Genomic DNA, 72,089 nt, shown 5'->3' with positions numbered 1-72,089 from the left:
AGGAATAGGCTTAATTTGTGATAAAAAGAACTATTCGTATAGTCCGGCTGTGTCCGGTGAGGAATATAGTAAGCACTATTCAATAGTCCGGCTATTCAGTCGGTGAAGGGTAGGCTTAAAATTGGGATAGGGATTATTCAATAGTCCGGCTATTCAGCCGGTGAAGGATAGGCTTGTTCCATCCCCATCCATATAGTCCGGCTGTGACCGGTGAGGAGTGGGGTAAAGTTTGTCAAGACCTATTCATATAGTCCGGCTGTGACCGGTGAGGAGTAGGCTAGACTTATTCAATAGTCCGGGCGATTGTCCGGTGAAGAATAGTCTATTTGTGTTTGTAGGCGCCAGGTTGAAAAATGTTCAATGTTTAAGTGTAATGTTTCCAATGTCTAAAGTCTAAGTGTTCAACGTCTAAAGGGTAATGTTCATAGTGGGAAAAATGTAAATGTTTAATGTATACATGTAAAAAAATTTGGATTCTGGATTTTATCCAGTGACGGGCTAAGTACAGTCGGATAGTCAAACATATACACTGATATACGCACACACATTACCAAAACTATTCTGTACTAAATTCCACTGCATTAAAATAAAATATGACGACCCCAAATACTCCAAAGCTAAAATTTAACGATTTTCTAGATCAGAAGATACAAGACAAGTAAGGGGGAAAAGAACAAGACTGGAAGAGTGGCACCCCAGTTCTTTTGGTATGTCTAGATATGGCATGGAACACGAATGTAGGTGTAACCTTTTGACCTATTTTCATTGCATTTTCATGTGGTTTGATCACCCACAGGGAAATGTAGTGAGGATAATGAAATCGTGGTCATTTGGAATACTAATTTTGAGATAATAGAGTTTATAACTCTTGACCATAATTGCAATTAACCACAGAGGAGTCAGGTTTCTGGTTTTAAACATTGGCTATGACGGTTTTGAATGGGCTGTTATTGAATTGGTTTGAACAGGAGATATTTTAAGCCTATAGGGCATGGAAATAAAAGTGATAGAGAGCTTATTAGTAAAGAAAGGAATTTATATGGTTAGCATTTGTTTTGGCCATAAGAAGATAGAGATAGGTTTATTAAGGTTATGTAAGGACTTTAGAGATTGACACTATAAGACATGTTGTTAATTTTAAATCCATGATTTTAGATAAAGTCAAAACAGTGAGACACTTAGTTAATGTTTGGGACCAAGCTACAGACAGATAAGGGAAAGGGCAGACAGAGTGGCCCTCCCCGCACTGCTGAGACCTTGAAGGTTTGAGAGCAGAGAAGGGAGTTTTGGAAGGGGGCGCCAGGACAGAGATAACAGAATGGGTAGATAACAGTTACTGAATGGAGACAAAAGGGAGAATTGGACATGTGGAAAATGAAAGGGGCGCTCCTACATGATAATGTAGAACATAAGAATATTTTACTATTCTTACCTAAGTCATTATTTAGAATAGGTAAGGTTGTTACCTGGCTAGAGCCAGGTATCAAGAGGGGGATGGGTACATTGTGGTCTAGGATAGGATGGGGCCTATTGGATAATAAACTAATTATAAAAAATAAAAAAAATAATAATAATTAAAAAATAAATAATAATTATAATTATAGCTAACAAATAGGTATAGAAGTTAAATATATAATCAGATAAAACAAATGAGAAACTGGTGGTTAACCAAACCTGTATGTCCAAGATTTTATGCATTGCAGGTGAATTAAAGGAGAAGGTGATTCACCCGACCTGGGGGCATATCGCACTTGGAGGGTGAGACACACTGACACTGCCGAATGATCACAGAGTTAAGGAGAAGAACCGTTACTAATAGAGTTCGGGGATCAACTCCTTAATGAAGAATTCCCTGCCCCCGACCTTTCCTCACTGTGTTTGTTCATAGAAGTGAAAGTGTGTCTGGCTTCTTGCTGATGATGTTTTCTCTGGGAGAGGGTGGGGCTTTACAGGATTGCTTGTAGTCCTGAGCTGTCTGTTTAGGATACGATGGGGATGTTACCATCACAGTACTGCCAGAACCACCACCAGTTCCAACAGACCAGGTTCAGCCGGCCTCCTCCACCACTTCAAGACCAAGTCCCACGCCATCACCTGAACTCTACAATCTGGTATAGAAGTCCGTCCCCAGAAGACACCATGGGGGTTAAGGCATATGGGGGATATTACAGCTGTAACACTGGTACAGGTAGAGGTATGGACTATGGGAGGTTCCCTACTGCTGCCTGCATCACTAATGTCACTAATAACTAGAGGTGTTGCTGATGTATGGTGGATGTGTGGACCTGCCAGGCGGTTGACCACATTTTGAAAGGAGATTATCAGGGAACATGTGTTTTGGCCAGTCTGATAAACACCATTGCCTAATATTGAGGTTACAGCTAACCAACTTTTGGGAGCTGCACATGACAGAGGCTTGGGACCAACCCAGGAGACGGCAGAAACGTGACGCTCCTTGGTCCAAGAGTACAGATAACATCCACACCAACCTGTTGGGGGTCCCAATAGGGGTCCCCCACGAATTCCAGACATTAAACAGGAATGATGGCCTGTGGTATTTATTGCCCATTATTGACCCAGCTATTGTTGATGCTAAGCAGAATGCCTGGATCAATTATATCTACTATAATCAACAATGATTTGTTAACTACACCCACACTGCACTTACGGGGGTGGCTGAACAATTGGATGCCACCTCGTAGACAAAATAGACTAGCACTAGACATGATTCTGGCCAACCAGGGAGGTGTATGTAAAATGTTTGGAGAACAGTGTTAGACGTTTGTCCCTAACAATACTAGTCCGGATGGGAGCATTTCAAAAGCTCTGAGTGGGTTGGCAAGGTTATCGGTGGAGATGGGGGGTCTTGCAGGTGTGGAGGAGAGTGGACTGTTCCCTTGGCTGGGTGGTTGGTTTGGTAAGTACACTACAGTGATGATTACTGGATTTCTGACCCTAAGTTGTTGTTTTTAATATGCTCATGTTCCGTAATGCCTGTATCATACCTTGTTTGAAGAAGTCTGTTACAGATGTGGAAAGGGCCTATGGTATGATGCCGTTGCTTGATGCTCCAGTTGGAGAGGCTGATACGGAATCAAGCTTTCGCAGGAGAGTGGGCCTGACAGAGGAGGACCCTTGGTTTGCTGTAGTTGATGTTGTCGAATGAATAAAAAAGTGATGTTTGTCCTCCCTGTTGTGAAGGTTTGAAGTTCCCGGGTGGCGACGAGCCCACCTGGTACAGGTTGTATAGAGGGATGGACCTGAGGGTTTAACATATTCTCGTTTTTTGGTTACTAATGTGTGATTGGCCACTCCAGGTGTAGTTATTGGAGTGGTCTCCTTTTGGTCCTTGCTCATCCTTATTGGTGACTGAGGAGGCTGGAAAGGCCACCCACCAGAGCTGTGTGGTATGTATGGGGGCCCGTCCACTCCTTCGCATTGTACCGGCTACCCTACCTGACGTATGTCTTCTTCCTGTTATGAAACATGACAACCCAACTGCCAACTGCTCCGTAGGGGACAAGTTTTACCCTATTGTTAAAAGTACTAGAAAGGGCCCGATGTTTTCTTCTCGGGTTGCCAGGGCTAATTTTACTTGTATAAATATGTCCCTTGGCCCTCCAATGCTGGGAGCACTACCTTATGAATGGTGCAATAACACCTATAATCCTAATGCCCCTTTCCAACCTGTGTCTAGAGCTGATGTCTGGTGGTGGTGTGGAGGAAATCATCTATATGACCGCCTGCCAGGGAATGCCACTGGTCTTTGTGCTCTTGTCTCTCTGCTTCTTCCTGTTTCAGTGTATCCTATGGAAGTAAAGGACCTGATGGCCCGTGTAGAGAGGGACGGGGATTTATCCCGGTCCAAAAGATCAACAGGAGTGGATCCTGGAGACCCCACCTATATTGACGCCATAGGAGTCCCTAGGGGGGTGCCAGATAAGTATAAACTCGTAGACCAGGTTGCAGCGGGTTTTGAATCATCATTTTGCTGGTGGTGTACAGTTAATAAAAATGTGGACCGAATCAATTACATTAATTTTAATGTCCAGAAACTGGACAATTGGACTCAACAAGGCTTCGAGGCGGTCCATGGCCAATTGGAAGCTACTTCCCTGATGGCATTCCAAAATAGAATCGCGGTGGATATGTTGTTGGCTGAACGCGGAGGTGTTTGTGCCATGTTCGGAGAGCAATGTTGTACTTTCATTCCCAATAACACAGCAACTGATGGTAGTCTTACTGTTGCCTTAGAAGGTCTTCGTACACTTAATGAGAAGATGAAGCACCACTCCGGGGTTGACACCTCTATGTGGGACTCTTGGATGGATGCTTTTGGGAAATATAAAACCCTGGTGTCCTCAATTTTGGTTTCTATCTCAGTGTTTGCAGCCATTTTGGTTTTGTGTGGTTGCTGTTGCATACCATGCATTCGTTCACTCACCACTAGGGTCATATCTAAAGCCATTGACCCAACAAGCCCTTCCCAGATGTTTCCTCTTTTAGGGGATGAAGGCCCTCCATCTTTTGAGGACAACAACATGCCTGCTGCTTTTACCTTTTTCTAGTTTATGTCACGTCTCTTAGGAGACGTGAAGAGAGGGCATATGAAACTTTCTCTTCAAGAAAGTTTCTGCATATAATACTCCTGCTTGATCCCATGTTTATGTCACGTCTCTTAGGAGACGTGAAGAGAGGGAATCAAAACTTTCTCTCTGAGAAAGTTTCCCTGGTTGTTTACTTTTGCTTTTCTTACTTTTACCTAGTTTATGTCACGTCTCTTTGGAGACGTGAAGAGAGGGAATCAAAACTTTCTCTCTGAGAAAGTTTCCCTGGTTGTTTACTTTTGCTTTTCTTACTTTTACCTAGTTTATGTCACGTCTCTTTGGAGACGTGAAGAGAGGGATTTGTAATAAATACCATTTAAAATAACACAAGCATATTGCTATTACATTGTTATAACTAACTTCTTTCTAAGCAGGGTTTCTCACACACCCAAAGATAGATGGCTGGCACAGACCTTTCATAAACACTGATAAGGAAAGGCCTTGATCAAAAAGTGCTTGGGTCCGCATTTCACGAAATAATGAGACACACACATAACCAAGGACAGAGGGCTGACTACGCACACACAAAATCTCCTGCTTAGCTGAACATTTGATAACAAAGAACTTTTGCTATAAGACTCAGAAGGATGACGCCCAGCTCATCAGGACCAATCTGAGAAGACAACAACCTGTCCAGAACCAACCAAAGGACCAGAACTTCCAGACTCAACCTACTTTCTGTGTTGTATAAAATGTCTATGCATTTCTGTTATCTGGGCTTTTTCTGGAGGTTCTCTATGAGCCGAAGGAACGAGACCGTATACGCTTGTACCAGATATCTTCACTCTGAATAAAACTGTCACTTGTCATACAATTTACCACCTTGTCCGAATCGATCCTTGACCGACTCGCCCTTCTCCATATCCAATTATCAACACAGTCTCACCCTTAACTCATTAGTGAGGGAGATGGTGAAGGCTACACATCGCTTTCGCACATTGTTTTCATCCTCAGGCGCAAGGTGGAGCTCAGCTGCCTTTGACTCAAAAAGGTAACCAAGGTACGGTTTGGGACTGATGTATCCATCTATTGCCCCTTTGAGTACATCAACATTTGCCAGTGGATTCAGCACCCTGCTGCTCACAGACTTGATCAGGCTAACCAAGCTGTCAAGTAGCTTAAGAGGATCTACTTGCTCTCCCTCAAAAGCCTTGATGGCCAACTGTACCTCACCCAGCACTGACTTCACAAAAGTCAGATACAATATGATTTGAGGAACACTGTACATGGTGTATAAAACCTCAGCCATGTAGCAGTGCTCACTGGACTTGGTGACTGAAATGCAGCCTAAGCTGCTCCCACTGGTCCAAAATGCGTGAAACCGCGGGTTCAATGGAGAGCCAACGTGTGGCACACACCTTGGTTATCTGTAAAGGTTTCTCCCCACAGTTGATGGTCTCATATATGGCCTTGTAGGCCTCCCTGCGCTTTGGAGACACTGAAAACCAGTTATAAGTCTCTCGTACCAAATACTCCACACTACGGGGGAGGGTGTCATTGCAAGCATGACTTACAGCAAGCTGCAGAGAGTGGCGCACACAGCGAATAAGAACCAGATATTTGAGGCCATACTCCTCCTTCAGCACTTTATGGACCCCATTGTTAATCCCGTCATAACAGAGGCATTGTCAGTCCTTATCCCCAGGCGTTTCTCTTTTTTAAGACAACGCTTCTCGAGGAAAGCCACAACAGCACGGGCTATAGATTTGGCTATAGATCTCCCTCCAACTCAACAAGCCCCAGAAATGTTGATACAATTGTCTGCTTGGTGTCACTAAAGTACCTTATTACAACCCCCAGGTACTTAGAAACACTTACATCCGTGGACTCATCGAGGAGGAGGCTGAAACGCTGGTCACCCACATCTGCGACCAACTTTTTCAGAAAGTATGGTGCTAGATCACCATTAATCATTTCTGTGCACTTTGTCCTGTGCATTTTGAAGTGGATAGCAGCAGTGAAGTTTGAGAAAGTAGCTCTACATGCTTCTCCAATGTGATCACATACCAGAATGTAACAGTGTTCAGCGATAGCTAATTCCATGGTGGTCTCAGCCTTTTTTGCAGAGTCAATTTTTTTAACCATAAATGGCAGCTTGTTTTGGGTGGAACTGTTATAAGGCTTTGCCTTTTGAGTATGTTTTTGAGTTGTCATGTTTTTTTTTACATCACTAAGTTTGGCGTAGAAATCAGCCTTACAATACAGACAGTATGCCCGTGTATCATCTCCAATAAACGGCTTCAACCAGTCTTTGAATTCAGGGTTTGAAATCCCACTCCTTTCTGTATTTTTGAGTGTACAGTTTAGACTGAGACTTGTTAAGCTAGCCAGCTAGATGTTTAGCTTATGTCACAGAGAGGCACACACACAGTGGACTTGGTGAGTAAGTGACAGGCTGTGTGAGTCAAATGCAGTGATTTATTTTTGTGCAGTGATTTATTTTAGACAAAGAACATTTTACATTTACATCCTGCCCAGAATGCAAGCCAGGGAGGGATCAGCCAGCGGCGGCTTCCCACATGAGCGATTAATTTGCAGTCTGGACAAGGAGGATTGAACATCTCCTGCTCTGACTGCAGCTGGGAGGGACTGCTGCGTGAGGACTGGGCCGCCTGCGAGTGCTTTGGACGGGGGTGGGGCCCACGGAGTCTCAGAGTCTCCAAAAGTCTCCAATAACACCAGAAAAAGTCGCTAGATTTGTCGCTAGTCGCTTTTTTTGAAAATGTGTCGCTAGAGGGGTCTGAATACTCGCTAAATATAGCGGCTAAGTTGGCAACACAGACCACGGGACTGTCACACAGAATAAATACTGTATCAGCCCACGGAGAGATGCACGAGATTGAACTTCACTCAACTTTCTAGAGATGTCCCTGTTAGTTAACGCTATCAATGTTTCCCTTTACTGTGGCAATTATGATCGAATCAACGCAATATTAGCCACTTTCAATGCAACATATCAAAAGAAAACGAACTATGCAAGAGATGTTGTTTTAGGCAGAACGCATCCGAGTTGGATTCTATTGCATTGACAGCCCCTACTCCACACAGACCGGTGCGGCATAACCAATCAGAGCTGCAATAGGCCAATATGCAAATAGATCATTGCCATATGTATCTATGCCATTTACTATGATCTGGACTGTTTACAGCTGTGGTCGTGAGTAGATGTGCTTGTTTTGAGATCAAAGCGAGAGCTTCAGGTAGCCACGTGTGCACATTTTGTTCATATCTGTCACGACGTCCGCCGAAGTTGGTCCCTCTCCTTGTTCGGGCGGCGGTCGAGGTCACCGGCTGTCTAGTCGCCACCGATCCATGTTTCATTTTCGTTTGGTTTTGTCTTCATTATACACATCTGATTTCTATTCCATGAATTATGTTCCTTATTTAACCCTCTGACTTCCCTCTCTGTTTTGTGCGTTATTGTTTGTCATGTGGGTTCGTGTTCTTGTGTTTTGGATTTTTGTGTTTTCCGTGTTGGAATATTCTTCTTCATTTTTGAGTAAACTGTCGGACTATACTCATCACTGTGTCCTGCCTGTTTCCACCTTTCTCCATTCACCAACACCCTCACAATATCCTTAGCTAGTTAGTGAGTTATTAGCCCAGTTGTAGATAATTTTTTGTCAGCAGTAGGGGAGTGATTGCTTCCTACAAGAGCAAGTCAGGTAAAGAGCTTTGTTTAGACAGGCTTGAATAAGGCAAGTAGCCAATAGGCAGAGGGTAGCATAATTTGTCTGATTCTCTGTAATAATGCTATAGGAATTATAATTTATTTTGTAAAGGTGTTTCTTGCATCAAACACCACAACACCATTTTTAGTCACCTCCTTGTGTAACGGCAGATTTCCTCCTCTTCGTCTGAAGAGGAGGTGTAGGGATCGGACCAAGACGCAGAGTGGAAAGTGTCCATAATTTATTATAAAATAAACTGAACACTACAATGAAACAAATAAACAAATAGAATCCAACCAAAAAACAGTCCCGTGTGGCACGAATACTGACACGGTAGACAAACACCCACAAAACACACGTGAAACCCCGGCTGCCTAAGTATGATTCTCAATCAGGGACAACGATTGACAGCTGCCTCTGATTGAGAATCATACCAGGCCGAACACACAAAAACCCCAACAAAATATCACACATCGACAACCCACCCAACTCACGCCCTGACCATACTAAATCAATACAAAAACAAGGGAAAACAGGTCAGGAACGTGACACCTTGTCTGAAGGACAAGTGGATAAACAGGTTCATGTCAAGCCCTACATGTTTTTTTTCAATAGACTCATGGAATGTAGGCCTACATTGAACACCACATATTGGCTGTGACTGTAGGCTGAATGATAGAACAGCTATTTCTATGTTAAAATGTTGTGGGATGCATTTTCTCCATTGTTTTTGATGGTAAGACACTGGTAGGCCTACATTATGATCAAATAGCCACAGTGGTCTACTTGGCCACTGTTAAAACTGTAACTTAAAGCGGGTACAGTTCACAGTAAACGCGCACTGGACCTTGCACAGAATTTTCACAACGTTCAAGTTTGCGCTCAGCAGACCTAAAATTTGCTTAGTGCCGAGAAAAATTAGAGGGAACATTGTCTGTGAGGGGAGTTTACCAGTTAGGTTATTCTTCCTAATCATATTTTGAGTCATAGCAATAGTTCAATATTTCTGGCTCTTTCTCCAGGGGGCCTTTTTGAACAGATACATCATTCTCTCAGAGAGGCTGGGTCTACAGCCGTGACAAGACCTCCGGATGACAACCAGCAGAGCGTAACAGACTAAAGCACCAAATCTATCATCCTAATCAGCTTGTAAAGAAACCCAAGATTAGACCATGAAAATGCAACACCCCACACAACACAACCCCCACAGCCCCTCAGTGTCCTAAAATGATTTATAACCTGACAATACTGTATTTCAGATAGCTCATATGTAGATTTAGACCTGCCAGTTTGGGGGCATTGTTACAGTAAGGTTAGTTTGGATGGGGGTGTACAATGCATCAGAGGTGATATGTCTCTGGTGGTTGGTGGAAAGGAGTTTACTGTACCTGCCACGGTTGTGACAGTCAGGATGCTGCCCTTAGCTCTGTTGTCCTCACCTGACTGAGTGGCCCCCACAGAGGGTATTGATGGAGCCCTCTGTGCAGCCAATGAACTGCAGCACAGAGAGAGTCATCAGAACAAAACAGTCTGTCCAAAGAGAGACGACGATTTGTCTTTGGCCACCAATAAAACGGTCTCTCTCGCACGCTTTCTTTCTCTCTGTATTTCAGTTTCTCCTTCCCTGTCTCTCTCATGATCGGTGCCTTTCAAAAATCTATTTACAGTGTCTCACTCTTCACTTTGGTAAACACTGTATCACCCTCTTGACGATTGTAACTTATTTTATTATGGGTCGTAAAAGTGTGAAAAGTCAGCCAAAGGAGAGCGTTCCTGTTAATGTAAACAGCCTTGCAACTTATGGCCATTAGTGTCTTGGTATTACAGCTTCTGTTTTAATTGCTGAAGGTATGGTTGCACTAATCATTACCCTTGTTGATGAGGGGCAATTCTCTTTTTCAAACTCTTCTGAGGCAGAGACTAATTAGTGCTTCTGTATGGGAAAGGAGCAGAGCAGAGCTTGGGAGCTGTTTTCGAATTCTCCTGCCTGCCTCTCTCTCTCTCTCTAGTGGGTAAACATCTAGACTCCAGATATTTTGTGCTGTAAATCTTCATTTATTATTAAGCGTCACAGAGTTGAAACTTCAGCACCTATTGAGTTTAGTTAATTGATAAGGAGGTGATTTTATTCAGACAAAGCTATGGTTTTGCATAACTATACATTCGTCTGCTATGTTTGAGGCTACAAATATACACTAGATATCCAAAAGTATGTCGACTCCCCTTCAAATTAGTGGATTCAGCTATTTCAGCCACACCTGTTGCTAACAGGTGTAAAAATCAAGCACACAGCCATGCAATCTCCATCGACAAACATTGGCAGTAGAATGGCCTCACTGAAGAACTCAGTGACTTTCAACGTGACTCTGTCATAGGATACCACCTTTAAACAAGTCAGTTCATTAAATGTAGAGCTGCTCCGGTAAGTAAGTGCTGTTATTGTGAAGTGAAACCTTGAGGAGCAACAACGGCTCAGCCTCAAAGTGGGAGGCTACACAAGCTCACAGAATGGGACCACCGAGTGCTGAAGCGTGTAGTGTGTAAAGATCGTCTGTCCTCGGTTGCAACACTCACTACCGAGTTCCAAACTTCCTCTGGTAGCAACCGTCAGCACAAGAACTGTTCATCGGAAGCTTCATGAAATGGGTTTCCATGGCTGAGCAGCCACACACAAGCCTAAGATTACCATGCGTAATGCCAAGCTTCGGCTGGAGTGGTGTAAAGCTCGCTGTCATTGGACTCTGGAGCAGTTGAAACGGGTTCTCTGGAGTGATGATTCACACTTCACCCTCTGGCAGTCTGACGGACGAGTCTGGGTTTGGCGGATGTCAGCAGATTGCTACCTGCTCCAATACATAATGCCTACTGTAAAGTTTGGTGGAGGAGGAATAATAGTCTGGGGCTGTTTTTCATGGTTCAGGCCCCTTAGTTCCAGTGAAGGGAAATCTTAAAGCTACAGCAAACAATGACATTCTAGACGATTCTGTGCTTCCAACTTTGTGGCAACAGTTTGGGGAAAGCCCTTTCCTGTTTCAGCATGACAATGCCCCTGTGCACAAAGCGAGGTCCATAAAGAAATTGTGTGTTGAGATCAGTGTGGAAGAACTTGACTGGCCTGCAAAGAGCCCTGACCTCAACCCCATCAAACACCTTTGGTCTAATCGCCCAACATCAGCGCCCGACCTCACTAATTCTCTTGTGGCTGAATGGAAGCAAGTCCCCGCAGCAATGTTCCAACATCTAGTGGAATGCCTTCCCAGAAGAGTGGAGGCTGTTATATCAGCAAAGGGGGGGACCAACTCCATATTAATGCCCAGGATTTTGAAATGAGATGTTCGACGAGCATGTGTCCACATACCTTTGTCATGTACTGTATGTGTGTTTGAGGCTACCACCTCTTCCTTCATTTGGCCATACAGTTGCCATTGTGTCCATAGTGACCGTAGATGTTTCCAGAGTGGTGGGTTTCCTGATTTCCACAGTTGTCTTTGGCCCTGGTAATGACCTTTGTTCTCTGAGGCGAAACTTGAACCTCATCTGTCACTCCCTGCAGGACGTGCCTACTAGAAAATGAATTGAAAATGCCACATGTAAGAATGGTTTATTGATTTTTTATCATCTTTACAATGACATTCAGCTCCATAAGTATCTGGGGAAATTCCAAGTGCCATTTATTTTTAAAATGTCATGATCAGTAATTTTTTCCATCAGGGAATAGAATGTTATTACACTGAACAAAAATATAAATGCAACATGTAAAGTGTTGGTCCAATGTTTCATGAGCTGAAATGAAGGGTCCCAGAAATGTTCCATAAGCACAAAACATTTATTTCTCTCAAATTTTGGGTACACATTTGTTTACATCCCTGTTAGTGAACATTTCTCCATTGACAAGATAATCCATCCACCTGACGTGTGGCATATCAAGAAGCAGATGAAACAGCATGATAAATACACAGGTGCAGCTTGTGCTGGGGGCAATAAAAGGCCACTCTAAAACGTACAATTTTGTCACACAGCACAATGCCAAAGATGTCTCAAGTTTTGAGGGAGCGTGCAATTGCCATGCTGACTGCAGGAATGTCCAACAGAGCTGTTGCCAAAGAATTGAATGTTCATGTCTCTACCATAAGCTGCCTCCAACGTCGCTTTAGAGAATTTGTCAGTACGTCCAACCGGCCTCACAACCGCATACCACGTGTATGGCGTTGTGTTGGCGAGTGGTTTGCTGATGTCAACGTTGTGAACAGAGTGCCCCATGGTGGCGGTGGAGTTATGGTATGGGCAGGCAATAGCTACAGACAACGAACACAATTGCATTTTATCGATGGCAATTTGAATGCAAAGAAATACCGTGACGAGATCCTGAGGACATTGTCATTCAATTCATCCGTCGCCATCACCTCATGTTTCAACATGATAATGCACGGCCTCATGTCACAAGGATCTGTACACCTACACAAATTATTCATGATAAAGAAATTAGCAAGACGTCCTCTAATTACCTGGCTCCATCTGCACCTTTGTTTAAGAAACTCAATATCATGTCTATTTACGACATTAATGTAAGCCAATTTTGCACTTTCATCTACAAATACTCGTACCTCCTAGAAAGTTTACCTAAACCCTTCAATTGATTCTTCCAGGTTAATTCTGAAATCCATCTATATAACACAAGACACTGAGATAACCTTCTCCTTCCCCACAGCCGCAATTCACATAGTCAATTGTCTGTCAGATACAGAGGTACAATACTCTGGAATTCTTATCTTCACATTGCCAAAACATCATCAATAACTTCAAGCAAAGACTGGGAGTCAGCCTGATGAACCAAACTATTCCGTAATCTCCTTCTCATAGCCTGACTCTCACACACTCACATGCACACAGACATTAAACTTCTTTTTATTTTGCGATCACTGATCAATTCATTTATACAGTTATACATTTAATGAACCTTTTTTATTTTTGTACTTATGTATTGTATTTTTTGTTTTGTGGTGTGGTTTTCATATAAGCCCTTGGGCTTCCAACCACACCTGCACACCATACTTTAAAAAAACATTATCTGTATTTTTGTCTATGACTTTCTTTGATGCAAATATATAAAACGTTCAAATAAACATTTCCGGAAGCTGAAAATGTCCCAGTTCCTCCATTGCCTGCATACTCACCAGACATGTCACCCGTTGAGCATGTTTGGGATGCTCTGGATTGACATGTATGGCAGCGGGTTCCAGTTCCCGCCCATATCCAGCAACTTTGTACATCCATTGAAGGGGAGTGGGACAACATTCCACAGGCCACAATCAACAGCCTGATCAACTCTATGCGAAGGAGATGTGTCACGCGATATGACTGGTTTTCTGGTCCATGCCCCTATTTTTTTTTAAAGGTATGTGTGACCCACAGATCCATATCTGTACAGCACTCTGTGACATCAGCTGATGTAAGAAAGGCTTTATAAATACATTTGATTTTATTTGTATTCCCAGTCATGTCAAATCCATAGATTAGGGCCTAATTAATTAATTTAAATTGACTGATTTCCTTATATATGAACTGTTGACTTAGTAAAATCGTAGAAATTGTTGCATGTTGCATTTATGTTTTTGTTCAGTATAATTTTGAGAGGCATAAAACAGCTGACTGCTCAGAGGCCCTTCTTCTGAATTATGTTATTAACCTCTGTCATTATAGGACCCCCGTTTCACTGGGATCTCTGGATGAGGAGGGAGGTGGCACTGGACACACACTCCCCTAAGCATTTACCAAAAGGTGTCTTATTTTGGTACTGTCTGGAACATAAGCAGTGGTGGAAAAAGTACAAAATTGTCATACTTGAGTAAAAGTAAAGATACCTTCACAGAAAATTACTCAAGTAAAAGTGAACGTCACCCAGTAAAATACTACTTGAGTAAAAGTCTAAATATACTTGTATTAAAAGTACATGTAATTGCTAAAATATACTTAAGTATTGAGAGTAAAAGTATAAATCATTTCAAATTCCCTATATTAAGCAAACCTGAAGGCATAATTTTCTTGTTTTTTTATTTACGGATAGCCAGGGGCACACTCCAAAACTCAGACATACTTTACAAATGAAGCGTTTGTGTTTAGTGAGTCCACCAGATAAGAGGCAATAGGGATGACCAGGGATGTTCTCTTGATAAGTGCATGAATTTGACCATTTTCCTTTCCTTCTGTAACGATCGTTGTTGGAAGGATGGTCGGACTAAGATGCAGCGTGGGGTAGGTTAATCATTTTATTTCTGATAACCGGCACGAAACAAGAAAAAAGATACAAACGAACCGTACAGCTTTGTAGGGCTAAAAATCAACAATACAAAATCAAGATCCCACAAACAACAGGTGGGAAAAGGCTGCCTAAATATGATCCCCAATCAAACAAACGATAGACAGCTGCCTCTGATTGGGAACCATACCAGGCCAACATAGAAATACAAAAACTAGAGTACCCACCCTAGTCACACCCTGACCTAACCAAAATAGAGAATAAACAGGCTCTCTAAGGTCAGGGCGTGACACCTGCTAGCCATTCAAAATGTAACGAGTACTTTTGGGTGTCATTGGGAAGATGTGTGTAGTAAAAAGTACATTATTTTCTTTAGGAATGTAGTGAAGTAAAAGTAAACGTTGTCAAAAATATAAATAGTAAAGTACAGATACCCCAAAAAACTACTAATTATTTTTACTTAAGTACTTTACACCACTGAACATAAGTCTTTTTTTTGTCTTCTTTTGGTGCCGTCCCGACTGTCCTAGATTTCAACATCCACGGATGTAGATTTTCTGAACCAATCATAGACGTCCATGTTCGGTTCAAATTTGGTCCAGTCCGGACCGGCCTATATATGGCCCAAACATAGACATTTGGGACAAATAGACGTCCACACAGCACAATACAGTACAGTAGAGCACAGCAGAGTACAATGCATTACAGTACAGAAAAGTAGAATATGGTACAGTAGAGTACAGTAGAGCACAGTAAATACAATACAGTAAAGAAAAGTATTGTATTGTATCCTACTAAACTGTACCGTACTCTACGTAATGCAACTCTACTGTACTGTACTGAATTAAACTATACTGCACTGTACTCTACTGTACTGAATTAAACTATACTGCACTTTACTCTACTATACTCTACTGAATTAAACTATAATGTACTGTGTGTACTCTACTCTACTTAATTAAACTATACTGCACTGTACTCTACTGTACTGAATTAAACCACACTGCACTCTACTGTACTCTACTCTACTGAATTAAACCATACTGCACTACTCTAATGTACTCTACTCTACTGAATTAAACTATACTGCACTATACTCTACTGTACTGAATTAAACTATAGTGCACGGTACTCTACTGTACTCTACTCTACTGAATTAAACTCTAATATACTGTATGTACTCTACTGAATTAAACTCTAATGTACTGTATGTACTCTACTGAATTAAACTCTAATTTACTGTATGCACTCTACTCTACTGAATTAAACTCTAATAGAGCACGGCAGAGTATGTACTCTACTTAATTAAATTATAATATACTGTATGTACTCTACTCTACTGAATTAAAATCTAATGTACCGTATGTACTCTACTCTACTGAATTAAACTCTAATGTACTGTATGTACTCTACTCTACTTAATGAAACTCTAATGTACTGGATGTACTCTACTCTACTGAATAAAACTCTACTGTCCTGTACCGTACCGTATCATACCGTACCATACTCTACTGCTTTGCACGTGTTTGTTATACAGTCAGTGTATTCATCTAAGGTAGATAAACAACATATCATAGTCATAGCAAGAGTAAAAATATCTGTAACCGTTACTGAGAATGTTATTGTAGTTAAAGTGTTCTGTTAGTTTATGCTGTAGGTTTGAAACATGCTGTAGGTTTTAAAGCTTTTGTAAAAGGTAACGTAAGTGCATGCGGAGGGAGCAGGCCACAGGGGAGTACCGTCACCGACCTCTGGGTCCTGGGCTTCCAAGTGTCTGCTCGTTCTGCAGATCCAACACCAGTTCCAGCACCAGACCCAGTCACAGCACCAGAACACTGGAAGAGGCGTGGCGGAGGGACCAAACAACAGAACTTCCCCCAGCACGAGCAGACCATAGGGGAGTTCCACCACGGAGCCCCAGGTCAAGGGCTCCCTTCTGTGCCTGCTTGCTCCTCAGGTTGTCCTTCTTCCCCTCTGCAGATCCAGCAACAGACCCAGCACTAGCATCTACCCAGTGACTGGTTTCCAGCACAAGCCCCAGCACCAGACCACCAGATGAGGCGCGGAGGAGGGATCACAGATAAGGCCTTCACCCGGAGCGAGCAGACCACAGGGAAGTACCACCATTGATCTCTGGGTCTAAGGCTCCATTGTGTGTCTGCTTGCTCCTCAGGTTGTCCTTCCTCCCTTCTCAGACCCAGATCCCAATGAGCACCTGCAGCAGCCCTAGTTACCAGCCCCAACCCCTGGTTTCAAGCCCTGGTCTCTGCTGGACACAGCACCGACCAACCACAACTGCCACTTCCATCGAGCAACTGCCAGCCCAGACCCCTTCCCCTCCAATAACACAAAGACAGACACATTGTGGACTGACTGACGGACTGATTGACTGACGGACTGAATGACAGATTCAATGGATTGCTTATTGTCGGAATTATTTATTATTTGGAATTTTAAATGAATGATGTATTGAGTTTAAACGTATTTAATATTTTACCTATAATTAAAAAAAAAAAATGAAAGTGCATGTGAAAGATGGCGTAATAATAAATATTCTGTTGCAATCTTTAGTTGGCTCCTCTTACCTATATTAAGAGCCTTGGAAATGATTGTGATATAATGCTTACTTCATTGAGAATGTACAGGTAACTGCCAAAATAAAGGAAACACCAACATAAGGTGTCTTAATAGGGCATTGGACCACCACGAGCAAGAACAGCTTCAATGTACCTTGGCATAAATTCTATTTGTATTTATTTATTTTATTTATTTAACCTTTATTTAACTAGGCAAGTCAGTTAAGAACAAATTCTTATTTACAACGACAGCCTGCCAAAAGGCAAAGGCCTCCTGCGGGGACGGGGGCTAATAAAAATTAATTTAATTAAAATATAGGACAAAAAACACATCACGACAAGAGAGTCAACACAACACTACATAAACTGTTATGCTGGTGAATGAGGACCCAAAAGCGACGTAATAGAAACAGAGTCTTTATTCCAGTCTTAAACAAACAATGATTCTCCTGGATATTATCAAAGGTAAATCCAAAACAGGAAACTGAAATCCTCTCGTCAGAAGAGAGGAACGACTGGAGACGCGACCACAGACTGCAGGTCGCTTCAGGAAGGCACAGGCCGTAGCTGACATAGACACCTGCTCACACGCAGCATCTGAAGAAGGCAAAAACACGACAGGGCGGAACAAGGACACAGAACAGCAAACATCAAACAAGAATCCGACAAGGACAGAAGCGGAAGACAGAGGGAGAAATAGGGACTCTAATCAGAGGGTAAAATAGGGGACAGGTGTGAAAGAGTAAATGAGGTAGTTAGGAGAATGGGAAACAGCTGGGAGCAGGAACGGAACGATAGAGAGAGAGAGCGAGAGAGGGAGAGAGGGAGGGGGAGAGAGAGGGATAGAAAGAGGGAAAGAACCTAATAAGACCAGCAGAGGGAAGCACAGGGACAAGACATGATGATCAATGACAAAACATGACAGTACCCCCCCACTCACCGAGCGCCTCCTGGCGCACTCGAGGAGGAACCCTGGCGGCAACGGAGGAAATCATCAATCAACGAACGGTCCAGCACGTCCCGAGATGGAACCCAACTCCTCTCCTCAGGACCGTAACCCTCCCAATCCACTAAGTACTGGTGACCACGTCCCCGAGAACGCATGTCCATGATCTTCCGTACCTTGTAAATAGGTGCGCCCTCGACAAGGACGGGGGGGGGGGGAGGGAAGACGAACGGGGGCGCGAAGAAAAGGCTTGACACAGGAGACATGGAAGACAGGGTGGACGCGACGAAGATGTCGCGGAAGAAGCAGTCGCACAGCGACAGGATTGACGACCTGAGAGACACGGAACGGACCAATGAACCGCGGAGTCAACTTGCGAGAAGCTGTCGTAAGGGGAAGGTTACGAGTGGAAAGCCACACTCTCTGACCGCGACAATACCTAGGGCTCTTAATCCTACGTTTGTTGGCGGCTCTCACAGTCTGCGCCCTGTAACGGCAAAGTGCAGACCTGACCCTCCTCCAGGTGCGCTCACAACGTTGGACAAAAGCCTGAGCGGAGGGAACGCTGGACTCGGCGAGCTGGGACGAGAACAGAGGAGGCTGGTACCCAAGACTACTCTGAAACGGAGATAGCCCGGTAGCAGACGAAGGAAGCGAGTTGTGAGCGTATTCTGCCCAGGGGAGCTGTTCTGCCCAAGACGCAGGGTTTCGAAAAGAAAGGCTGCGTAAAATGCGACCAATCGACTGATTGGCCCTTTCTGCTTGACCGTTAGACTGGGGATGAAACCCGGAAGAGAGACTGACGGAAGCACCAATCAAACGACAGAACTCCCTCCAAAACTGTGACGTGAATTGCGGGCCTCTGTCTGAAACGGCGTCTAACGGGAGGCCATGAATTCTGAACACATTCTCAATGATGATTTGTGCCGTCTCCTTAGCGGAAGGAAGCTTAGCGAGGGGAATGAAATGTGCCGCCTTAGAGAACCTATCGACAACCGTAAGAATCACAGTCTTCCCCGCAGACGAAGGCAGACCGGTAATAAAGTCTAAGGCGATGTGAGACCATGGTCGAGAAGGAATGGGAAGCGGTCTGAGACGACCGGCAGGAGGAGAGTTACCTGACTTAGTCTGCGCGCAGTCCGAACAAGCAGCCACGAAACGGCGCGTGTCACGCTCCTGAGTAGGCCACCAAAACCGCTGGCGAATAGAAGCAAGCGTACCCCGAACGCCGGGGTGGCCAGCTAACTTGGCAGAGTGAGCCCACTGAAGAACAGCCAGACGAGTAGAGACAGGAACGAACAGAAGGTTACTAGGACAAGCGCGCGGCGACGCAGTGTGAGTGAGTGCTTGCTTTACCTGTCTCTCAATTCCCCAGACAGTCAACCCGACAACACGCCCCTCAGGGAGAATCCCCTCGGGGTCGGTAGAAGCCACAGAAGAACTAAAGAGACGGGATAAGGCATCAGGCTTGGTGTTCTTATTTCCCGGGCGATAAGAAATCACGAACTCGAAACGAGCGAAAAACAACGCCCAACGAGCTTGACGTGCATTAAGTCGTTTGGCAGAACGGATGTACTCAAGGTTCTTATGGTCAGTCCAAACGACAAAAGGGACGGTCGCCCCCTCCAACCACTGTCGCCATTCGCCTAGGGCTAAGCGGATGGCGAGCAGTTCGCGGTTACCCACATCATAGTTGCGTTCCGATGGCGATAGGCGATGAGAAAAATAAGCGCAAGGATGGACCTTATCGTCAGACTGGAAGCGCTGGGACAGAATGGCTCCCACGCCCACCTCTGAAGCGTCAACCTCGACAATAAATTGTTTAGTGACGTCAGGAGTAACAAGGATAGGAGCGGATGTAAAACGCTTCTTGAGGAGATCAAAAGCTCCCTGGGCGGAACCGGACCACTTAAAGCACGTCTTGACAGAAGTCAGAGCTGTGAGAGGAGCAGCCACTTGACCGAAATTACGAATGAAACGCCGATAGAAATTAGCGAAACCGAGAAAGCGCTGCAACTCGACACGTGACTTAGGAACGGGCCAATCGCTGACAGCCTGGACCTTAGCGGGATCCATCTGAATGCCTTCAGCGGAAATAACAGAACCGAGAAATGTGACAGAGGAGACATGAAAGGCGCACTTCTCAGCCTTCACGTAGAGACAATTCTCTAAAAGGCGCTGGAGTACACGTCGAACGTGCTGAACATGAATCTCGAGTGACGGTGAAAAAATCAGGATATCGTCAAGGTAAACGAAAACAAAGATGTTCAGCATGTCTCTCAGTACATCATTAACTAATGCCTGAAAGACAGCTGGAGCATTAGCGAGACCGAACGGCAGAACCCGGTATTCAAAATGCCCTAACGGAGTGTTAAACGCCGTTTTCCACTCGTCCCCCTCTCTGATGCGCACGAGATGGTAAGCGTTACGAAGGTCCAACTTAGTAAAGAACCTGGCTCCCTGCAGAATCTCGAAGGCTGACGACATAAGGGGAAGCGGATAACGATTCTTAACCGTTATGTCATTCAACCCTCGATAATCCACGCAGGGGCGCAGAGTACCGTCCTTCTTCTTAACAAAAAAAAAACCCCGCTCCGGCGGGAGAGGAAGAAGGCACCACGGTACCGGCGTCGAGAGAAACAGACAGATAATCCTCGAGAGCCTTACGTTCGGGAGCCGACAGAGAGTATAGTCTACCCCGAGGAGGAGTGGTCCCCGGAAGGAGATCAATACAACAATCATACGACCGGTGAGGAGGAAGAGAGTTGGCTCTGGACCGACTGAAGACCGTGCGCAGATCATGATATTCCTCCGGCACTCCTGTCAAATCACCAGGTTCCTCCTGAGAAGAGGGGACAGAAGAAACAGGAGGGATAGCAGACATTAAACACTTCACATGACAAGAAACGTTCCAGGATAGGATAGAATTACTAGACCAATTAATAGAAGGATTATGACATACTAGCCAGGGATGACCCAAAACAACAGGTGTAAAAGGTGAACGAAAAATCAAAAAGGAAATGGTCTCACTGTGGTTACCAGATACTGTGAGGGTTAAAGGTAGTGTCTCACATCTGATACTGGGGAGAAGACTACCATCTAAGGCGAACATGGGCGTGGGCTTCCCTAACTGTCTGAGAGGAATGTCATGTTTCCGAGCCCATGCTTCGTCCATAAAACAACCCTCAGCCCCAGAGTCTATCAAGGCACTGCAGGAAGCAGCCGAACCGGTCCAGCGTAGATGGACCGACAAGGTAGTACAGGATCTTGATGGAGAGACCTGAGTAGTAGCGCTCACCAGTAGCCCTCCGCTTACTGATGAGCTCTGGCCTTTTACTGGACATGACATGACAAAATGTCCAGCAGAACCGCAATAGAGGCAAAGGCGGTTGGTGATTCTCCGTTCCCTCTCCTTAGTCGAGATGCGAATACCTCCCAGCTGCATGGGCTCAGTCTCTGAGCCGGTGGGAGGAGATGGTTGAGATGCGGAGAGGGGGAACACCGTTAACGCGAGCTCTCTTCCACGAGCTCGGTGACGAAGATCTACCCGTCGTTCTATGCGGATGGCGAGTGCAATCAAAGAGTCCACGCTGGAAGGAACCTCCCGGGAGAGAATCTCATCCTTAACCTCAGCGTGGAGTCCCTCCAGAAAACGAGCGAGCAACGCCGGCTCGTTCCAGTCACTGGAGGCAGCAAGAGTGCGAAACTCTATAGAGTAATCCGTTATGGATCGATCACCTTGACATAGGGAAGCCAGGGCCCTGGAAGCCTCCTTCCCAAAAACTGAACGATCAAAAACCCGTATCATCTCCTCTTTAAAGTTCTGATAATCGTTAGAACACTCAGCCCTTGCCTCCCAGATAGCTGTGCCCCACTCCCGAGCCCGACCAGTAAGGAGTGATATGACGTAAGCGATCCGAGCTCTCTCTCTTGAGTATGTGTTGGGCTGGAGAGAGAACACAATATCACACTGGGTGAGAAAGGAGCGACACTCAGTGGGTTGCCCAGAGTAACATGGTGGGTTATTAACCCTAGGTTCCGGAGACTCGGAAGACCAGGAAGTAGCTGGTGGCACGAGACGAAGACTCTGAAACTGTCCTGAGAGGTCGGAGACCTGAGCGGCCAGGGTCTCAACGGCATGACGAGCAGCAGACAATTCCTGCTCGTGTCTGCCGAGCATTGCTCCCTGGAACTCGACGGCAGTGTTGCGAGAATCCGTAGTCGCTGGGTCCATTCTTGGTCGGATTCTTCTGTTATGCTGGTGAATGAGGACCCAAAAGCGACGTAATAGAAACAGAGTCTTTATTCCAGTCTTAAACAAACAATGATTCTCCTGGATATTATCAAAGGTAAATCCAAAACAGGAAACTGAAATCCTCTCGTCAGAAGAGAGGAACGACTGGAGACGCGACCACAGACTGCAGGTCGCTTCAGGAAGGCACAGGCCGTAGCTGACATAGACACCTGCTCACACGCAGCATCTGAAGAAGGCAAAAACACGACAGGGCGGAACAAGGACACAGAACAGCAAACATCAAACAAGAATCCGACAAGGACAGAAGCGGAAGACAGAGGGAGAAATAGGGACTCTAATCAGAGGGTAAAATAGGGGACAGGTGTGAAAGAGTAAATGAGGTAGTTAGGAGAATGGGAAACAGCTGGGAGCAGGAACGGAACGATAGAGAGAGAGAGCGAGAGAGGGAGAGAGGGAGGGGGAGAGAGAGGGATAGAAAGAGGGAAAGAACCTAATAAGACCAGCAGAGGGAAGCACAGGGACAAGACATGATGATCAATGACAAAACACTACATAAACAGAGACCTAAGACAACAACCTACCATGGCAGCAACACATGATAACACAGCATGGTAGCAACACAACATGACAACAACATGGTATCAACACAGCATGGCAGCAGCAGCACAACAGCAGCACAACATGGTAGCAGCACAAAACGGGGTATAAACATTATTGGACACAGACAACAGCACAAAGGGCAAGAAGGTAGAGACAACAATACATCACACAAAGCAGGCACAACTGTCAGTAAGAGTGTCCATGATTGAGTCTTTGAATGAAGAGATTGAGATAAAACTGTCCAGTTTGAGTGTTTGTTGCAGCTCGTTTCAGTCACTCGCTGCAGCGAACTGAGAAGACGACCTAGGGATGTGTGTGCTTTGGGGACTTTTAACAGAATGTGACTGGCAGAACGGGTGTTGTATGTGGAGGATGAAGGCTGCAGTAGATACCTCAGATCGGGGGGAGTGAGGCCTAACAGGGTTTTATAAATAAGCATCAACCAGTGGGTCTTGCGACAGGTATACAGAGATGACCAGTTTACAGAGGAGTATAGAGTGCAGTGAGGTGTCCTATAAGGAGCATTGGTGGCAAATCTGATGGCCGAATGGTAAATAACATCTAGGCACTCGAGAGCACCCTTACCTTAGGCTTTATTTTCCAGGTCTTTAACCTTTTTCCAGATCTTCTTGGGGTTAGACCCACAGAGAGAGAACTGCTCCTTAAAGTAACTAACTTTGGCCTTCCAGGTAGCCTGAGTGCATTTGCCTGAACGAGAGCCAGTCTTGAAGTGGAGTAACTCTGCAAGATCACAGTCGAACCAGGGGCTGAACCTGTTTTAATTCTCATTTTCTTTATGGGGGCGTGTTTGCTAACAATATCAATTAAAATATAAAAAAAGAAGGTCCGTATTCGACAGAGGGGATCAAGCTGATTCTATACCAATTTACAGAGGCCAGGTCATGAAGGAAGGCTTGCTCATAAAATAAAATGTGCAAGCGTCTATGACAAATCAGGACAGGTCGTTTCACTGAGCAGCCATTACGAACACAGGCTGTAAAACAGTGATCACTAAGGTCATTACGGAAAACACCAGACTGATACCTATTATTTGTGAGGATAACATTGAGGAGAGTAGCCTTTTTTGGGTGTTTGGAGTCATACCTTGTGGTATTGGTAATAATCTGAGAAAGATTGAGGGCATCCCATTGCTTTAGGACTTGGTCAGGTGGTTTAAGCATGTGCCAGTTTAGGTCACCTAGCAGGACAAATTCAGACTTAGTGTAAGGGGCCAGGAGAGAGCTTAGGGCAGGTAAGGTAAAGGCCGGTGCTGATGGAGGACGATAGCACCCAGCAACAGTCAATGAAGAGCTATTTGAAAGTTTAATGCTTAAAACCAGCAAATCAAATTGTTTGGGGACAGACTTGGTGGAGACAACCGAGCATTGAAGGTGATCCTTGGTAAAGATTGTCACTCCCCCACCTTTGGAAGATCTGTCTTGCCGAAAAAGGTTAAAACCAGAAAGGTTAACATCAGTATTCAAAACACTCTTCCTTAACCACATCTCAGTAATGACCAACACATCTGGATTGGAGCTGTGAACCAACACTTTCAATTGATCCATTTTATTTATTAATAAGCTTCTAGTGTTAACGTGCAGAAAACCCAGGCTTTTACGAGAGCAGAAATCAGTGAAACAGATATCAGAGCACAAGTCAGAATTGGGGCTAGCAACTCTAGATGGGTCAGGGTGTACATGCACATTTACAGATATTATCAACTGTAATACAATCAAGGCACGACAGAGTACAGGGAGAGCTCTGCAGTGTTGATTTATGACATTTGAATGTGCAATAGATGGCAACAAGATCATATTACACAGCAATTTCATCAGATAACATGAATACAAAGCCGGCGAGAGGTGGTTAGAATAGGATGGGAGGCCAAAAGTCTGTGTAACCAATAGAGAGTCAGAGTCCCGAGTGTGGGAACAAACATAGTCTGTCCCACGGTTGGGTAAACAAGAAAGTTCATAGTCAACAAAGCATGCAGGAGTCATGAGGCAAATAGCAAAATGCACAAGAAAAAAAATATAACGACTTGGGGCTGTGTGCTGTGTGCTGGAGGCGAACAAAATCTCAGGGAGTGGGGTGGGGGTACCTGTACCAGACAGGGGGAGACAACCAGGGCAGACAGTGAACAGAGAGGGGGGAGTGTGGTGGGGGTACTTGTACCAGACAGGGGGAGACAGACCAGGGCAGACAGTGAACAGAGAGGGGGGAGTGTGGTGGGGGTAACTGTACCAGACAAGGGGAGACAGACCAGGGCAGACAGTGAACAGAGAGGGGGGAGTGTGGTGGGGGTAGTTGTACCAGACAGGGGGAGACAACCAGGGCAGACAGTGAACAGATCGCCAGGTGGAATCCAAGCAGCAGTGCAGCAGGTAACGGGAGTAGGGATACGACACCATTCTTCCACAATACATTTTATAATTTGGTGTTTTGTTGATGGCTGGTGGAAAACGCTGTCTCAGGCGCTGCTCCAGAATCTCCCCTAAGTGTTCAATTGAGTTGAGATCTGGTAACTGAGACGGCCATAGCATATGGTTTACATTGTTTTCACGCTCGTCAAATCATTCAGTGGCCACTAGTGCCTGTGGATGGTAGCCAACATAATGCCCAAAATAATGGCCTGCCCAGCATTTTTATACATGATCCTAAGCATGATGGGATGTTAATTACTTAATTACATCAGGACCCACACCTTTGTGAAAGCCAGCTTCCTCGTTTACTCAATTGTTTCAATTATTTTGTCAGTTACCTGGACGAGCAGTCGAAATTTGGCCATAGAATTAATGACCGAAAAATACGTATTTTTTACGCCCGGAATATAGATATTTTTAACGTTCGGGAAAATATGTCTCTCGACGTCCAGAAAATATGTATTTTCGAAGTCTGGAAAACACGTATTTTCACCTTTCATTCAGCACCTAAAATGCACCTGACGTCAACATCTGGAACATACGTTGAAAATACATATTTTTTGCTTACTGGGACTGGCTCACTGTTTTCCATCTGTGGCTGAACACTACTGGGTGTTCACATTCTAATCATCTTCAAAAATATTTCAATTTCATTCATCGCCTCTCGCTTCCGATTCAGTGTCTTGAAAATGTGATCGCACACATTTATTTGAGAACAATGTTGACTGATCCTATGCCAACAATCATTCCCCTTTTGTCTGGCAACCGATTCATCACCCAATGAATGTACTGTAACAAAACAAACGGCACCCACATTGAAATGCCCAATCACACACACAACAAACAAACACATATGGATGCACACAAACACACACACACACAGCAGCAACATCTCGGAAGCAAAGTCCACAGCCTATCTTTGGGGGAAAACTAGTAAACGTCTACTCCATTCTTCCTGTCACATTTTCCCTGGCACTGTGGTTTCCCCACAAGGCCTCGCTCTCTTTCTGACAGTTCACTTGATTTTTGAAGTTCAACATGAACATCTCTGACAGAATTAGAACGTTATCCTTATTTCTCGTGACAAATCACCTCATCAGTGAGGTAAATGCCGTACCTTGCTTTTCATCCCGTCTCAACAGAACAGACTGAAGGAAGCAGCCACCGCCACATGCTCTCTCTGTCTCCAAACAAGGAGATTTGGGGGGGAACACGAGTTCAGTGGGGCAATCATTTACAAGAGCTTGAATGTAATATTTTGAAATGCAGAATGTAACAAATAACTTCATTTCACATCATAATTCATATCTGCTAGTACAGTTGGGTAGAGGTACATGAAAGGGGTCAGGTTATGATATATATTCAATGTACTTTGTTCTGGAGTCCGACAACAACATGTAGGCCTGCTGTCATTTCATGGGAACTAAAGTAGGGTTATTTCCTGGCCTAGGATGATATGCATATTTTCAGTTTAGTGGTGAAGCACAAAACCCATGAAACAATATGACAAAATGGAATTTCCTTTTCACATATCTTTGATATAGCATCATGCATACTGTATATACATGCATACCGTATATAGTCAAGCATGCTGTGCTTGACTATAAACCAGAGGGTCATAAAATGTGATAAACGTTCTGATAGCCATGATATGCTTTACATGTCAGATACAGTGTTTGAATTGGCTTCTAAAAGAGATATGGTGAGAGGTCAATCAGACTAAACACAAACAGAAACACAAATCAGACGACACGTAGGAGATGAAGAGGTTGTAGAATTCAGCGATATCAGTCCAAGACAAATAGCAGCCTGACAGTTTGGCATTGCTGATTTGCTAAGTCCAGACATTAATGAATCACTTTGTCCTCATAGCTGGGTGATTAAAGTGATGAAAGGAGAACAAAGGCAAAGCACTGGTACGTCAGCCTCACCTCTCAATACGGACTGATTGACGACCACCGCTTTGATGGATTGGAGAGGTCAGAGAAAAGCGGCAGGATCGATAAACATTAAAGTTGATGGCTTGTTTTTCCTCAGGCCAAGTCCTGTACAATAGGAAAGTCTAGGTATGATTCCATCTCACAGTGTTAGATTGGTTCTCTGTCGAGAGGACCAAACCTGAGTCTGCATCAAATGAATACCAGTAGTTGTTATTGAGTGATAGCGAAAGACTATATCTCCCTAGATCTCAATATCACTTCATATTTTATCCCAATCAAATCATTTGAATGTCCAAATATCTGCTCAAGGAGCCATTGGAATACTTTGGGGCTATATCTGTGTTGTTTGTGTCGGGGGAACACGAGGATTGCCTTTGACCTTATTGTGGATTCTGACTGTTTGACATTTGAGAGGGGAACTCAAGGGGTGTGCCAGGGTCCACAGAACTTTTTTTTCACTCAGCGCCACACTGAATTAGAGCTGTGTTACCGGCTTACATGCATTTTCCATGGCTCCTCTGATTGTGACGGTACAGTAGAGCAGAAACAAAAGCCCTTACGGGATGACGGATGGACAGTTCTGGAGCACGTCACTGGCAGAGGGCCAAGCACGCCTGACCCATAGCATCATGTCATATCACACATGTTCAAGCACATTTACATAACACGTAAACAAATGACTGTCTACAACATAGCCTTTATAAGCTACACAATCAGGAAGTTGCATAGATAAGTCTCTAAGGGTGCCTGAGTGCCTGAGTGCCTGATCACCTGTCCTTTGCTTTTCTATAGAAAAGTGTCCTTTCAGATTGGTAGCATTTTTGTAATTAATACATTTTAATTTTACTTCTAGTCTCTTTTCTCTCCTGTTCTGTAAATAATTGCCAATCAGACTAGCTAATTTCTCATTTTAGAATCTTGGGAAATTCCTCCTTCCCCGGTTCCTCTTCCCGCACGCGAGAGCCAACTGTTCTCGTTCTCCTGCTGTTGCACCTGCAGAAACTACTGGTGGCTAGCGGTGGTATGAGTAGTAGCACTGGCACACTGGATACAGTCAATATGGGGAAGGAAAAACCCTGAGTATTCCGTACCAGGATCAGGGAACACCACACAGGAAGGTATGACCACTCTGACATGTTTACCAAGGTAGCCCCATTACCACCAGACAAAATGTCAATAGGCACAGTATCTGTATCAGCCGGGAATGACAAACAGCTCTTACGCATAAAAAAAAGGGCATTGTCAACATTTTCACAGTATTATTCCAACCTCATAGTGTGGAAATATATATACACTGCATGACTGTTCTATTCTACACTGTAGTTCCTGGTCTGATCCTCTTGGCAATGAGCGACCGTTCTCCTGTTTGCATGATTAGCATGCCAGGGTTGCTTAGCCAGTGGCGGTGCCAGTCCCTGGCTCACTGCTGTCTCATCACATTGTTCCTTCCTGGTGGAGGGAGGCTGAGGATGAAGCTGAGGCTGTTGACAACTAAACTGTTAAGATAGAAAGACTCAGAACACCATCATTGTGTAGTAAAACCATGAAAAGTAGTGCACCTAAGCTGAGATCTAGTGTTTGGAGGTTGTTTGAATGTAAACCCTATGTAAGTGTCATGATATACTCAATGTATTTCAAAGCAGAATGGAAGTATTCTAAAACAACCGAAGGGGCTCGTCAATCTGAATACGTGTGTTTATGAAAGTGTTGTGAAATGTGTTGGTGTTTCAGTGCATGTCCAGTAAAAGTCTCATATAATCAAATGTTTTTTAACCTTTTCTCAATAGGGGGTGCTGTTTTCACTTTGTAAAAATTCGTTCCCAAATTAAACTGCCTCGTACTCAATTCTTGCTCGTACAATATGCATATTATTATTACTATTGGATAGAAAACACTCTCTAGTTTCTAAAACCGTTTGAATTATATCTGTGAGTAAAACAGAACTCAAAATGGAGCAAACTTCCTGTCAGGAAGTGAGAAATCTGAAATCTGTTCCAGGGTCAGTTTATTAATTTGCATGTATTCTATTGGTCGACATGCACTGCATACGCCTTCCCCTAGATGTCAGCAAGCAGTGAGAATTGGAATGGAGTTGCTAGGCAGATCTGAGGCCATATAAATGGTCTTGGAACGTGGGGTGCACTCTTTTCAACGTTCGTCATGGCGCAAGACAGACCTCAGGATGGCATTCTGAAAAGCTCTCGTTATAGGCCTTAGATATATCCGGCTCTGATTTTATTCGATATAGGTGTTAAAGACATCATAATGTAGTTATTTTAAACCGAGTTATATCAGTTTATATCAGTATATTGCAATTTTCGGATATTTCTTTGTGCTGCGTTATAGTGAGTTGGGCACGTCTGGGCCACATAGGAATTAGCAGCAAACATTAGCTAAGTTGAAGACGGCAATCTACAACCGAGCAACGATGATTCTGGACAAAGGACAACTTGCCCAAGATTCTGATGGAAGCTCATCAAAAAGTAAGAACTATTTATGAAGTTAATTCGTTGTCCTGTTGAAAAATGTTGACCTACTATTCCGCCATTAATTTCAGTGCGGTCTCGCTTTAACGCACGCTGTATGTCGTAGTAACGTTAATTTTAAAAATCTAACACAGCGGTTGCATTAAGAACTAATGTATCTTTCATTTGCTGTCCAACCTGTATTTTTTAGTCAAGTTTATGATTAGTTATTGATTAGATTAGGTGCCTCTCCCAAGATTTCTCCCGACATTTTCTTTGCAGCTTGGCTACTATTCTCATTGTATAACCACGATTTGTGCCACTTAAAGAATCTGAAATATTGGCTGGATTCACAAGATCTTTGTCTTTCATTTGCTGTACACTCTGTATTTTTCATAAATGTTTTATGATGAGTATTTAGGTAATTCACGTTGCTCTCTGTAGTTATTCTAGTTGCTTTGGTGAGAGTTGTGATGGTGGCTGCAATGTAAAACTATGATTTATACCTGAAGTATGCACATTTTTCGAACAAAACATAAGCTATACAATAAATATGTTATCAGACTGTCATCTGATGAAGTTGTTTCTTGGTTAGTGACTATTTATATCTTTATTTGGTTGAATTTGTGATAGCTACCTATGCAGTAAAAAAATGGTGGGAAAAAAAAGTTGTGTCTTTTGCTATCGTGGTTAGCTAATAGAAATACATATTGTGTCTTCCCTGTAAAACATTTTAAAAATCAGAAATGATGGCTGGATTCACAAGATGTGTATCTTTCATCTGGTGTCTTGGACTTGTGATTTCATGATATTTAGATGCTAGTATTTACTTGTGGCGCTATGCTAGGCTATGCTAGTCAGCTTTTTTACTGATGAGGGTGCTCCCGGATCCGGGATTGTGACCAAGTAGAAGTTAACTGCATATGATTTATAGCAGTTAAAATTGATTGATTATAAATATTGATTGAGAAGGTGGACGTGAACCTGGATCTCCTGCTTATCAAAACACACACACAAAACACACCAGTCGTCAGGACTAAACTATTGTGCTGGACCACCATTGTTACACTCGGCACATGGGGCTCCATTCAGATTTCAGATAAGTAGACTTAATATGGACTATATATAAAATGTACTATAGTAAAAAAATATTTATGTGTCCATGTTAAATCAACTTATCTCATGTCTAAATAGGGCCGAGGGAGAATGTTATTTTGTGAAAATGAACATTTGTTTTTTTTCATACCTTCACATCAGAAGACAAATGTTTAGATTAAAGGCTAAATGTGAACATCAAACATTGTTCTGCTGTACTGTTCAGAAATCCCACAATCTGAAGCATGGAGGTGGAGAGAGGGCACTCGTGGCAGGTGTGCCCTCTAACAAACTCTATGGTCAAGTGTAAAAACAGGCAAGTTTGCTGTTGACTCCTCGATATTCGTGTCCTTCACGACAGATGAAAGCACACCGAACGCTCAGATGAAACGCTCCAAAACAATCCAAAAAAGTACGTGTCAATGAAAATGTGAGTCCAAAATGTTATCACATTGAAGAAGGAAATAGAAAAGGAATTCACTCAATAAGATCATTTGTTTTGTGTAGCATTTTCGGCCGCTAATGCTAATATTCCAAGTAAAACAGCCATTTTGTTTAATTGATGAGTTATCTTGATGCTATATTTGCATAGCTTAATCACATACATGGTTTCTGCATATTGGTATTTATTTGTACTTGTATTCATATTGCAATTTATTAATATTATAGCATTTAAAATGTAGTTATACATTCATGTACTATCATTATTGTTTATTATTTGCTATTTCTGTCTCCCTGCAGAAAAACATGCAGACATACTACGTTACTCACCGGCTGGCCAATCCTAACCAAAGCCAATCAAGACCAGGATCACTAGACTAATGTCAACTGAACTGTCAACTGTCAAGCATATCATCTAACTCAACTGTGCTGTGATTCAATTCATCTGAACAACCTTCCACGACATGTACCATCACCATCTGAATGTAAAGACTCAGGTCAGGACATTAGTATAACGGATGATTGGTGGACCGCATTGAGCCATTGGGCTGTTTTGTATGTGTGCTAGCAGTCGTTGCCTTTTTTTTTCTCATGAAAGTGAAATATGCCACATTTCTGTTGATTTTGAAGAATAACATGATAAATACCTTACAGATCTTTGAACGGTTTGTTTCAATATAAAATGTGAAAGACCTCATTTGCGAAGAAAAGATAAAGCATTTCAAGCTTCAATTATGTCTTGAAACATTTTTTTTTTACCCATGAATCATTATTTGGAAACTTATAAGAGTGTTTGGAAACTTGAGAAGAAGGGATCTAATTCTGCATTAGACAGGACTTGAAACACACTAATAGTCTTTTCAGACTTTAATTACTGCTCCCAGTCTCTGGCAAGGTGGTGCACAACTCTTGATTAAGTGGCGTTACAACTATTGGAGGCTGCTGAGGGAGGACGGCTCATAACAATGGTTGGAATGGTATCAAACACATGAATGTGAAATATATTTTTAATAACCAAAAATATTGTATTTTCACCGTTTCAAGCCAGTGTACAAAACTGAAAGTAAAAGAAAAATGAAACTAAAGAACATGAAGAATATACATTTTGCACATAGAACAGATCTACCGCTTTTTAGACTTGCTTGAAAATGAGTATGACAGATCTATAACTCCTATTTCTATATGAATTTGGTCAGGTCACCAAAAAAGTCACATATTGCAGCTTTAACTAAATGTAATCCTAACAATGGTCCTTTGGAGGAAGTATTGTTGACATATATTTGACATTTGTAACTAAAAGTATAATTGAGAAATAATTATTCAAAGTCAGCATATTTTGAATTATTTTCACATTTTCTCTGATAATGCTTACAAATTGGATCATAACTTTAAAACTAGCAGAGATCCCACTCGGGAACTTCGATATGCCCATAGAGTATATTATGTTCAATATATAGAAAAATGTGCCAAATCAAACATTTTATATTTTCAATATTCATGTGTATGTATTTCAATATTCATAAATTAATGTCAATATTTTGGGGGGGGATATCAAAATACTAATATTTCAGAGAAAGCGTACAGCTTCATATGAAAACATTTGTAGCAGATGAAACATGGACTCTTAAAGGAGGTCTGGGTAAAGCCAAAATGTCATAAATATGCCAACTTTGATTAATTATTTCTCAATTCTGCTTTTAGAGACAAATGTCAAATATATAAAATGTCAAATGTAATTTTCCACACTGAGGTCGAAATAACACTGACATTGTGAACATTTTGATAATGCCCTTTTAGTGTAAGAGCTTTAGGAAAAAAACCGGAACCAATTAAACATACAGCGATTATAAAATATAGATATACTGCATTGGTGCTTTAACAATTCTTCCTCCAAAGGACCATTCCATGGATAGTGAAAATCATGATATTCTTTGGTCATGGTTTCGTATGGGAATCACATTTATAAGAAAGTGTCTGGTGTTGACCGATCTGGACACCCCTACCAGAAGTCCAATATGACTTTAGGCACGTTCCTGTGCCCAGAAGTTGCTGACACATGCCAGATCTTACAACTCCTGGATAGATATTTTAAGTATCAGTTTAATCACATCACATGTTATAGCAATCTGTCAGTCGATGACGTGGCACGCAACCATTGGTTGATGCATGCAACGTCTGAGCAGGGAAACATTACCCTTATCTGGAAGGGAGGACTGCTCAAGGCTGACCTCTGACCTCTATTGCCTCTGACACCAGCCAATAGGCATCATACTTCTATCCCAGCATCATGCTCTCTCCAGGTCTTCAACACATGAATAACACCACAACCTTCTGGGACATTTTATGGCACACAGTAGATCATTTGTCATATCATGCCTGTTATTGGGATAATGGATAACAGAAACAGGGGAGTCATTTGAGTTGAAGTACTCCAGGGGTCTACGTGATTATTCAATAAGATATAGCTCGGTTTGTACAAATGTATGCGTCAAAAGTCTCCTACGTGTGTGTCAAAAGTGCATCTGTTGGGAAAGGATTTGACTGTAAAACTGAAGTGCATGTGCGTAAATACATTTCTCTCTAACCTGCTGTTCAACTGAAGGCTAACAACCTAGCTAGCCGATTGTAACGGGCTAATGTGATGCTACATTAGCCGTTACATGTTAGCTTATACAAGACTCCGCGATAGATTTTCAACTAACCTGCCCTTGGCAATACTGTGTCCAGTTGCAGATGGTTCTACAAAAGACAGAGAAAACTCAAAGATATGAAATCCATGTTCAGTATCAAGTGAGAAATGTCTCTTGCCTCTTGCCTTGTGTAGATCTTAGATTTGGTCGCACTGTGTGACACGCTGTCCTCTACTTCTACACGTGGCCGCACATCGAAATTACTAGTTCCTGCAAAGATGCTGGGAAATTCTAGATGTGCGGCAGCTAACGTGTCAAGGAACCTCCTCGCATGGTAAAAAACATGTTTCATTTTTTTTCTGGTTTGTCTAGTACAGTATGTGCCGGTAATGCACCATCCATAACTTTGGATGCCTACCGCTGATAAACCTGACAGAAGAAGAAGAGGTGGTGGTGACAGTAGCTAACAAGCTAGGACACCAGTAGTCAGTGTCCTTTGCCAGCATGCAGGAACCAATGAAATGCTTGAGGGGGAATGCCCACATGCAGGAACGTCACGAATTGCGAACAGTAATCACACATTCTTGAAATGTATCAGTAATGCAAAAAAATATGTTTCTAGCGAAGCGAGATGTTTTACTCTGCCCAATATCTGTCCATAAAAATAAGCCAAGAAGGAAGGACTTTTTGTATGGAGGTCAATGAGAGTGTGTCGCATTTGGTCAACAAAAAATTGTAATTGCTCATTTCTTACGTGAGGCTTATTTGATTGAATAGATGTTTGGTAATGATTAGGTTGTTACGAATGCACTGATCTAAGTGGAGGCACGTGGCATTTTGGCAACTGTGTCTGTTGTCATAGAGATAGATAGAGGACTCATCATGGATATAACCTGTTTTAGCATGGACAATGCCACTGAGGGCTTCCACCATTTTAAAGTAGTCAACTGGATGGGGATGTACTATTTTAAAATGGAGATAGCATGGGCAGTGTCATTGAGGCAATCACAGAGCTACAATGGCACAGGAGTCCTCTATCTATCTTTATGACCTGTTGTTCACGTATCTGCCCTCTCATTGACTAGAATGGTCCCACCTGATATTGCCTCCTCCCGCCTGCCTTCCATCTTTGAGGACATGTATTTTAATTGTTAGTGGTCACCCAAATATCTTGTCCATATAATAGACCATCTTTGATGAAAGTTCATCTACCTGCCATTGTGTTGAAAGGCAACTTCTGGATTTTCAATTGGTGGCCATGTTGGTTTTCGACAGTTAACGTTGGAGAAACCCATAAGTTGCCTTTCAAAACAATGGCGTGTAGATTGGGGGAGAGAAAATCTGTCCAAAACATTGACTGTATGGTATGACTTTAATTGGACATTTTATGCCATTACTCGATGCTGATCTACCAAGAATCATAATTGAAAGTGTGCCTAGTTAGCTTTTTTTTGAGTAGGCTAATACAACAATACTCCAGCAGTTCAGTTCACATAGTGAAATCACCCCCACTACCTTTCCAGACACAGACAAACACAGAGCCAGTAATTGGACTGTTGCATTTGTTTCCCCATGAAGATTCAAGGTCTCGCCACAAAACTAAAAAAACACAACATAAAACACATTTAAGAAATTAAATTCCTGAGCATGTTTGTCAACACATTTTGAAGGCAAGGCGAGGGAGTTGGGATATTGTACAAAGTCACTGGCAGTACAATGTTCCCCTGGAGACCCGCGCCTGAGAGGAAAGCAGGCAGCGGACGGCCTCCATAATTCTGAAACTTTCAATTAAATCAGACAGAATCATTACATGAGAGCTGTCAGGAGGTGATACGTATTTGTCAAATGTCATTCTTGGGGGCTCAGAGGGCACACTGAGTGAATTAAAACGCTTTGGCTTTAAAGAGCAGGGGAATAATAAAATATTACCCCCACAGCGAATTTCTAAACTATATCATATGCATTCCTTGTTGTCCATTTAGCCAGGCTTGCAGTAGATGGAATCATTCCCCAACAGTACAGATATTTCCCCTTCTTACTTACAGAGACAGCATTAGGATTCTAATATGTGCATTCTTAAAGCCTGTTTGTGCTCACAGTTAGGTTGTGAATAGGCCAATAAGACTACACATCACCATCCATCTGCATTTAAAAACCTCTTAAGTGTATTACATGTTCCACTGGCACTGACTAAACTAATCAACTATCTTGGGTCTGATTGATACTGTATGTTTACTCTGGTTTCAGTGTTCTGGCGCCACCAAGTGGATACACCCTACAGAGCACTTTCAAAACACAGAAATCATCCCCACATGATGTATTATAAAATCAAGTCAAATCCAATTGTATTGGTCACATGTTATTGCGGGTGTAGCGAAATGCTTGTGTTCCTAGCTCCAACAGTGCAGTAGTATCTAACAATTCACAAGTCTGAAAGTAAAAGAATGGAATTAATAAAATATATCAATATTAGGACGAGCAACGTTAGATTGGCATTGACTAAAATACAGTAGAATACATTCTATACATATGAAATTAGTAAAACAGTCTGTAAACATTATCAAAGTGACTAGTGTTCCATTATTAAAGTGGCCAGTGATTCCAAGTATATGTATATAGGGCAGCAGACCCTAAGGTGCAGGGTTGAGTAACCGGGTGGAAGCCGGCTAGTGATGGCTATTTAACAGTCTGATGGCCTTGAGATAGAAGCTGTTTTTCAGTCTCTCGGTCCCAGCTTTGATGAACCTGTACTGACCTCGCCTTCGGGATGATAGAGGGGTGAACAGGCCGTGGCTCAGGTGGTTGATGTCCTTGATGATCTTTTTGGCCTTCCTGTGACATCGGGTGCTGTAGCTGTCCTGGAGGGCAGGCAGTGTGACCCTGGTGATGCGTTGGGCAGACCGCACCACCCTCTGGAGAGCCCTGCGGTTTGGGCGGTGTAGTTGCCGTGCCAGGCGGTGATACAGCCCACAGGATGCTCTCAATTGTGCATCTGTAAAAGTTTGAGGGTCTTAGGGGCCAAGCAAATGTCTTTGTCAGTGATGTGTAGGCCGAAGATCTTGAAGCTTTTCACCTTCTCCACTGCGGTCCCGTCAATGTGGATAGGGGAGTGCTCCCTCTGCTGTCTCCTGAAGTCCATGATCATCTCCTTTGTTTAGTTGACGTTGAGGGGGAGGTTATTTTCTTGGCACCACTCCACCAGGTCCCTCACCTCCTCCCTGTAGGCTGTCTCGTTATTGTTGGTAATCAGGCCTACTACTGTTGTGTCGTCTGCAAACTTGATGATTGAGTTGGAGGCGTGCGTGTCCATGCAGTCATGGGTGAACAGGGAGTACAGGATGGGGCTGAGCACGCACCCTTGTGGGGCCCATGTGTTGAGGATCAGCGTAGTAGAGGTGTTGTTTCCTACCTCCACCACCTGGGGGCGGCCCGTCAGGAAGTCCAGGACCCAGTTGCACAGGGCGGGGTTCAGAGCCATGAATATTTGTGCAAAATATAATTTCCAGACAGAATATTAAAGTTATGTCTGTATCCGGTGGATAGTTATCAGAACTGTTTTACAGAAGAAGAAAAAAATGTCCAATCTGGTCTCTGAATACAGACATAATTTAGAATTACTGAAAGATAAGTATTCTAATGGCACTATTTATGTGCTTCAGTGACTTTGTATACCCAAATTTGTGTATCAGGAATGCACTAGGCTATAATTAACATTGCAATAGCACTTCAGAAAGCATCTCGTCTGAATGGTGGAAGCCGTTAACTGTCAGTTAAACTGTGGTTTGTCTCCCTAAAAGCGTCTCATTTCTTCTGACTGAATGGGAGTACTTCGCTGTAATCGTCCTAGTCTGGGGCGGGAAAGAAAACCCCAACAACTTGAAGACGAGTCCTGTGACGCAATGTCATTCAAGGCAGCCTACAGCAACATTAAACATCTTGCAAGGGAATTTCAGAACAGCTGACTTCATGCTAAAAACAGATATTACAGCGCTGAAAAAAGCTAGTACTAACAATACATTTAATTAACAGATTCAAAAATATGACATGGCAATTGTATATTAAGCTTACTCGTGTGTTGCATCAAGGTCCAAATGAAACTGGTACGATGAAATATTCACCTTAATCTCCGCTCCTCATAAATAGCTAAACCCCAACCGGCAGGCAGGTAGCACCTGCAGACGGTGACTATATAAGGCCAGACAGTTCGCCAGCCACAAGTTGGGTTCACAAGTCTGGCTAACCATTAACCTCCACAGCTCTCTGGTACTGTATCTGGTGACGCATTTCACCGACTGACCCACTTGTGAGAATCATGTCTTCATATGACTTTGAGCCTATGCATGCATTGAAAAAAGATCACCCAGTCATGTCTGTGCTGTCTGTGTTCTGTCACAATCCGGATTCCATTGCTTCCAAGCAAAATGCGTCTTGGACTTAAAACATCTCTGCCCAGTGAATTGAGAGAGAGAGTGATCGTATCATTGCTCTGGGGTTGCGTGCCGTGGCATGGCTGTGGTGACATAAAGCAGGGTGCGTGTCACTGTCACTTCTCTCCTCCCAGCGACATGTCAGGGCTAAGACCCGGATTCTGTTGCTCCTTCCCCCCTCAGTGGTAAGACCCTGGCTGTCTGGAGGAAACATGGTCACCTCTGACCCTTAACATGCTGCGAGAAGACTATTCAACCTTCAGGAGCACCAACTCCTCCAGCGGTAACCTACTTCTGTCACATTCACAGTTCTCTGTTGTATACTGTTCATTCGTGTAATTTCATTTAATGTCTTTTTTTGATGGTGCTGAAACCAGAGAATTGCTATATTGTATTATATGGTAGCTATAGAGACAAGGTAATAGCAGTAAATAAAAAAATGGCATTGAGCTAGAGACAGAAGCCAAACCCGAGGCTCTAGTCAACAATTCCCTCCTTTTCGGCACCTCCGTTACACTGTAAGCTACAGGTTATTCTTTATTCAGTCTGCACATGAAGGAAAATGGAAGTAGGGAGAACATACATGGATTCAAAGACCACAACAAAAAGATAAAACAACCCGAATTTCATTGGGAATTTTATTAGTAATAATAATATTAATCTGCCAAATATACAGCCATTATTGAATCTCTCTACCTATTATACATTCTCATATAAGTCATTTACAAAAAGTAGTAATTAGTCATCAATTTCGATCCGATCAGATATGAGAGCAAAACAGCAGATACACGTCATCATTTCCCCTGCATATCATGTTACTGTATACGTCAGAACTGAAGAACAGATCAGCCTTCCCCCGGGATGGACAGACAGCAGAACCAACGGCAGGAGGAGATACAACATTCGGACACCACTGATAGTATACTCTACTATACTGGTGCTCCTGAAGGAAGAAGCATGAGACCAGCCAAGGCTCAATGAAACCCAGGACCCGTATTTACAAAGTGTCTCAGAGTAGGAGTGTTGATCTAGGTTCAGGTCCCACAATCTTATTAATTATGCCAAATGTAGGCAGAACTGATCCTATGTCAGGGCTGCGTTTAGTAGGTTTTGGAACGTTCAATTGAACGGAAACGGTGCTGTACTGATCGACCAGTTCAAACGGGGAGGGGTTGGGTTGTGGAATGCTGTCAGCATGGCCACTGCTCTTTAAATACGTCACTCATTGCTACAAGCCACACCTCACCACACCCACCAAACGGGAGCAAGCGTACCGGTCTTTTTAAAAGCGTACAAGAATGTTTTGGGGAAATGTGTTGTTTAGTACAAACCGTTCCGCAACGTAGCAAACGTTCAAGCGAACTGAATACGCCTCTGCACTTATACTCTGAGAATATGGCTGCGTTTAAACAGGCAGCCCAATTCAGATGTTTTTCCACCAACTGGTCTTTTGACTAATCACGTCAGATATTTTTCAGGACTGATCTGATTGGTTAAAAGACCAATTTGTAAATAAAATTCTGAATTGTGCTAACTGTCTATACACAGCCTTTGTAAATAAGGGTTCAGAACAATAATTACAACAAGCTGGAAAATAAGTTGTTGATTCACTAACCAAATCAATCATCTGATTACTTAGCTACAGTTTGTTGCAAAAAAATCTGAGAGAAATTGAGTTTGTCCTGTATATACAATAATGATAACTCACTTCTGATTAGCTCAAGTCTAAAGACAAAATCCAGTCTTGCCAAATGCCACACGAGTGTTTCAATACACCAACTTAAACATTTCAGTCAGGTATTATATAAAACAACTGTGGATAAACGAAACAACATTCCCACAATGGGAAAGTCATTGGTTAGTTCACAGCAAAGGGACAGATTTTATACATTAGCTATATTCATTTGTTTTTCAGTGCATTATTTGTTGTTTTTTTTAAGAATAGCAGACTTCAGCAAACACAAAACAATTTTTGTTAACTTCTTGCCTACTAACTATATGAAGACACCGTTTACCCAGAAAATAGAACCGGTGTGTAAACAAGAGATTTCAATTCATTGTAGAACAAGTCGTAATTTGACTTCACCCAGACGAAACGTAAAGTCCTTGTATAGAGTCCTATCTACCCGTTGTGGCTCTAATGTATTACAACTTCCAGAAGAGCTGCAGAGGGTGTCAATAGTAAACAACCATCTTAGAGGTACCTTATTCAGTAATGATTGACATTACTGTACCTCCAGAAACAGACCACTTATAGCACATCTATAAAACACAATGTTATGAAATTTTTAAAAAGCCGAAAGTGCTTATAGATGGGTTATGAGTTACTTAATGAAGATAGTGTCACTGTAATGGAAATCATTACCACCCGTTCTTTACCTACAATTTGGAAAATTTTACTAAAATAAACAATGCCCTGTTGCAAAATGCTGAAGCTGGTCGCTTGCTAAGGAGTTGCTGGAACAATAAAATGAAGACATTTTGAGTAAATGTAAAGCTGCCAGAATGATGAACGTTTTGAAATGAATATATGGAATAGAAAGAAATAAGGCAGTGAAAATAACAGTCAAAATATCTTCAAAAGACTGTAAACATCTCTCATAAAAGGTTGTTCCTCCTTACCATTTAAAATATGTACTAAATCGTCAAGTTCTTTTGACTGATAAGACTATCATCCAAAAATCATTTGTCTTTTGGTATTAGTTTAAAAATCAACCATAAAAATGTAGCAGGGTCAGCGCATCTGTGAAAATATCTGCATATCTTCTGTTAAAAGAATACATCAAACATTCTATAGCTATCAGGGTTAAGAAGAAGCAAATGTCAACAACATCTCTCCACTTAAACGATTGACAATATCTTGATAGATCACACTGCGGAAGCATTGTCGGGGTAGAGACAACACCACGAGGATCTAATCTACCTCCAGGCCTTCAAGTTTAGAACTCTATCCAGACCTTGCTCCCTCTCCAAAAAATTAAAATTAAGACCAGTACTTTGGCATTCTATTCCTCTGAACATGAATCGCTAGATAAAACAAAACTCAAAATCTCTCTCTGGTCAGTTTGTTAATTCATTGTCATCACAGCAGCATATTGCATTTCTTCACAATTGAACAGACCATGACACACAGCGTAGTGGGCAGAGGGAGGACAACCTACGTTATACAGATCGTCTTCAGCTCTCGTCGGAAAGACGCACGTAACAGAAACGGTAGTAGCATCTGTCGACAGACTTGTGTGGGATGTGATGACTTACGAGGAACTCTTTTTGTGCTATGCTGATTTTTGTGTCACTAATCGTTTGGACAAATCATGATTTCACAGGTGCTCGGATCTTTCGATTTTCGGGAAGGGGACATTTGGCCCATAGGCTTGCCTGAAACTTGCAGAGTGCTTCTGTTTGGGAGGGTGGGGGGGGGGGGGGGACTTCACAAGTCGCGTTAGTATCTCTTAACATCTCACCCGAGAACTTAACAGAGCATCTGACATAATTAAACAAGACTTTAGTTCTTGTTTTCCGAGATTAATATAATCTTAAAAAGTCAATCATGAAAAAGTACCACTGCAAGGATACAGGTTAAGAAGAACAGGTAAGGCAATTTGGAAGCAAAACATATAGCCAGATAGAGAACAGCAATGCTAAAAGTACTTACCCTTTACTGAGTATAACTTAAAAATTGATAAATACAAATCATTCTGGGACAATTTAAAAGACAAAAGGATCTGAAATGAAACAAAAAGACACTTTAGGCACATTATATAAAACCTACAACATATCATATGCAAGCCAACAAAACGAGGGATAATCATTTGAGTATTGATTACAGTAGTTTACCTGAGTTAGATACCTGTTAACAGTGGTTAGAAATCAAGAAGCACATACGTCGGACAAAGAGTTATGGAGAAATGACTTCATTGATATAGTGCATATAGTGCAGTGAATCACGGGGCAAGGGGACGAGGGACTGGGACTGTAAAACACAGATTAGGTACACTTGACCAATGAGAGACAAACCACTGGAGAGAGAAGGTTATTGGTGGAGGATCTGCTGCAGCACCTCCAGCAAGTGTTTCAGGCCGTAGACGTAGCCTTGGTCCTGGCTCTCGCTGGGGAAGACGTGAGCAAAGTCAATCATCCTCACCTCCACTTGGCTGGCCCTCTGCTCTGGCTGCGGCTCACCCCGACCTCCCTCCCCCACTTCCTCTTCTTCCAGTTGGGCTTTGACACCGTTGCCGTTGGGCTGCTCCGACGACACCAGACCTGGGCACTTCCACGTGCTGTTGTGCGCCTGGGGGTTGGGGTCTGGCGTGGCGTTGCCACGGTGACCCCGGGTGCAGCCCTTCTTGTGCATGGCGTACATGGTGGACAGGCTGTAGTCGAGCGGCACGGCAGCGCAGACGTTGTTGTTGTGTTCCAGTACGTCCTCGTTGGGCTCGCAGCAGGCGGCAGACGTGGTCTTCTCTGGGAGGCCCCTGGGGATGTGCCCCTCCGGGTTGGGAGGAGGCAGGCCCTCGTATACAAACAACAAGGAGCTAGCATAGAAGGTTAACTGGATCTGGCCCTCGAACCATCTCAGGATGTTCTGGACCTTGAGGATACTGGCAGTGATGGCGTCTTTTCTCAGACTCGTCCCATTATAGAAGAATTTTGATAAACCTGGGAGAGGAGAGGAACGGGAGAGGTAATTATTGTTGTTGTTGAGGAATACAATGTTTTCTGATAAGAAATGACGGCGATGATTTAATCTGTTTAGGAAACCGCGTCGGGCATCGTCTAATTGAGAGCAAGTTTGGCTAGCAACTACAAGTGAAACCCTGTGGAAATAGACAGAAGGGTAGACATGTTGTTTATTTTGTGCCGGGGTTATTATTGTTTCAGGAGCTCACCGTCTTTGACGGTGTCCTTGAGGAGGCCTCGTCCGTAATGTTGGTCATACGAGTCATAGCCGTCAGAGTTCACCTTGTACACCTGGAGGGTTCGAAAGACAGAAAGGAAGAATGACATTTATTTAACTAGGCAAGTCAGTTAAGAACAAATTCAAATTTTACAATAACGGCCTACCCCGGCCAAACCCTCCCCTAAACCGGACAACGCTGGGCCAAATTGTGCCCAGCGTATGGGACGCCCAATCACGGCCGGTTGTGATACAGCCCGGGATCGAACCAGGGTCTGCAGTGACTCCTCTAGCACTGGGATGCAGTGCCTTAGACCGATGCGCCACTCGGGCGGCCAAGAAACAGTTAGACGCAGCACATAGTGCTTCCATATGAGAACAAACAATAGGCCTAACAAGCAATGCTTAACTTCAAAAAGGAGATGACCCGTCTCCATATAACAAACTCAAAGTGATTACAATCATGGGTGGAATACTCCCTCTGGTGGTGAAATTATTTTTACACACAATTTGCTCAAAACATTTCGAATATGATGCACATATATATGTGACATAATATGATACAGATTTTTCCCGGTGATATTAATAGTAATGCGAGTAGAAATCAGAAGTCTGTGAGGACTCCGAGATAATTCCATTCCCACGCTGAGAGGAGCAAAACTATTATCTACACCAGAGGGATTCCTCCCTCCATCACTCCAGAACATCATTATCAGTAATTAGTCTTATCGCTCTGTGGTGATCAGCAGATTTTTCCATGCTCCGTGCCAGAAAGCCTTTGACCCTGGGGCAAACACAGGGCATGTCAGTGGACGACCCTCGCGCTGAAAGGTCTGTGTTCTTACAAAGCCTACACTATGATGAATCTCATTCACGTACTAGTCTACCTGATTGACTAGTAAGAGGAGCTGTAAGATGGATGAGAAAACAACCTGGTATGGCAGAGCTGGCCAGTGCAGGTCCTAGGTCATGTGGAGGGAAATATTCCAGAAGTCAAAAATACACCGGTGGTCCTCAACATCCATTTCCCAAAGCAGAGTGCGACAGGCACAAATACGCATTCATTTGCTGATTGACATTTGAGTTAAAGAGTTTGTATTTGAAAAGAGACTAAATTGTAGCACGTTCCCTGTTTACTCCACAGCGTGGGACTAAAGGAGATGAACAGTTATGTTATCATGACCCTCGAGACCTGTGAGGAACACCCAAAGGAGGGGAGGGCATAATGGTGATTGGGGTAAAGGAAAGGTCCTAGTCAACAGATCTGAGATCAGACAGATAGAAGCTAGCTCCATCCTGTTCTACTGATAGCTAGAGGCTTCCTATTACTGACCTCCCAAGAGGCTGCTGTTCGGTAACCAAAAGACAAACTCAAAATGTTGTCGCGCACAGAAAAAGGGAACAAATGAGTCACTGACAAAAACAAAACAGGTGGGGTTTTGAAGGGGTTCTAAAAGGCATCAATGTGGGTGACTACTGGGTGCTGGCCAAGCAACTCCAGTAGGGTCTTAAAAAACACCCACCATGGACGCCCACTGGATTTGCCTGAGAAAAGACAAACAAAAAAAACAAAAAAATTAGGATAGGAAGTACCAATGGAAAACTGCCAGGTGAAGGCTTTGTTCGGCTCTCTAAGGTGGAAGAGCTAACGTGAGGTGTAGTTCTCCCAACATCTCCTCTCCAACTGATGCACTGGGCCAGCTGGTCTTAAATACCAGCTGGGCCTGCGCAGGTGAAACACATCCTGACTAACGAGGTGCTAGGTTACACACGTGAAAACGGAGAGAAAAACCCTCGCCTGTAACACTACAAATACTGAACACGGCTTAAATTTTTACAACAACTAGTACTACAGAATTAGTTACACAGGCAAGATAATAGACCAGCAAAGTGGGGCGTTTAACTGATTAGACTATTTGCCATGCATTCAAATACCTTTTGTCTGTGTGTACTTTTCAGGTATGTACAGTGCATTCGGAAAGTATTCAGACCACTTTCCTTTTTCCACATTTTGTTACGTTACTGCCTTATTCTAAAATGGATTAAATCAATATACACACACAGTAACCAGTGATTAAAGCAAAACGTTTTTCATTTTTATTAAGTGAAATATCATATTTACATAAGTACTCAGTACTTTGTTGAAGCACCTTTGGCAGCGATTACAGCCTCAAGTTTTCTTGGGTATGATGCTACAAGCTTGGCATTTAGGGAGTTTCTCCCATTCTTCTCTGCAGATCCTCTCAAACTGTCAGGTTGGATGGGGAATGTCACCGCACAGCTATGTTCAGGTCTCTCCAGAGATGTACGATCGGGTTCAAGTCCGGGCTCTGGCTGGGCCACTCAAGGACATTCAGAGACTTGTCCCGAAGCAGGAGCAGGCTTTCATCAAGGATCTCTCAGTATTTTGCTCCGTTCATCTTTCCCTCCATCCTGACTAGTCTCCCAGTCCCTGCCGCTGAAAAACATCCCCACAGCATGATGCTGCCATCACCATGCTTCACCGTAGGGATGGTGCCAGGTTTCCTCCAGACATGACGCTTGGCATTCATGCCAAAGTAATCAATATTGGTTTCATCAGACTAGAGGATCTTGTTTCTCATGGTATGACAGTCCTTTAGGTGCCTTTTGTCAAACTCCAAGCGGGCTGTCATGTGCCTTTTACTGAGGAGTGGCTTCCGTCTGGACACTCTACCATAAAGGCCTGATTGGTGGAGTGCTGCAGAGATGGTTGTCCTTCTGGAAGGTTCTCCCATCTCCACAGAGGAACTCTGGAGTGCTGTCAGTGACCATCGGGTTCTTGGTCACCTCCCTGACCAAGGCCTTTCTCTCCTGATTGCTCAGTTTAGCCTGGCAGCCAGCTCTAGGAAGAGTCTTGGTGGTACCAAAATTCTTCCATTTAAGAATGATGGAGGCCACTGTGTTCTTGGTGACCTTCAATGCTGCAGACATGTTTTGGTACCCTTCCCCAGATCTGTGCCTCGACTCAATCCTGTCTCGGAGATCTAAGGACAATTCCTTCGACATCCTGGCTTGGTTTTTGCTCTGACATGCAGTCAACTGTGGGACCTTATATAGACAGGTGTGTACCTTTCCAAATCATCTCCAATCAATTAAATTTACCACAGACTGACTCCAGTGAAGTTGTAGAAACATCTCAAGGATGATCAATGGAAACAGGATGAACCTGAGCTCAATTTTGAGTCTCATAGCAAAGGGTCTGAATAGTTATGCAAATAAGGTATTTCAGTTCATTTACTTTTAATACATTTGCTAAAATTTCTAAAAACCTTTTTTCATATTGTCATTACAGGATATTGTGTCTAGATTGAGAATATTTGTATTTATTTAATCAATTTTAGAATAAGGCTGTAACGTAACAAAATGTGGAAAAAGGAAAGTGGTCTGAATACTTCCGTATGCAGTGTAAATATGCTGACGTGTAAGGCCATGTTCAGTTCAGTGAATTGGTCAATAAAACTATATAGCACGTGGTAGTATTTTGCAGTCCAGCTGTATTGAAATCTTGCGAATGGCATGACTGTTTAACAAAGTTTGAGGAAAGAGACGCATTGAGTTTTCCATATACCAAGGCAACACTGAAAGCTGCTCTATACTTAATCCATGATGTCAATGTAAAAGCATAACAATCCTGTTGTTGAGGGGGCCAATCAACTATATTACTATAGGCTGGATTTGGTCATTGGGGTAGAGATGAGGACTCTCCTGTAAGTCATTATGGAATGGAAGAATAGTGGTATGTTGGTTTTAGCCCTGTGTGATTGATTGGTCAGTGACGACCAACCCTGTGTTCAAACAGAGAGACTTCAGAATGGACCCGGATGAGAAATGTAACTCTTCACATAAACATTAACCTAAACATGTGTGAGGTGTGAAGCCAGTCAGACAGTAACTGGGAAGTAGGGCATTGGAACAGGTGATGTTGGACTAATGAGATGAATCTACAGTGCATTCAGAAGGTATTCAGACCGCTTCACGTTTTCCACATTTTGTTACATTACAGCCTTATTCTAAAATGTATTAAATGAAACATTTTCCTCATCAATCTACACACAATACCCCATAATGACAAAGCGAAAAAAAACAGGTTTAGAAATTTTTGCAAATGTATTAAAAATAAATTAACAGAAATACCTTATTTACATAAGTATTCAGACCCTTTACTGTGAGACTCGAAATTCAGCTCAGCTGTATCCTGTTTCCAATGATGATCCTTGAGATTTCTACAACTTGGAGTCCACATGTGGTAAATTAAATTGATTGGACATGATTTGGAAAAGCACCCACCTGTCTATATAAGGTCCAACAGTTGACAGTGCATGTCAGAGCAAAAACCAAGCCATGAGGTCAAAGGAATTTCCATGCTGTGAGGATGTTTTTCAGCGGCAGGGACAGGGAGACTAGTCAGGATGGAGGGAAAGATGAACGGAGCAAAGTACAGAGAGATCCTTGATGAAAACCTGCTCCAGAGCGCTCAGAACCTCAAAATGGGGCGAAGGTTCACCTTCCAACAGGACAACAACCCTAAGCACACAGCCACGACAATGCAGGAGTGGATTTGGGACAAGTCTCTGAATACTTATACAATTGCACGGATAAAGAGATTTTGTTTAACAAGTAATATTTTACTTGTCATTTTGGAGTAACTTTTATTCTAAATACGAATATGATATGTTTCTGAACACTTATACATTGAGGTGGATGCTACCATGATTGCTGATAATCTTCAATGAATCGTGAATAATGATTAGTGAGAAATGGAGAGGCACAAACATCATACCCTAAGACATGCTAACCATTAACAATAACGGGAGGCTAGCTTTTTTTTGGAGGGAGGGTATGACATTTATGCCTCTGCAAGGCATAGTCTAAAATAATATAATTTCCCCATTGTTTTAGCATACAATATAGCTCAATATTTGTATTTATTTTTGTATTTTTTGCTCATCTATATCAAGGTTGCCAATAATTTGAGGTAACTAACTGTATGAAGTAATCTGAAATTGTAAACGTAACAAATATATATATTTTTAAAAGTAAATAAAAAAAGAGACTAATAGGATAACTTCGGAAAGTATTCAGGCCCCTTGACTTTTTCCACATTTTGTTACGTTAGAGCCTTATTTTCCGTCATCAATCTACGCAAAAACAGGTTTTTAGAAATGTTTGCACACAAAAAAAAACGGATACCACATTTACATAAGTATTCAGACCCTTTAGTCAGTACTTTGATGTACCTTTGGCAGCGATTACCGCCTCGAGTCTTCTTGGGTATGACGCTAAAAGCTTGGCACACCCGTATTTGGGGAGTTTCTCCCATTCTTCTCTGCAGATCCTCTCAAGCTCTGTCAGGTTGGATGGTGAGCATCTCTGCACAGCTTTTTTTCAGGTCTCTCCAGAGATGTTCGATCGTATTCAAGCCCGGGCTCTGGCTGGTCCACTAGGACATTCAGAGACTTATCCCGAAGTCACTCCTGCGTTTTCTTGTCTGTGTGCTTAGGGTCGTTGTCCCTTAGCACACAGGTCCTGAGCACTCTGGAGCAGGTTTTCATCAAGGATCTCTCTGTACTTTGCTCTGCTCATCTTTCCCTCCATCCTGACTAGTCTCCAAGTCCCTGCCGCTGAAAAACATCCCCACCTCATGATGCTGCCACCACCACGCTTCACCGTAGGGATGGTGCCAGGTTTCCTCCAGACGTGATGCTTCAAGCCAAAGAAATCAATATTGGTTTCATCAGACTAGAGAATCTTGTTTCTCATGGTCTGAGAATCCTTTAGGTGGCTTTTGGCAAACTCCAAGCGGGCTGTCGTGTGCATTTTATTGAGGTCGGTCAGAACCAAGGCAAAGAAACCCCACTCAAAAGGTACATGGACAAGTATGGTAGCAGATTCTCAGCAGGACCAAGCCAGCCATACAGAATGGAGGCAAATCAGATATTTAAAAATAAATAATAACAAAAGCAGCATCAACAGTCAAGCAAGAAATGTACAAGTCGAAAGGGGAGGTCTGGCCTCTGGAGAAGGAATGATATACATCATTTTGGAATGAAATACACTTTGAAAGGGAAAACGTATGTAACATACTTTTTCTAGTTTTACAAAGTGAACCAAATCCTGCAGCCATCAATTGTGCGATGATGGGTGAACGTTTTCCCACTCAAGGTCTATGCGTCTCTTGGATAGGACACTAGCAAAAGCGATTGCATCCTGCATTGCCCGGGCACCATTAAACCAGTAGGTGGTAGACCAAAAAGGGCGAGCAGAGGGCACACTTCTACATTGACTCTAAACATAAGGCATTGTTGCAAAAACACTTGACCTAAACACAACAATCTTTGAATCGTCCTTCTAGCTCTGGTTCGGCTGCCCAGGCAGGTTTATCAACACCTGGTAAAAGCCCTTGGAGGGATTATTGACATTGCGTTCCTGTGATTACAATGTTAACGGAAAACAACTAGTCTGATTACGGAGATGAGGTCATCGGGTATTGATTCTACTTGTTCAATACTAGTGAGTGTACAAAACAACAGTGTACAAAACAGTAGGAAGACCTTCCTAATATTGAGTTGCACTCCCCTTTGGCCCTCAGAACAGCCTCAATTTGTCGGGGGATGGACTCTACCGGGTGTTTAAATGTTCCACAGGGATGCTGGCCCATGTCGACTCCAATGCTTCCGACACTTGTGTCAAGTTGACTGGATGTCCTTTGGGCGGTGGGCCATTCTTGATAGACATGGGGAAACTGTTGAGTGTGAAAAAGCCAGCAGCGTTGCAGTTCACCTGGCACCTACTACCATACCCCGTTCAAAGGCACTTAAATCGTTCGTCTTGCCCATTCACCCTCTGAATGGCACACAAACACAATCCATGTCTCCATTGTGTCAAGGCTTAAAAGTCCTCATTTAACCAGTCCCCCCCCCCCCTTCATCTACACAAGTGGATTTAACAGATGACATCAATAGGGGATCATAGCTGTCACCTGGATTCACTTAGTCAGTTCCTAATCTTTAGTACACTCAGCGTACTGAGTTGAGGTCTGGCAAAAGTTTTTTCCTTGAACTTGATTTTTCTGACCATGACAACCTTGACATAACAGATAAACTATTAATATAATGAAGACAGTGAATATCTACCCTTCATATTGAAATAACCTCATATCCTGCCCTTCTCTCTGCCTTTACTTTCTCAAAATGGTTACTAATGCCAAGTAACCACATACGATGAGCATTTTAGTCATTTCAATAACTTCCTTTCAATAAAACTTTGAACCCACCTGTCGCTGACTTTAACTAAATATCTGTATTGTACAGTCTAGCAGTACTTTGAGATCCAACAGAATAAAAACGACAAACTTTCTGAGCATTTCTACCTCAAAGCGCCATGATGATCAAGTTGACCATATCAGTGCATTTGGAAAGTATTCAGACTTCTTGACTTGTTCCACATTTTGCTACGTTACAGCCTTATTCTAAAATGGATTAAATTGTTTTTCCCCCTCAAACTGTGGGAGCTTATATAGATACTGTAGGTGTGTGCCTTTCCAAATCATGTCCAATCAATTGAATGTACACAGGTGGACTCCAAATCAATTTCGAGTCATAGCAAAGGGTCTGAATACGTAGGTAAATAAAGGTATGATTTTTGAATTTTCTATAAATTCGCAAAAATGTCAAAAAACTGTTTTCGCTTTGTCATTATGGGGTATTGTGATGTCATTATGGGGTATTGTATGTAGATTAAGGAGATTTTTTATTTAATCCATTTAAGAATAAGGCTGTAACAAGAGAATGGGTCTGAATACTTTCCGAATGCATTGTAAGCCTATTTAACACTACCAATAGCCACCAATGCCTAATTTAACTAATATTAATCTATTTAATATACAGTTGAAGTCGGAAATTTACATACACCTTAGCCAAATACATTTCAACTCAGTTTTTCACAATTCCTGACATTTAATCCGAGTAAAAATTCCCTGTCTTAGGTCAGTTAGGATCACCACTTTATTTTAAGAATGTGAAATGTCAGAATAATAGTAGAGTGATTTCAGCTTTTATTTCTTTCATCACATTCCCAGTGGGTCAGAAGTTTACATACACTCAATTAGTATTTGGTAGCATTGCATTTAAATTGTTTAACTTGGGTCAAACGTTTCGGGTAGCTTTCCACAAGCTTCCCACAATAAGTTGGGTGAATTTTGGCCCATTCCTCCTGACAGAGCTGGTGTAGCTGAGTCAGGTTTGTAGGCCTCCTTGCTCGCACACACTTTTTCAGTTCTGCCCACAAATTCTCTTTAGGATTGAGGTCAGGGCTTTGCGATGGCCACTCCAATACCTTGACTTTGTTGTCCTTAAACCATTTTGCCACAACTTTGGAATTATGCTTGGGGGTCATTGTCCATTTGTGACCAAGCTTTAACTTCCTGACTGATGTCTTGAGATGTTGCTTCAATATATCCACATAATTTTCTTTTCTCTTAATGCCATCTATTTTGTGAAGTGCACCAGTCCCTCCTGCAGCAAAGCACCCCCACAACATGATTCTGCCACCCCCATGCTTCACGGTTGGGATGGTGTTCTTTGACTTGCAAGCCTCCCCCTTTTTCCTCCAAACATAACGATGGTCATTATGGCCAAACAGTTCTATTTTTGTTTCATCAGACCAGAGGATATTTCTCCAAAAAGTACAATCATTGTACCAACGTGCAGTTGCAAACCATAGTCTGGCTTTTTTATGGCGGTTTTGGAGTTGTGGCTTCTTCCTTGCTGAGCGGCATTTCAGGTTATGTCGACATAGGACTGTTTTACTGTGGATATAGATACTTTTGTACCTGTTTCCTCCAGCATCTTCACAAGGTCCTTTGCTGTTGTTCAGGGATTGACTTACACTTTTTTCACCAAAGTACGTTCATCTCTAGGAGACAGAACATGTCCCCTTCCTGAGCGGTATGACGGCTGCGTGGTCCCATGGTATTTAAACTTGAGTACTATTGTTTGTACAGATGAACGTGATACATTCAGGCGTTTAGAAATTGCTCCCAAGGATGAACCAGAATTGTGAAGGTCTACATTTTCTGAGGTCTTGGCTGATTTCTTTTGATTTTCCTATGATGTCAAGCAAAGAGGCACAGAGTTTGAATGTAGGCCTTAAAATACATCCACAGGTACACCTCCAATTGACTCAAATGATGTCAATTAGCCTATCAGAAGCTTATAAAGCCATGACATCATTTTCTGGAATTTCCCAAGCTGTTTAAAGGCACAGTCAAATCAGTGTATGTAAACTTCTGACCCACTGGAATTGTGATACAGTGAATTATAAGTGAAATAATCTGTCTGTAAACAATTGTTGGAAAACATTACTTGTGTCATGCACAAAGTAGATGTCCTAACCGACTTGCCAAAACTATAGTTTAACAAGAAATTTGTGGAGTGATTGAAAAATGAGTTAATGACTAAGTGTATGTAAACTTCCGACTTCAACTGTACACCATCACAAAGAAACCCATTATAATTTTGTTTAGGTGGGTCTTAAGTGGGCTCCCGAGTGGCACAGCGGTCTAAGGCACTGCATCTCAGTGCTAGTGGCGTCACTACTGACACCTTGGTTCGAATCCAGGCTGTATCACAACCGGTCGTGATTGGGAGTCCCATAGGGCGGCACACAATTGGCCCAGTGTCGTCCGGGTTTGGCCAGTGTAGGCCATCATTGTAAATAAGAATTTGTTCTTAACGGACTTGCCTAGTCAAATAACGATGAAATAAAAATAAACAATTTATTAAGAAACATTATGATGTTAAGAAAATGTATTTCAAAAGAACAGAATAGCATATTTTGAGTATAATTATGTTCTCTTATTACGTCTGTAGCCTAGGCTATATTGCTGTGCCGTGCCAATGAAATCAACTAGTTTATTTAGCAGCCAAGACACGTTTAAATTCCCCTGTCCTTATGACAATCAACACATATATTTTACAATTACAATATAATAGAAAAAAATATCCTGAATATTTTCCCCAGACAAGCTATTGCTGAGTGTCGCTAGTATTCACATGTTGAAAACATGGTGATTCTACAAAAAAAGTGATATTCTGAAAGAGCCCAACTCCTTATTTTTTTAGTTGTTTGGCAAATGTACACTACCAATCAAAAGTGGGCTAATTGATCATTCGAAAACCCTGTAAGAAAACCCTGAGCCTGTAATCGAACCCACAAATTCTGATGCTCCAGATACTCAACTAGTCTAAAGAAGCCCAGTTTTATTGCTTCTTTAAATTAGAACAACAGTTTTCAGCTACGCTAAAATAATTGCAAAAGGGTTTTCTAATGATCAATTAGCCTTTTAAAATGACAAACTTAGATTAGCTAACACAACATGCCATTGGAACACAGGAGTGATGATTTCTGATAATGGGCCTCTGTACACCTATGTCGATATTCCATTAAAAAAATCTGCCGTTTCCAGCTACAATAGTCATGTACAACATTAACAATGTCTACACTGTATTTCTGATCAATTTCATGTTATTTAAAATGGACAAAAAAAAAGGTGCTTTTCTTTCCAAAACAAGAACATTTCTAGTGACCCCAAACTTTTGAACGGTAGTGTAGGTGTTCGAAAATTTAGTATCTGCTCTTTCCGGTGGTATATAGGAATCAAAACTCTTGGACTGCATGTGGCTCTGTAGGAGGATTGGAAAAATCTATTTTTTTGGAGAGAAAAATATTTTTAAGCATGCGCTCCTTCACAAACTGTGCAGTTCATCAGTCAACTTCAGAACGGAATAGGCATTTACTGCAATTTCAGGTACAAACTCAATAAAACAAGGAATACATTTCAGGCTTTTCAAAAACATTGCTCTGCTATTAAGATCTTTTACTGTACGAGAACTTCGCTTGAAGAGACAATCATGTTTACATCGGAGAGGGGTTACTCTTGGCCGAGTCTCACCCGCAACCTCCACAGGTGGCATAGAGGACGGGAGAATTTCTCAGCTTTACACTTCAGTAATAAGTAGTCGCAAGTATTTTTTCGATGCCGCTCAATAATTGCAGCGTAAAAACAGCCTAAGGTACTGCCTCCAAGGTCTCATATAGCCCCTCTCATTAACATGAATGGCAGTAGCAGTTAAGAGAGGCCTTTTCAACCCAATGGGAGGGGCTCATAGTGAGGCTGAATAGGGAGACTCACCCTCATTCCGAGAACCAGGAAGCCAATCTCCTCCATTAGCGGGTACTTCTTGATCTGCTGGTCCCGCTTCTCGTAGGAGGCGTAGGGGTCGTAGCTCTTCTGGCCTATCTTCACGTCCATAATACAGGGCTTCTGGAACCGCCGAGTGACATCCTCAAGTTTCAGGTACAGCTCTGTGATGTCATCAGAGGGCGGCGCAGAAATAAGGCGTGGGAGAGAGACATTTTGAAATAAATCAACACATTTGGCCACTAGAATGATAGACGAGGCTTTGTTTCACCACTACAGTGTCATGTTTCTAGTAGCAAAGCAGAACACTGTCATGATTGTTTACATTTAACAGCTGGAGAGCTCCGCTGTGAAACCATCAGAATGACAAGTCTTTTTGAATGAAGTGCTGACCTAGGATCAGTTTAGCCCTTTAGATCGTAATGACTAACATTTTATGGGCAGGGAGGACCTGTTTCTAGATTAGCACTTCTCCTCTGAGTTTATTTGGGAATACAGGCCCTGGTACATGTTGAAATAATATCCCAGGTAGGTTTAAGGATTTTTCTATGTGCTGGTGTTTACCGTTAGGAGATTCAGGAGAGGACCAGGTGCCAAAGTATTTGGGGAGGTGATGCTGAAGGACCAACAGACACGGATCACAGCAGTCCTCGGCGTAGACCTGTCAGAAGCAAAGGACGGTTAGGACATACTTCATACTGGTTGAAGAATCATATCAGCTCCGTTAAGGGAACTATTCACCATCTCTATGTGGGAATGTCTGTCTTTATTGATGGGGATGTTGTTTTACCAACATGTCGCATGGAGAACAAATATTAAGAGTCATGCGATAGTACAAAACAAACATTATTTTCCTTCCCTTTCATCGTTCACTACAGTGAAATGATGGTGGTGAAAGTAGCCAAGTTTGTAATACGTGATTCCTCTATAAGAGAGTATTTCCAAAGCAACCATTTCATCCTGTGTACATCTAGTCCACTTCAACAATAGTAGAGTAAGCGGTGCCAGTGGGATATCTCTGATAATGCTTTGGCTAAATGTTGTTACAGTGGACATGCTGAGGCAAACACCTTTCTTAAGCCCTTAAATAAACAGATAGCCCTCTGGTTTATACGTGGGGAGTGTGCTGACCTTGCCCATTGATTGAGCTAGTAGAGATGTTGTGGACTACATTACTGTGCCCAGTATTGCCATAACAAAGGCCCCCAGAGCCACTGTAAAGGGGACAGACGGCTAGGCTTCCTTAAGAACTATTCTGGGCGATTGAACGATAGAACGGTTTAGGAGTAATCGCTCACTTTTTGTTAACTCCTTTAATCTGCCCATCAACTTGAACATAAACTTTGTTCAAACTGACATGGGGGAATTGCTCCCTAGTAAAAAAAAAAATTGAAAGTGATGCAGAACAGCAATTTCATAGAGCGCACACTGTACAGTGAAAATGATTGTACCTTCAGACAATAACATACATATCTATTTGTTTTTTGCATCAAAAGGTGGATGGTTACCATGCTGTAGAACTGCATCTCTCTAGGACCTCGGGGAGGGGGCTGTAGCTGTTTGAGTACTGTGCCATCAGGATGTTGCAATATGCCTGTTGGGGAAAAAAAGGTGTGGGCCATTCTGACACTTAGCAAAGATCTAGTACTGGTTGCAGCATAAAGGTCAAAGTCAGAATATCTCAAAAAGACATCCTTCCAGCTAAATAATCAATGATCAGACATGACTGGATTGGAGAATGTGACCGAGAGCGCCCTGGCTTTCACAATTGTGCAACCATTTTAGAACTGTAGCTTCTTCAAGAGAGAAAGAATGGAGGCCTTTCTAAAGTATTCAGACTGGGCCAAACAGTTTGCCAGTCATACCCAGCTGAGAAGTGCAAAGGTTAACTTGTATTTAACGTGAAGTCATAAAAAACGCCCGGGCACCAGTATCATATATAGTAAGACACTTTACACACACTCTGAGTCTTGGCTCCAATATTAGATAGAATGGAGTGGGGAAAGAATGGACCGCAATCCACTCAACTAAATGTTACTGCCTCAGGCACAGATTGAACCTTACAACTAAAATCAGTTGAAATAGTGAAATTGAAAACTGAGAAGCACCGGCATGTTTCTGTACGTTACGTCATATACAGTAGGCTATGCTGATTAGAATATGCACCGGTTGGTTGTGGGATTGGGGATTACAGCTAGCGATACTGTCTATGACAGAGAATTTACCCCGGCCTGGCCTTCCCACTGGTAGGAAATGAACACTCCAAGCGTCAGCGTTTAATCAACTCAGAGGTTAAACGTGTGTCAAGAGTCTTGACCTAAATACGAGTCCGACACCCAAGCCCTGGCTGAGGGTAGGATTCAACTGAAAGGCTCTTAGCAGAGAGACAACGAGGATTACATCCTACTGACACTGGCGCTCTGTCACTGTCTCCAAGGACAGAAATAATACATTGGCCCTTTCAGCTAAGGGAGTGTTACTTCAAACATTGGATTTGTAAGCCTAATTCATGATTTGGGCTATAGCCACTGGTAAGTTGCTTGGTGAGTTTGTAGGCTACAACTAAGTGGATGATCAAGCGTGATAGTGGTGATAGAAGCCAAACTGGATTTCAGTTGCTTGATAACAATAGGAGAGCAGATACTACAGGCTTCAACTAAAGTACACAAAAGGCTACAAGCAGGTGCTCTATTCTGTTATTGACTGACATTATGAAACCTATCACCATGGCTTGTTTGCCCCATAGCGTTGTCCTGGTGATAAAGAATCCTGGGGGGGCAAGTTTAGCCAACTTCTGTCAGCTTTTCTGAGGTATTGTCATTGAACAAAAAGGGAGCTATTCTACCATGCAGACCAAGATTGCACAATTAAATGTAACTCAGTAGTGGATAAACAACATGCACCGTGGCGGCGAAAGGAGAACATATTTGATAAGTCCAGTCACTGACCTACTTTATCAACGCCATACTTATGACCGGCCACCTGATGGGAGAGTGGCACACATCCGTTCAGGTGCGCCGCCTGCGATCCTCCCTGAGCGGTCTTCTCTTTCACTGAGCCGGAGAGGCAAGTTCCCAGGTTCAGCATGGGACTATTGATTTCCAGTCTTCCCAAAGCTAAAGATGAGTCCACTATCTGACGTTGAGTTGACATTAGCAATTCAATGGTTTTCAAAAAATAAAATAAAAATAGTCAATCTATAATTCACATGTTGATATTATGTCATCAGAGCGACCCCAGCACGATTTCGAACACCGAGGGATGTCTTCATCGAATTCGTCAAATGGGCTCGCGTTAATAAGCACCAAGTCTAACCTATTATTTACAATGTAGCGAGGCTCCAAAAGCACTGCTACAATGATTTTCATATCTTCGTCGGCAACATTAATACACTCTGGCCACATCCCACTTCCTCACAAGGGAGACGTACACACTCCTCTCACAAAAAAATGTTCTGATGACACAAGACCGATATCCGCATGCAATCTCGAAAAATGTTTGTCTCTTCGAAACTACCTCGAGCGCGACCGTATCTTTGGCTATTTGGGATACATACAAAAACAAGCCCCGTTGTTGTCTGCTTACATTTACACGTCCCACAATGCTAAAATACAGGCTGCTAGCGGTGACATCACATCTGACACACAGGCTCCTCAACGCGAAATTGTTTCTCAATCAAAAATAAGCACGGGAAACAATGTAATGACGGACACACTATCGATATCTTTAAATAGTTGCAATGACGTTCACATTCGAACAGTACCCAATGTGGGCGGCTATCAACATGTCATCTTGCTGGCTACCTACCTAACCTACACTTGCGACACTGCCCCTACTGTCGCAATTCTGTCTACTTCTGGCAACAGCTTCAGTGCAGTGGCTTTTCCATCACTGTCGGAAAAAAATGCCTAAAAATTATAATGTAGACTACGCCTACTTTCTAGATGAGTAAGGTAAAACCATAATTTGATTTAATGTTTTACATTTGCATGAGGTTTATCATCACTGTGCACAAAGGAATTTAATGTAGTTGATGACTTTATCATTCTGAAACTTCAAGTTGTATTCGTCGTATGTACGGATATACGCATGATATACACTCATGGTAAACTAAATGCTTACATGCCGGTTTCTTCTCGGCAATGCAAAAACAAAAGGAAATAATAAAAAATATGAATACGAACATAAAGTAAATGGAGTCATGGTACGTTATCACTAGTTTTCTTTCCAGCGCTTTGATTGACGTCACATCCTGTAAATAAGACTCAAGAACAAATCACACTGGCCCTATAGTGGTAATTATAGGCCTTATCTGTTGTAAAATCTTCGTCATTGAGCCACATCTTGTAAACATGGTTGGTTTCTAAACAAGTTAATTGCATTCGAGATTTCCACTCAGCAATCATAACTTTGGAGATAATTAGTATACTGTTTATAGACCCACCCATAATGCATAATAGTCATTTAATTTAATCATAATGTTTAGATTATGTAAGGATTTTAATCAAGTAGGCTGAACAATCCCATCATGGAACAACACAAAATAGACCCCCCCCCCCCAAAAAAAACATGAAAACAACAAGAAAAGAACAATGTGGTGTCTTGTCCACCAGATGGCAGAGGAGACCAGGGCAATCTGTATCAATATGGAAGAAACGCTACATCAATCTCCCAGCCCCCCATTTCTCTCTCCCCCTACCTCTTTGCCTTTTCTCTCTCCCGTTCCCCCTCCTTTTCTCCTCTCTCTTCCCTTCCCTCTGTATCCCTCGTTTTGTGTCAACGGTGCCAATTGGAATAAAGGTATTTAAAGGTGTGTGTGTGTGTGTGTGTATGAATGCGTACGTGCGTGCGTCTGTCGACTTGTGCGTGTGTGTGTGTCATCACAGTTATGTGTGCCTGTCATCCTGCTCTTCTAGATCAATGGAACACAGTTGCGTAGCAACCTGGTGATGGAAGGACAAAGAGTAACATAGATTAGATAAAGACCGAGGAAGGGAGACAGAGGGACTCAGAGGTAGGGAGGGAGGGAGACCTTCACAGTGGTCTCTGGAAAAGTAGGGAAAAAGGTTGTGAGAGGGGTAGTAGGCGACAAATGTGTTTGTATGTGTGTGTCAGGGTTGGGGTCAATGCCATTTCAATTCCAGTCAATTCAGAAAGTGAACCAAATTCCAATTTTACATTTTCTTAATTTAAAAGCATTTAAGAGAAATGGGATTTCAGTATACTTCCTAAAATGACTGGAATTTAAATGGAATTGAACCCAACCCTGGTGTGTATATGAGAGCAGCCCAGAACTTGGTGCGAACTCGTGATGCTCGGAGCCAGAGCGTCAGACCACTGCGCTTTGGCAGTTCACAATGCTCTAGCAAGCCGTGAGAATACTTGATGATACTTAATGGCGGGGCCACACACCCCAAAACTCTGAGGAGTCACAAAGTAGGTGACGGTGGCTTGGGGGTGGAGAATTTGCATAAATTATGCTTAATTCTATGTCAAATATGTGTCAACTTTTCTGCATATCTAAGCATACCTCTTGAGCTTTCTGTATCCTTCTGACTGGTGCTTCTTTTTTAAAGACACTACATACACTCTGCATCTCTGCTAAAGTCTGGGTTAAAGATGGAAAGGAATGTGAGTCTTATTCAGTTCATTTAGTAATTGCTTGCTTTTCTAAAGTCTCCCAACCTTGCCAGCAGGCATGCCAGGTAAGATACACTATATGACCAAGTATATGGACACCTGCTCGTTGAATATCTCATTCCAAAATGATGGGACATTAATATGGAGTTGGTCCCCCCTTTGCTGCTATAACAGCCTCCACTCTTCTAGGAAGGCTTTCCACTAGATGTTGGAAAATGGCTGCGGGGACTTCCTTCTATTCAGCCACATAAGCATCCGTCGGCACTGATGTTGGGCGATTAGGCCTGGCTCGCAGTCGGCGTTCCAATTCATCCCAAAGGTGTTCAATGGGGTTTAGGTCAGGGCTCTTTGCAGGCCAGTCAAGTTCTTCCACAGAATTAATGCCTAAACTGTTAACCTTTGAGTTGTTTCTGTTTTAACACTGTAACCACGCAGAATTAACAATGCAACCATGCAAAATGAATGCATCAAAAATAGATGTTCATTAATAATATGTCACATTTCCAGATCTTTTTTTATGAGAGATGGGGTACATTCTGTGTGTCTTATGTTTTTGGGGTGTCCACACAGCCTTGTAGGTAGAGTGTGAGAGGAAATGATGGTTATGTGCATAGAGATATGGTTGCTATGACAACATCTATTAGTCAGAAGGTCACTAAGTGTCCATTCTCTCTCCTCCATAAAGTTTAACAGCCTCTCAGTTCCCTGGTGTTATTGTAACACTAGACACCACACACACATAAACACACACACTCATACATACTCACACACTATCTCTCCCTCACACAGAGATACAGGTAGGTGTGTGTGTGTGTGTGTGTGTGTGTGTGTGTGTGTGTGTGTGTGTGTGTGTGTGTGTGTGTGTGTGTGTGTGTGTGTGTGTGTGTGTGTGTGTGTGTGTGTGTGTGTGTGTGTGTGTGTGTGTGTGTGTGTGTGTGTGTGTGAGAGAGAGTATGCTTTCAGCCACTTTGCTTGGAACAGATAAAGATAATTAAATGAGCAGCTAAACAGAGTGCTGCTGGCGTCACCATGGTAGCACTTTGATCTGCTACGTCTCTGTGATAGTATCATCAACTCATCGGTCTACACACACACACACACACACACACACAGAAATAGGGCACTTCCTGTAGATATACTCTTCCCAATAGCCCAGACAGCCCTTCTTCCTGAAGTTTGCACTTGTTCACTTCCCCCTCGCTGAAGTGTGCAATTATTGAACTGGTGGAAGAAATATGGTGTGGACTCCATCTATTCTACAGTCTACAATAATCCAATGCTTTTACGTTTTTAAGTCCTTGAGGGGGAATGAATGAATGCACACTTCAGATAACCGGCGGTAGGTGTTGGATTTGGGCTATAGTGTTTAATTGGCACTGACCTCTAACCTCTAAGCCCTGACTTCCAACATTCACCCCCACCCCCACACATACACACGCACACAGTGCCTTAAGAAATAATTCATACCTCTTGACTTATTCCACATTTTGTTGTGTTACAGCCTGATTTTTAAAAAAATCTCAGCCATCTACACAAAGTACCCCATAATGACAAAGTAAAAAACATGTTTTTAGAGATTTTAGCAAATTTAGTATTCACACCCCTGAGTCAATACTTTGTAGAAGCACCTTTTGAAGCAACTACAGCTGTGAGTCTAACTGAGTAAGTCTCTAAGAGCTTTCCACACCTTTATTGTGCAACATTTGCCCATGATTCTTTTCAAAATTCTTGAAGCTCTGTCAAGTTGGTTGTTGATGATTGCTAGACAAACATTTTCAGGTCTTGCCATAGATTTTCAAGTAGATTTAAGTCAAAACTGTAACTCGGCCACTCAGGAACGTTCATTGTCTTCTTGGTAAGCAACTCCAGTGTAGATTTGGCCTTATGTTTTAGGTTATTGTCCTGCTGAATGGTGAATTTATCTCCCAGTGTCTGGTCAAATGTAGACTGACCAAGTTTTCCTCTAGAATTTTGCCTCTGCTTAGCTCCATTCCGTTTATTGTTTATCCTGAAAACTCACCAGTCCTTAACTATTACACGCATACGCATAACATGATAAAGCCACCACTTATTTTATTTATTTTTTATTTCACCATTATTTAACCAGGTAGGCAAGTTAAGAACAAGTTCTCATTTCCAACTGCGACCTGGCCAAGATAAAGCAAAGCTGTGCGACAAAAACAACAACACAGAGTTACACATGGAATAAACAAACGCACAGTCAATAACACAATAGAAAAATCTGTATACAGTGTGTGCAAATGAAGTAAGGAGGTAAGGCAATAAATAAGCAATAGTGGCGAAGTAATTACAATTTAGCAATTAACACTGGAGTGATAGATGTACAGATGAGGATGTGCAAGTAGAAATAGTAGAAATACTGGTGTGCAAAAGAGCAGAAAACAAAAACAAATATGGGGATGAGGTAGGTAGTTGGTTGGATGGGCTATTTACAGATGGGCTGTGTACAGCTGCAGTGAACGGTAAGCTGCTCTGACAGCTGATGCTTAAAGTTAGTGAGGGAGATATAAGTCTCCAACTTCAGTGATTTTTGCAATTCGTTCCTGTCATTGGCAGCAGAGAACTGGAAGGAAAGGCGGCCAAAGAAGGTGTTGGCTTTGGGGATGACCAGTGAAATATACCTGCTGGAGTGCGTGCTACGGGTGGGTGTTGCTATGGTGAACAGTGAGCTGAGATAAGGTGGAGCTTTACCTAGCAAAGACTTATAGATGACCTGGAGCCAGTGGGTTTGGCGACAAATATGTAGCGAGGACCAGCCAAAGAGAGCATACCGGTCGCAATGATGGGTTGTATTTGGGGCTTTGGTAACAAAACGGATGGCAGTGTTACAGACTGCATCCAATTTGCTGCGTAGAGTGTTGGAGGCTATTTTGTAAATGACATCGCCGAAGTCAAGGATCGGTAGGATAGTCAGTTTTACGGGGGTATGTTTGGCAGCATGAGGGAAGGAGGCTTTGTTGCAAAATAGGAAGCCGATTCTAGATTTAATTTTGGATTGGAGATGCTTAATATGAGTCTGGAAGGAGAGTTTACAGTCTAACCAGACACCTAGGTATTTGTAGTTGTCCACATATTCTAAGTCAGAACTGTCCAGAGTAGTGATGCTAGTCGGGCCGGCGGGTGCGGGCAGCGATCGGTTGAAGGGCATGCATTTCGTTTTACTAGCATTTTAGAGCAGTTGGAGGCCACGGAAGGAGTGTTGTATGGCATTGAAGCTCGTTTGGAGGTTAGTTAACACAGTGTCCAAAGAAGGTCCAGATGTATACATAATGGTGTCGTCTGCATAGAGGTGGATTAAAGAATCACCAGCAGCATGAGCGACATCATTGATATATACAGAGCAAAGAGTCGGCCCGAGAATTGAACCCTGTGGCACCCCCATAGAGACTGCCAGAGGTCCGGACAACAGGCCCTCCGATTTGACGCACTGAACTCTATCTGAGAAGTAGTTGGTGAACCAGGCAAGGCAGTCATTAGAGAAACCAAGGCTGTTGAGTCTGCCGATAAGAATACGGTGATTGACAGAGTCGAAAGCCTTGGCCTGGTCGATGAAGACGGCTGCACAGTACTGTATTTATCGATGGTGGGTATGATATAATTTAGGACCTTGAGCGTGGCTGAGGTGCACCCATGACCAGCTCGGAAACCGGATTGCATAGCGGAAAAGGTACGGTGGGATTCAAAATGGTCGGTGATCTGTTTGTTCACTTGGCTTTCAAATACTTTATAGAGGCAGGGCAGGATGGATATAGGTCTGTAACAGTTTGGGTCTAGAGTGTCTCCCCATTTGAAGAGGGGGATGACCGCGGCCGCTTTGCAATCTTTAGGAATCTCAGACGATATGAAAGAGAGGTTGAACAGACTAGTAATATGGGTTGCAACAATGGCGGCGGATAATTTTAGGAAGAGAGGGTCCAGATTGTCTAGCCCAGCTGATTTGTAGGGATCCAGATTTTGCAGCTCTATCAGAACAGCAGCTGTCTGGATTTGGGTGAAGGAGAAGCGGGGGGGGGCTTGGGCCAGTTGCTACGGGTGGGTGCAGAGCTGTTGGCCGTGGTTGGGGTAGCCAGGTGGAAAGCATGGCCAGCCGTAGAGAAATGCTTATTAAAATTCTCGATTATCGTGGATTTATCGGTGGTAACAGTGTTTCCTCACCTCAGTGCAGTGGGCAGCTGGGAGGAGGTGCTCTTATTCTCCATGGACTTTACAGTATCCCAAAACCTTTTGGAATTAGTGCTGCAGGATGCAAATTTCTGTTTGAAAAAGCTAGCCTTTGCTTTCCTAACTGACTGTGTATTTTGGTTCCTGACTTCCTGAAAAGTTGCATATTGCGAGGACTATTTGATGCTAGTGCAGTACGCCACAGGATGTTTTTGTGCTAGTCAAGTGCAGTCAAGTCTGGAGTGAACCAAAGGCTATATCTGTTATTGGTTCTACATTTTTGGAATGGGTTCATGCTTATTTAAGATGGAGGGGATGTCACGTTCCTGACCTTATTTCCTTTGTTCAGTCTTGTTTAGTTGGTCAGGACGTGAGCTGGGTGTGCATTCTATGTTATGTGTTTCTATGTTGGGTTTATTGTTTGGCCTAATATGGTTCTCAATCAGGGGCAGGTGTTTGTCATTGTCTCTGTCATTGTCTCTTCGTTGTCTGTATGTTCACATGTTCAGGTCTGTAGCGTCGTTAGTTTCATTTTCTGTTTATTGTTTTGTTTGTGTTGTTAAGTGTTTCCAATAAATATGGAAACATACCACGCTGCGCTTTGGTCCTCCTCTCTTCCACCTAACGACGAGCGTTACAGGGGAAAGCACTTTCACTACTAACGGGATGAGGTCAATATCCTTCCAGGATACCCGGGCCAGGTCGATTAGAAAGGCCTGCTCGCAGAAATGTTTTAGGGAGTGTTTGACAGTGATGAGGGGTGGTCGTTTGACCGCGGACCCATAACGGACACATGAGGCAGTGATCGCTGAGATCCTGGTTGAAAACAGCAGAGGTGTATTTAGAGGGCAAGTTGGTCAGGATGATATCTATGAGGGTGCCCATGTTTACGGATTTGGGGTTGTACCTGGTAGGTTCCTTGATAATTTGTGTGAGATTGAGGGCATCTAGCTTAGATTGTAGGACGGCCGGGGTGTTAAGCATATCCCAGTTTAGGTCACCTAACAGTACGCACTCTGACGATAGATGGGGGGCAATCAATTCACATATGGTGTCCAGGGCACAGCTGGGAACTGAGGGGGCTCTATAACAAGCGACGATAGTGAGGGACTTATTTCTGGAGAGATGGATTTTTAAAAGTAGTAGCTCGACCTGTTTAGGCATAGACCTGGATAGTATGACAGAACTCTGCAGGCTATCTCTACAGTAGATTGCAACCCCGCCCCCTTTAGCAGTTTCTATCGTGACGTAAAATGTTGTAATTGGGGATGGAAATTTCAGAATTTTCGGTGGCCTTCCTAAGCCAGGATTCAGACATGGCTAGGACATCAGGGTTAGTGGAGTGTGCTAAAGCAGTGAATAAAGCAAACTTAGGGAGAAGGCGTCTGATGTTAACATGCATGAACCCAATGCTTTTACGGTTACAGAAGTCAACAAATGAGAGTGCCTGGGGACACACAGGGCCTGGGTTAGCCTCTACATCACCAGAGGAACAGAGGAGGAGTAGGCTGAGGGTACAGCTAAAGGCTATAAGAACTGGTCGTCTAGTGCATTTGGGAACAGAGAATAAAAGGAGCAGAATTCTGGGCGTGGTAGGATAGATTCAGGGCATAATGTACAGACAAGGATATGGTAGGTTGCGAGTACAGTGGAGGTAAACCTTGGCATTGAGTGACGATGAGAGAGGTTGCATCTCTGGAGGCGCGGTCTCAGCATGTGTGCAGGGTGGGACAGAGGAGCTATCTGAGGCATATTGACATTAGAGGGAGGCATAAAGCAATCACAGGTGTTGATTGGGAGAGCTAAGACAACAACGGTGTCACATCAATTGACGCTGGAGAGACGAAGCAGGTACGGGGAGTAACATTTAATAAATAACGGACATTGAACGAGACAGGAACAGCATCAGCAAACAGAATACAAAGACAAAAAACAATCAATGCAGCAGTGGGGACAAGAGCTGGGGAACTGACAAATACAGGGGAGGAAATAAACAGGTGATAAGTGAGTCCAATAACGCTGATGCGCGTGACGAGGGAAGGCAGGTGTGCGTGATGGATGGCAGGAGTGCATGATGCAAGGCAATCTGGCGCCCTCAAGCGCCAGGGGGAGGGAAGAGCGAGAGCAGACGTGACAAACGGGTTAAGACAACAACGGGTAAACAGCTAAGACAATAACAATGGGTAAATGCCGTGAATGGGCAGAGAGGGTCAGTTAGCTACACACAGGGTCTGAGTTCGAGGCTGGGGCCGACAGATAAACAAAATGAAGTACCATGTTAATGAACAGTCCAGCAGGCATCAGCTGTGAAGCCGAGTGATCATATTGTCCAATGAGCAGCAATAGGTGAAACAGGGAGCCGTTCGGTAGTCGTTACTACGCTAGGCAAGCGGGAGACACGCTGTTCAGGAAGCTAGCGGGCCGGGGCTAGCAGAAGGGTCTTCACCGACATCCACAACACAGAGGCCGGTTGAGAGCACATCGGCCAAATTACATCAGCAGACCAGTCGTGATGGATCGGCGGGGCTCCGTGTCGACAATGGGTCCAGGCCAATTGGCAAGAGAGGTTTTGTAGTTGATGTACTTCGCTTGCTAGCCGGGAGATGGGCCTAGTTCGAGGCTAGCTCGAGGCTAGCTGGTGCTTGCTTCTGGACAAGGGCGTCAGCCACAATAGCCACTCGGTAGCAGCAAGCAAGCTGCGATGATCCGGTGTAATGGTCCAGAGCTTGCGGCAGGAATCCGGTGATGTAGTGGTAAAAAAGCAGTCCGATATTCTCAGGGCTGATATCGCGCTGTGCATACTGGCAGGTATTATCCTTGCTATCCGGGCTAAAGCGGCTGGTGTCTGAGCTAAAGGTAAAGACCGCTAGCAGTGGCTAACAATGACTAAAACGCTAGTATCTAATTAGCTGGCTAGCTTCTGATGGCTAGCTTCTGATGGAGTTATAAGGTTATAAGGTCTAAAAAATAGCAGATCCATACCACATTGGGTGAGGCGGGTTGCAGGAAGGTATATTTAATTCGTAAATGAAAAAAAGATTGAAATATATTGAAATGTATACAAAATAAATGAAAAAACTCAATATGTACATGGGACAAAGACAAACACATCTTACTGCTACGCCATCTTGGAACACTATGCTTGAAAATATGTAGATGTAAGAGGTGCGTAACTGGCTGCAGGGAAGTCAGGCGCAGGAGAGCAGACATGGGTAACAACCGGAGCAGTTTATTTAGGCAAAACAAAAAGCACCCAGAAACAACAAAATACTGGTTGAAATAACCTGTCGCCAACCAGTCAGAAAAGCAGATACACTTTACAACAAACAATTCCACACACAGACATGGGGGGAACAGAGGGTTATATGCACGTCACGTAATGAGGGAATGTAAACCAGGTGTGTGGGAAAACAAGACAAAACAAATGGAAAATGAAAGGTGGATCGGCGATGGCTAGAAGACCGGTGACGTCGACTTCGGCGGAAGTCGTGACAGTACCCCCCCTTGACGCGCGGTCCAGCAGCGCTCCAACACCGACCTCGGGGACGACCTGGAGGGCGAGGCGCAGGGCGATCCGGACGGAGACGATGCAACTCCTGCAGCATTGAAGGGTCCAACACGTCCTCCACCGGAACCCAGCATCTCTCCTCCGGACCGTATCCCTCCCACTCCCCGAGGTACTGAAGGCCCCTCACCCGACACCTTGAATCCAGTATGGAGCGAACGGCGTACGCCGGGACACCCTCGATGTCCAGAGGGGGCGGAGGAACCTCCCGCACCTCAGACTCCTGGAGCGGACCAGCCACCACCGGCCTGAGGAGAGACACATGGAACGAGGGGTTAATACGGTAATCGGGGAGAGCTGTAACCTGTAACACACCTCGTTCAGTCTCCTCAGGACTTTAAACGGCCCCACAAACCATGGACCCAGTTTCCGGCAGGGCAGGCGGAGGGGCAGGTTTCGGGTCGACAGCCAGACCCGGTCCCCTGGTGCGAACACCGGGGCCTCACTGCGGTGACGGTCTGCGCTGGCTTTCTGGCGCAGCACGGCGCGCTGAAGGTGAACATGGGCGGCGTCCCATGTCTCCTCCGCGCGCCGGAACCAGTCGTCCACCGCAGGAGCCTCGGTCTGACTCTGATGCCAAGGAGCCAGAACCGGTTGATACCCCAGTACGCACTGGAAGGGGGAGAGGTTAGTGGAGGAGTGGCAGAGTGAGTTTTGGGCCATCTCTGCCCAGGGTATGAACGCCGCACACTCCCCCGGCCGGTCCTGGCAATATGACCGCAGAAACCTACCCACATCCTGGTTCACTCTCTCCACCTGCCCGTTACTCGCGGGGTTAAAACCTGAGGTGAGGCTGACCGAGACCCCCAGACGTTCCATGAACGCTCTCCAGACCCTGGACGTGAACTGGGGACCCCGATCAGAAACTATGTCCTCAGGCACCCCGTAGTGCCGGAAGACGTGTGTGAACAGGGCCTCCGCAGTCTGTAGGGCCGTAGGGAGACCGGGCAAAGGGAGGAGACGGCAGAAAACCGATCCACAATGACCAGGATCGTGGTGTTGCCCTGTGAGGGAGGAAGATTCGTCAGGAAGACCACCGATAGGTGCGACCACGGCCGTTGTGGAACGGGTAAGGGTTGTAATTTCCCTCTGGGCAGGTGCCTGGGAGCCTTGCACTGGGCGCACACCGAGCAGGTAGGAAACATAAACCCTCACGTCCTTGGCCAAGGTGGGCCACCAGTACTTCCCACTAAGGCAGCGCACCGTCCGACCGATGCCAGGATGACCAGAGGAGGGTGACGTATGGGCCCAATAGATCAAACGGTCGAGGACAGCAGACAGAACGTACAGGAGCCCAGCTGGACACTGGGGGGAGTGGGCTCTGTGCGTAACGCCCGCTCGATGTCCGCGTCCAGCTCCCACACCACCGGTGCCACCAGGCAAGAGGCCGGAAGTATGGGAGTGTGATCCATGGACCGCTCCTCTGTGTCATACATCCGGGACAGTGCGTCTGCCTTAGCGTTCTGGGAACCTGGTCTGTAGGATAGAGTGAAAACAAAACGGGTAAAGAACATAGCCCATCTTGCCTGGCGAGGGTTCAGTCTCCTCGCCGCCCGGATGTACTCCAGATTGCGGTTGTCAGTCCAGATTAGAAAAGGGTGTTTAGCCCCCTCAAGTTAATGTCTTCACGCCTTCAGAGCCTTGACAACAGCCAACAGCTCCCGGTCCCCCACATCATAGTTTCGCTCCGCCGGGCTGAGCTTCTTCGAAAAGAAATCACAGGGGCGGAGCTTTGGTGGCGTGCCCGAGCGCTGAGAGAGCACGGCTCCTATCCCAGCCTCGGACGCGTCCATCTCCACTGTGAACACCAAAGAGGGATCCGGATGAGCCAGCACAGGAGCCGAGGTGAACAGAGCCTTCAGGTGACCAAACGCCTCAGCCGACCACTGCAGCCGCACCGGTCCCCCCTTCAGCAGTGAGGTAATGGGAGCTGCTACCTGACCAAAACCCCGGATAAACCTCCGGTAGTAGTTGGCAAACCCTAGAAACCGCTGCACTTCCTTTACCGTGGTGGGAGTCAGCCAATTACGCACGGCTGAAATGCGGTCACTCTCCATCTCCACCCCTGACGTGGAAATGCAGTACCCTAGGAAGGAGACGGACTGTTGGAAGAACAGACATTTCTCAGCCTTGACGTACAGGTCATGCTCCAACAGTCAACCAAGCACCCTGTGCAACAGGGACACATGCTCGGCGCGTGTAGTGGAGTATATCAGAATGTCGTCGATATACACCACTACACCCTGCCCGTGCAGGTCCCGGAAAATCTCGTCAACAAAGGCCTGGAAGACTGATGGAGCATTCATCAACCCGTACGGCATGACGAGGTACTCATAGTGCCCTGAGGTGGTACTAAATGCTGTCTTCCACTCGTCCCCCTCCCGCAACAGGTTGTAAGCGCTCCTGAGATCCAATTTTGTGAAGAAGCGTGCCCCGTGCATTGACTCGATCGCACTGGCGATGAGAGGCAGCTGATAGCTGTAACTCACAGTGATCTGATTGATACCTCGATAGTCAATACACGGGCGCAGACCCCCATCCTTCTTTTTCACAAAAAAGAAACTTGAGGAGGCAGGTGAAGTGGAGGGCAGAATGTATCCCTGCCCCAGGGATTCGGAGACATGTTTCCATAGCCACCGTCTCTTCCTGTGACAGAGGATACACGTGACTCCTGGGAAGTGCTGCATCTACCAGGAGATTTATCGCACAATCCCCCCGTCGATGAGGTGGTAATTTAGTCGCCCTCTTCTTACTGAAGGCGAGAGCCAAATCGGCATATTCTGAGGGAATGCGCAAGGTGGAGACCTGGTCTGGACTTTGGTCTGCACCGATGGAAACCCCCACACACCTCCTTGAGCACTCTCGTGACCACCCCTTGAGAGCCCTCTGTTGCCACGAAATAGTGGGGTCATGACAGGCCAACCAGGGTAAGCCCAGCACCACGGGAAACGCAGGAGAATCAATAAGGAAGAGACTGATTCTCTCCTTATGACCCTCCTGCATAACCATGTCTAGAGGAGTGGTGGCTTCGCTAATCAGCCCTGACCCTAATGGTTGACTATCTAGGGCGTGCATAGGGAAGGGCATATTCACAGGAACAAGGGGGATCCCTAAACTATGGGCAAATGAACAGTCAATAAAATTCCCAGCTGTGCCTGAATCTACTAGCGCCTTATGCTGGGAATGCGGGGAAAACTCGCATGATGAAATAAACACATACATGTGAGCAACAGGGGGCTCTGGGTGAGCCTGGTGCCGACTCACCTGGGGTGACATGATAGTGCCCTGCCTGCTGTCACGACTCCCTGAGGAACCCCCCCCCCCCCCCCCCCCAGCACCGACCAGCAGTGTGCGCTCTGCGGCCACAGATGGTGCAGGGAATGGCCCCTCCTCCGGTCGCCCTAAGTGCAGCACCTCCCAGCTCCATTGGCGTCGGAACGGAGGTGCTGGGGGATGGAACTGACAGGCCCCGATCTGGACGTCCACGGGCAGTCAGCAGGTTGTCCAGCCGGATGGACAGGTCCACCAGCTGGTCCAATGTGAGGGTGGTGTCTCGGCAGGCCAACTCCCGACGGACGTCCTCACGCAGACTGCACCGGTAGTGATTGATCAGGGCCCTGTCTTTCCATCCCACGTTGGCGGCCAGGGTCCGGAAGTCCAAGGCGAAATCCTGCGCACTCCTCGTCCCCTGCATCAGGTGGAACAGACGTTCACTCGCCGCTCGACCCTCAGGCGGGTGGTCGAACACTGCCCGAAAGCGGCGGGTGAACTCTGCGTAATGGTCCAATGCCGCGTCTCCTTCACCCCATACGGCGTTGGCCCACTCCAGGGCTTTGCCTGAGAGGCAGGAGACGAGGGCGGACACGCTCTCATGCCCCGAAGGAGCTGGGTGGACAGTCGCCAGGGAGAGCTCCAGCTGGAGTAGAAACCCCTGGCATCCGGCAGCCGTCCCATCATACTCCCTCAGGAGTGCGAGTCGAATTCCACTGGAACCGGGTGAAGGAGGGGTGGACAGTGGGACCTGCTGTAGTGGGGCTGGTGGAGGTGCTGGAAAACCTCCTCCTCTCTCCCAACGATCCATCGTCTGCAGCACGCAATCCATGGCGGTGCCCAGACGTTGCAACATGGTCGCGTGCTGCTGAACTCGCTCCTCCACTGCAACAGGGAGGGCGTCTGCTCCTGCTGACTCCATTCTTCGGGTGAGTGATTCTGTAAGGGTCCTGTGTGTAGCTGGTGTAGAGAGTCAGGCGCA

General features: G+C 44.0%; 1 protein-coding gene across 1 annotated transcript; it reads right to left on the bottom strand.

Annotated features, from left to right (window-relative positions):
* Window positions 1-38,942: 38,942 nt before the first annotated feature.
* ipmkb (inositol polyphosphate multikinase b) lies at window positions 38,943-58,277 on the bottom strand. Its single transcript, XM_038974817.1, has 6 exons — window positions 57,399-58,277; window positions 55,959-56,044; window positions 55,015-55,111; window positions 54,442-54,614; window positions 43,222-43,303; window positions 38,943-42,991 (listed from the first exon to the last, which is right to left on the bottom strand). Exons 1-6 carry the CDS (start codon window positions 57,601-57,603, stop codon window positions 42,366-42,368), a joined length of 1,269 nt encoding a protein of 422 aa, XP_038830745.1. The 5' UTR covers window positions 57,604-58,277; the 3' UTR covers window positions 38,943-42,365.
* Between the last annotated feature and the right edge of the window lie 13,812 nt (window positions 58,278-72,089).

This window comes from Salvelinus namaycush, chromosome 35 (assembly GCF_016432855.1).
Source record: "Salvelinus namaycush isolate Seneca chromosome 35, SaNama_1.0, whole genome shotgun sequence".
In the NCBI taxonomy this organism is placed as follows: Eukaryota; Metazoa; Chordata; class Actinopteri; order Salmoniformes; family Salmonidae; genus Salvelinus; species Salvelinus namaycush.
Note: the sequence above shows the minus strand (reverse complement) of the source record. Positions and strands in the feature narration are given on the sequence as shown.

Bases quoted from the DNA above. Each gene is read 5' to 3' on its own strand.
- ipmkb (XM_038974817.1), bottom strand. From the start codon at position 57,603: ATGTCAACTCAACGTCAGATAGTGGACTCATCTTTAGCTTTGGGAAGA. The intron at 54,615-55,014 runs GTAAACACCAGC...ATGACATCACAG, and splicing joins CTCTCCTGAATCTCCTAACG to AGCTGTACCTGAAACTTGAG. The intron at 42,992-43,221 runs GTGAGCTCCTGA...CTCCTCTCCCAG, and splicing joins CAAGGACACCGTCAAAGACG to GTTTATCAAAATTCTTCTAT.